A 68,074-nucleotide genomic window follows, 5' to 3' on the forward strand; every position below is an offset into this window, starting at 1 on the left:
CAGAACAGGATGTCAATTTAATAATTTATGCGTTAAATTTATGAAAAATTCAAACAAAACTTTTTTCTAAAGGAAAACTGTTTAGCGAAGAACACTAAATAAAGTTAAATAAAAGTTACAAGTTGCAAAAAAAAAAGAAGAAAACACAAATTAAAAAGTGTTTGCCAACATTAAATAACAACGGAAACTAAAGGAAATAAAGAATGTAATTGTGTTTTTAGCAACATTAGCTGCTTATAATTTCATTTCCTTATATAATGTTTTAAAACATTTCCTAGAAAATTTGTTTCTTTTCTTTCCAAACATTAGAAATTTTCCTCTTTTTCTTCTACAAAATTTTAAGCTTCACATTGTCAACTTAGCTAAAAGTTAAGAAAATGTTTTCTTCTACACAAAAAAAAAAAAAATACAAAGTTCGTTTCTCTTCTTAGTTGTTGAAGTAAAATATATTTAATGTTGGCTTAAGTCAGTATGTGTGACATACAACACATATTTTCCACTTTTAAAGGATTTTCTATATCTTAAAGTTTAACAAAAAGTTTGTAAGCATAAATGTATGTGTGTTGTTTTTGAAACAAAAAAGTTTTACAATCTTAGACTTTTAGACATGTTATATTTGTAATGAATTTTATGGTTTTAAATTGTTTTTGTTTTTGCTGTCATTCGTACGTTTGCTGTTCTAACCCTTTAGATTTTATGGTTGTTACTGTTTTTTTGCCTTGAGTCTTACAACAAATATGTACGATTGTTATGCCGTTTACAACTTCCAAACAAGAGACACGATTTTACAATAGACCAGACTATAGACTAGAATATAGACTACATTATAGACTAGATTATAGACTAGACTATAGACTAGACTACAGACTTGGCTATAGTCTAGACTACAGACTTGGCTATAGTCTAGACTATAGACTAGACTATAGTCTAGACCTTAGCCTATAATATAGGTTATACTATCGACCATACTATAGACTTGACCAGACTGGACTGGACTAGAAACTAAACTTTAGATTAAACTATTGTCTAGATTGAAGATTGGACTAGACTATAGACTAGACTATATATAAGACTATAGGCTAGACTTTAGACTGGACTATAGACTAGACTATAAACAAGACTGGAGGCTAGACAAAAGACTGGACTAGACTTTATAATAGACTAGACTATAGACTAGGCTATACACTATAAAGTAGACAATAAACTAGACTATAGACTAGACTTTATAATAGACTATAGACTAGACTATAGACTAGGCTATAGACTATATACTAGACAATAAACTAGACTATAGAATATAGTATAGACTAGTCTATAGACCAGACTATAGACTTAACTATAGACTAGACTATAGACTAGACTATAGACTAGACTATAGACTAGACTATAGACTATAAGAACCCTATAGACTAGACTATAGACTAGACTATAGACTAGACTATAGACTAGACTATAGACTAGACTATAGACTAGACTATAGACTAGACTATAGACTAGACTATAGACTAGACTATAGACTAGACTATAGACTAGACTATAGACTAGACTATAGACTAGACTTAGACTAGACTATAGACTAGACTATAGACTAGACTATAGACTAGACTATAGACTAGACTATAGACTAGACTATAGACTAGACTATAGACTAGACTATAGACTAGACTATAGACTAGACTATAGACTAGACTATAGACTAGACTATAGACTAGACTATAGACTACTATAGACTAGACTATAGACTAGACTATAGACTAGACTATAGACTAGACTATAGACTAGACTATAGACTAGACTATAGACTAGACTATAGACTAGACTATAGACTAGACTATAGACTAGACTATAGACTAGACTATAGACTAGACTATAGACTAGACTATAGACTAGACTATAGACTAGACTATAGACTAGACTATAGACTAGACTATAGACTAGACTATAGACTAGACTATAGACTAGACTATAGACTATAGACTAGACTATAGACTAGACTATAGACTAGACTATAGACTAGACTATAGACTAGACTATAGACTAGACTATAGACTAGACTATAGACTAGACTATAGACTATAGACTAGACTATAGACTAGACTATAGACTAGACTATAGACTAGACTATAGACTAGACTATAGACTAGACTATAGACTAGACTATAGACTAGACTATAGACTAGACTATAGACTAGACTATAGACTAGACTATAGACTAGACTATAGACTAGACTATAGACTAGACTATAGACTAGACTATAGACTAGACTATAGACTAGACTATAGACTAGACTATAGACTAGACTATAGACTAGACTATAGACTAGACTATAGACTAGACTATAGACTAGACTATAGACTAGACTATAGACTAGACTATAGACTAGACTTAGACTAACTATAGACTAGACTATAGACTAGACTATAGACTAGACTATAGACTAGACTATAGACTAGACTATAGACTAGACTATAGACTAGACTATAGACTAGACTATAGACTAGACTATAGACTAGACTATAGACTAGACTATAGACTAGACTATAGACTAGACTATAGACTAGACTATAGACTAGACTATAGACTAGACTATAGACTAGACTATAGACTAGACTATAGACTAGACTACAGACTAGACTATAGACTAGACTATAGACTAGACTATAGACTAGACTATAGACTAGACTATAGACTAGACTATAGACTAGACTTTAATCTAGACTTTAGGCTAGACTTTAGACTAGTCTTTAGACTAGTCTTTAGACTAGACGTCAACTAGACTTTAGACTAGTCTTTAGACTAGACGTCATACGAGACTTTTGACTAGACTACAGACGAGACTTTAGACTACACTTTATACTAGACTATATAGTAAAATATAAACTAGTCTAAAGACTAGACTATAATCTAGACAACTGACTAGAGTATATTCTAAACAATAGATCTGTTCATAGATTAAACTATAGGCTAGACTAGACTAGACTGTAGATAAGTTTAGAGATTAAACTATACACTTAACTTAGACTGTACAATAGACTAGATTGTAGGGTATTTTTTCGTCTTATTGTTTTCTTTATTCTTCTGATTGTTAAGGCTTTACTTGTTGTAAACAACACAACCAGCATTTAGATATTCTCAAGGATTTCTGCTAAGAATTGTTTTAAAATGTAATAAAAAGCTTCACAGGGATTTTATTAAACAGTAAATTGATGAAATCTTGGCTAAAGATTTAAAAAGACAATACATGAATATTTAATATTGATTTAAATGTTATTTACTTATGTGTTTAAATCAGGGTTATGTTAAAAAAAGGAAAAGTTTATATTGCAAATTTTCTATAAGAAATTATTTATTTAAATATTTAAGCAAATTTAAATTTTCTTTACTTTTAATCAATAATTCTAATAAAACGTCTTAATAGTTTTACTTCCTCCAGGTCTCCAATTTAAAACTATTTGCCTAGACACACCTCTTAGACATGTAGACCATTAAAAGCAGACAAGCTATTAAATAAAATTACTTACTGTAGTTACTATTTAATGACCTTAATAGCAACGTAAAGAAAATAATTCTCTTTCATAGTCGGGCTTTAATGTTTATCATGTATTTAATGTATAAATAAAAAAAGTAAACAAAATTTAAATTACAAAAGCAGAAACTGAAACTGAAACAAACAACTAATTATACAGCTGATATCATAAGTCTATTAAAATCAAAGTCACAGCAAATTACATTTCCAACTGAAAGCAGAAAAAAATAACACAAACTGTAAATTAACATGTTTAATCGTGTTTTTTTTTTCGTAAATAACAAGAAATTATAACTTTTTAACAACTTTTTAAATTACTTTTACTTCCTTGTAAAAATATATAAATATATTTTTTTATTTTAACGACATGTTTTACTTCAAAGTAAAAACAGTGATATTAAAAATTTTGTTTTACACATCCATATGTAGATGGCAAAATTTTTAAAAAGACTTTTGACAAACCCCAAAAATTACATTTTTTTTTAAATAAACTCATTTTTATCTGATTTTCTTAGTATAAGATATTTTATTTAATTTTTGTTTATTTGTTTCTTTTCGGTTAAAAAAAAATAACACATCTCTTACAACAAATGACACTTCAATATTAAGCAGCCCCTTTGGCATATACTACATTTTATCTTTAAATTACCAGCACACACACACACATCCAAACAAGCAATTTTAATACAAGTTTTTATTTGTACGCGTTAAGGGAAAAACGTGAGACAAAATGTTGATGACAAGTAGCAGAGATCAATCAAGTAAGCCTGCAGCTGTAATAAAAACATCTACCAAAAATCGTAAGAGGTAAATCTTAAGATACAGGAACACAAACGAAAGCGAAAATAATACGTATATTGCGGGCTACAAAAAGTTTAACAAATTACACATGATTCAACAATTTTTAATATAAAATTTTCTTTAGAAAATTGCAGCTCCCGAGGCAATTTTCTTTAGAAAATTTTGGCTTTGGTGACAAGTTTGTACAGAATTTTTTACTTCGACAAAAATTCTTTAAAGAAAACTGATCACGGTGTAAATTTTTTAAAGAAAACTGAACACAGTGAAAATTTTCTTAAAACGCATTATCACAGAGTTCCATTCTAATTGTGAAAACTCATTCCAGCAACCAATTATCGAAAACTGATCACAACGAATACACAAAACTGATCACAACGAATACACAGATCAATTTTCAAATCAGCGAACACTTTTTTTATAGATATAAAAAATTTTCAAAGAAAACTGATCAGAGCAATTAATTTTATAAAAAATGCATGAGTCTCCTAAAGAAACTGATCGCAATATTTAAGAAACCTGATGACGTCGATCAATTTACCAAAGAAAAGCGATAAATTTTCTAACAAAAAAATATCATAGTGGCCTATATTCCGGGTCAGTTAGTTAGTTAGTTAGTTAGGTAGTTAGGTAGTTAGTTAGTTAGTTAGTTAGTTAGTTAGTTAGTTAGTTAGTTAGTAGTTAGTTAGTTAGTTAGTTAGTTAGTTAGTAGTTAGTTAGTTAGTTAGTTAGTTAGTTAGTTAGTTAGTTAGTTAGTTAGTTAGTTAGTTAGTTAGTTAGTTAGTTAGTTAGTTAGTTAGTTAGTTAGTTAGTTAGTTAGTTAGTTAGTTAGTTAGTTAGTTAGTTAGTTAGTTAGTTAGTTAGTTAGTTAGTTAGTTAGTTAGTTAGTTAGTTAGTTAGTTAGTTAGTTAGTTAGTTAGTTAGTTAGTTAGTTAGTTAGTTAGTTAGTTAGTTAGTTAGTTAGTTAGTTAGTTAGTTAGTTAGTTAGTTAGTTAGTTAGTTAGTTAGTTAGTTAGTTAGTTAGTTAGTTAGTTAGTTAGTTAGTTAGTTAGTTAGTTAGTTAGTTAGTTAGTTAGTTAGTTAGTTAGTTAGTTAGTTAGTTAGTAGTTAGTTAGTTAGTTAGTTAGTTAGTTAGTTAGTTAGTTAGTAGTTAGTTAGTAGTTAGTTAGTAGTTAGTTAGTTAGTTAGTTAGTTAGTTAGTTAGTTAGTTAGTTAGTTAGTTAGTTAGTTAGTTAGTTAGTTAGTTAGTTAGTAGTTAGTTAGTTAGTTAGTTAGTTAGTTAGTTAGTTAGTTAGTTAGTTAGTTAGTTAGTTAGTTAGTTAGTTAGTTAGTAGTTAGTTAGTTAGTTAGTTAGTTAGTTAGTTAGTTAGTTAGTTAGTTAGTTAGTTAGTTAGTTAGTTAGTTAGTTAGTTAGTTAGTTAGTAGTTAGTTAGTTAGTTAGTTAGTTAGTTAGTTAGTTAGTTAGTAGTTAGTTAGTTAGTTAGTTAGTTAGTTAGTTAGTTAGTTAGTTAGTTAGTTAGTTAGTTAGTTAGTTAGTTAGTTAGTTAGTTGCTTGGTTGCTTAGTTGCTCAGTTAGTTCGTCAGTTAGTTCGTCAGTTAGTTCCTCAGTTAGTTCCTCAGTTAGTTCCCCAGTTAGTTCCTCAGTTAGTTCCTCAGTTAGTTCCTCAGTTAGTTCCTCAGTTAGATCCTCAGTTACTTCCTCAGTTAGTTCCTCAGTTAGTTCCTTAGTTAGTTCGTCTGTTAGTTCCTCAGTTAGTTCCTCAGTTAGTTCCTCAGTTAGTTCCTCAGTTAGTTCCTCAGTTAGTTCCTCAGTTAGTTCCTCAGTTAGTTCCTCAGTTAGTTCCTCAGTTAGTTCCTCAGTGAGGTTCTCAGTTAGTTCTTTCGTATGTTTGTCCTTCGGTTGTACAAACTTAATTTGTTGTGGTTGTTTGTACTCATCAGGAACGTGATAAGGCATTCAGTACCTGCAGGTATATGTACCTATATCGAAAGCGGCACAAAAAAGTGATTATTGCATCCGGCTTTAACGAATACTTATTACAAATTTACTTCTGCCTTTAAGGTAAATTTCTTAAGAAAGTGAAAATTTAACAGATCTTTAAATTAATCTCAAAGGCATGGAATGTTTAGTAATAAAAAAGGCTAAGCAAAGCTTCTGTTACCATATGTGAGACATTATAGGGTATTTGACAGACACCGAATCTGCACTCAATAAATCAATAGCCTAACATACTAGCAAATACCAATTTATTTATATTATATCAAATAATTTTTACGAACATTTCGTAGACCTCCAGAACATTTAAAGCACGACTTCAGTACCAAAAATTTTCCTCCCACCTTTTTGGAAAACTTCCTACTTACTTTATGCCCTCTGCCGCAAACCCCTAACATTATTTTAAAAGCAATAATATTTCACTTACCCAAAGGTTATTTAACAAAACACAATATTCCATTACGAAAACGGCAAAGTACCAAATTTTGTTTAAAAATACTCTATTTCTTTAACCTAAATTAAACAGACTCTTGAAAAAATATTTACTTGCTTGTGCAACATTTTACCTTTAAATACAAAATAAACAATCCGACAAAATATCAAACAGGTGGTGGCAAACAATATCCTGACCTTAAATAAACAAACAAACAAAGTAAAAATCACTGTTATTTATTACAAAAAAATAAAGAAATTATAATTACGTTTTTTTGCAACAACAAAAATTTAAAAGCGAAATTAAAATGATTTTTTAATGGGATAAAAAAGCCATTAGAGAAATTACCAACGACAAGTGCGTGTTTCGAATAAAACTGAAATAAATATAGTTAAAGTTAAAGTTTTTTTTCTAAAATTTAATTACATTAAACTTTTGTTTGTAATATTTAAAGCAAATGAAAAAAATGTTTGTTTAAATTGTTGTAGTGTGTTTTAATGGCAAGCGAAAATGTTATTAAACTTACTATAAGTCTTCAGATACTTTGGAATGCTTTTATAAAGATTTAAAAGCTTTGCAGTTAATCAATGTTAATTAAATGTTTATAATATTTTTTGTTAAAAATAACTAATAAAATCTTTTTATTAAAAAGTAATAATTATAAATTGAATATACAATAGACTATAGACTAGACTATAGACTAGACTATAGACTAGACTATAGACTAGACTGTAGACTAGACTATAGACTAGACTATAGACTAGACTATAGACTAGACTATAGACTAGACTATAGACTAGACTATAGACTAGACTATAGACTAGACTATAGACTAGAATATAGACTAGACTATAGACTAGACTATAGACTAGACTATAGACTAGACTATAGACTAGACTATAGACTAGACTATAGACTAGACTATAGACTAGACTATAGACTAGACTATAGACTAGACTATAGACTAGACTATAGACTAGACTATAGACTAGACTATAGTAGACTAGACTATAGACTAGACTATAGACTAGACTATAGACTAGACTATATACTATTCTATAGAATAGTCCATAGACTACATTTTAGAATATACTACTAACTATACTCTTTATGGCTTGACTTTCAACTTTTCAAATTATACTAGTTTTATTTAAATTCGGTTTTAAACCCGTAAAAAGCCCACTGTTCATATTAAACTTTATAAATATTCTAGTGTGAGGAAAACAATGACTCGCCCTTATAATGTTCACACATTTCCAACTAATGTTTCCAAGAATAAAATTAATTATTTTTTTTTTTTTTTTTTTTTGAATTTCTGTACAATTAATTACATGCAAAAGCACATAATTATTATAAGAAGTTAAAGGTTATTAACATGTCATATAAATTCATTGTGTTAAGAAATTAGATACTATTTTTCAACAAGTTCTAGGAATTGTTAAAAAATATTGAATGTATTGAAATGAAACAAAGTTTGGTAGAAAATTATGAACAAAATATACACATTTTTAAATAAAATTCACTTTTACTTTTGTAAGTAATTCATTTTGTAAAGCAAAGCAAATCAAAATCTTTTTTTATTTTAAGATTTTAACTTCTAATTTGTCCTTTTTCCAGCCTTTCAGGTTGTCTTAAAAATTATTGAAATGTTTCTCTTTCATGTCATACTCCTGTATAATTTTTTTGCTGTAGTCATTTCTTTTTATTTGCAAATAGTTTGCACTTCAATATTTATATTATTTTCCATTTAATAAAAACTTTAAGTTCTTTTCTTGTATATTCTCAGAAAGAAAAGTGAAAGGAAGCTACATTTTAAAAGTAGAATGGGTTCTTTTAAAATAACTTTCAGGGTTATGCAAGTAAAATATGAAAACTAGACAATAAACTACAGTCTAACCCAAGGACATAACCATAGAGTAGATAGATAGAGTCTATGGTCTAGTCTATGGTCTAGTGTATAGTCTAGTATATGGTCTAGTCTATAGTCTAGTCTATACTTTAGTCTATAGTCGAGTCTATAGTCTAGTCTATAGTCTAGTCTATAGTCTAGTCTATAGTCTAGTCTATAGTCGAGTCTATAGTCTAGTCTATAGTCTAGTCTATAGTCGAGTCTATAGTCTAGTCTATAGTCTAGTCTATAGTCTAGTCTATAGTCTAGTCCACAGTCTAGTCCACAGTCTAGTCTAGTCTAGTCCACAGTCTAGTCTAGTCTATAGTCTAGTCTATAGTCTAGTCCACAGTCTAGTCTAGTCTATAGTCTAGTCTACAGTCTAGTCTATAGTCTAGTCTATAGTCTAGTCTATAGTCTAGTCTATAGTCTAGTCTATAGTCTAGTCTATAGTCTAGTCTATAGTCTAGTCTATAGTCTAGTCTATAGTCTAGTCTATAGTCTAGTCTATAGTCTAGTCTATAGTCTAGTCTATAGTCTAGTCTATAGTCTGGTCTATAGTCTAGTCTATAGTCTAGTCTATAGTCTAATCTATAGTCTAGACTTGGTTACAGATTAAATTAATGAATAAGATTAAGTGACAATAATCTCGAGATTTTTTGAAGAGTACTTTGAATTATACTCATTGTAGATTCCTAACTTTTCAAAAATAATTCTTGGAAATGCTAATATAAATGGTTACTCTGACTACTCAGTTATTTAAATATGTATATAGAATTTTATTACAATTCATCTTAAACCCGAATTTAATCCCAGAAATGTTTAAAATTAGAAACAAAAATATTCGAAAAATATTTCATTTGAAATGCCTTGTTTTAAATAATTTTGTTCTTCCTTCATCATTTCTTTTCTGTTGATTTCTTACATATCATATTTTCATGAAAAAAAAAAAAAAAATTGTCAAAAATTTGTTTGTGCGTGCCTGAAATAGCAAACAAAATAGCAGAAAGCAACAGCAAAATTGTTTACTAGAAAAAATATAAAAAATACACAAAAAAATATTTGTTTTAAATTTAGGTGTGGTTAACCATAAATTAGACAAAGTGTTAGTTCGTTTTAATGGTGTCTGTTTGTTTAAGTATAAACAACGAAAAAAAATAATATTTATAAAATGTACATAAAAACCTTAATAATGCAAAGAATGAAAGAAAACACCAACGTAAAAAAAGGAATTATTTTTATATTAAAAAAATAATTTTTGGACATAAAATACGTAAAAATTTTTGGCATTTTAGCTTAACACAAAAATAACCGCATGGTTGTACAGGGCGTATGAGTTTTAATTATTTTTGGTCAGTATTAAGTAACAAGTATACGTAGTGGTGTTTAGCTGTAAACAATTTTAGAGGACAATTTTTGGTAAATTTTCTTTTTTAGAAAATGTTGAACTTAACAGTAAAAGATTAAAAAAAAGGTATTAGGAAGAAGAAGAACTTTTTAAAGCTTTTTTATAGATTTTCAGCTTCTTCGTAAATAAACAATTTCTATTTTTTTTTTATAAAAATGTTTTTACAGTCATTTCAAAGCTTTTTAATTTTCTCTAACATCAAAAAAGCTTCGACGAGCTTTTTTTTTAATATTTTCAAGAGCTTTAACATAAAAAGCTTTTAGGAGCTTTTTCATGAAAAAAGCTTTTACGAGCTTTTTCTTAAAAAAAACTTTTAAGAACTTTATAAAAAGTGTTTAGCTTTTTTATGAAAAGGGTTTAATCTTTTTCATAACAAAGAGCTGTCTAGCAAAAAAGCTTTCAAGAGGTTTACATAAAAAAGCTTTTACGAGCTTTTTCTTAAAAAGGTTTTTAAGAGCTTTTTCATCAAAAAGCTTTTTCTTTAAAACAGCTTGTAAGAGCTTTTACACAAAAAAGCCTTTAGGAGCTTTTTCTTAAAAAAAACCTTTAAGAGCTTTTTCTTAAAAAAGGCTTTTAAGAGCTTTTTCTTAAAAAAGGCTTTAAAGAGCTTTTTCTTAAAAAAAGCTTTATTAATACAATTTAAACAACTTTTCTTATTTACTCAATAATTTTCTCTAACATCTTTTATTTTCCATTTTTCTACTCAACCAATTATTTTTCTAAATTTCCGGTTGTTGCTAGTGTTAATTGTTAGAAATTTATATTCCTTACATTTTTTTAATAGCTCTCAGTTTAAGCAGTTTACTGTAATTTTCTTTTACCTATTTTTTTTTCATAATAATCCTGTTGCTCAGTGGTGGTTTACTAACACACAAACATTAATGTCAAAAGAATATAAGATAGAAAAAACCAGCTAAACACTTAAGTACACTCGCAAATAGACAACACAAGCTACGCCTTTATATCAAAAGCTATAAATTAGAAAGTTTTTCTTGTTGTTTTAGTTTTTAGAGCCATGAAGAAAACCATAAATTCAACACCACTACTCTTCAAGGAAAACAAATGTAATGCCAGTAATGTTCAAACTTTTTTTGCGGTTTTCTTGGCAGGCTGTTATCTATGGTTATAAAAAACAAATGTACGATTAAAATGTTGTAGTAGTTATTATTGTTTAAGGCTATAATATACATATATAGAATAAAACTGTAAAGTTTATGTTAAGGAAATTGCAGCATTTAGGTTATTGCCGATAAGCTTAAATTAAAACTAAACCCAAAAAAAGCTCTAATGCATTTGTTAAGCAACAATTTTTTCTTAAGAAGGGAGGAGAGGTTTTTGGTATGTATGTATGTATTTGAAATGCTAACAAATCAGTTAAGAGTTCACTGACCAATAAAAAGTAGCGTAAAACATCACGGTTTACGGTTTAGACTCATTAAAAATATACAAAATTTAAGTGGGTGCTAACTTCTGGTTGCTTCTATATCCGTTTTATTTTATGCTTTTTATTCGGTTGTTTTTTTAGAATTTATTACATGTTAAGGCAAAGTTGTTGGAAGGTTTTTTTTTTGGTTGGTTTGCAGCATATTTATACAGCAAAAGTTTTTACATATTCCAAACTAATCATTGCGTGTAAAAAACACATATATTTTTATTTAGGTTTTTAAAACTAAAAAAAAAGAAAACTATATTGCAATTGGCAACATAAACATGTTCATGTATTTAACACATACAGACACACACACACTTTCCCCTAAATATACATTATTCAAAACAAGAAATTTTTCATAAATTTAATGACTTTTCAACAACCCATTTAACATTTCAAACACATTTTCTAATTTAAATACACACTCATACAAAACATAAACAGCAACAATACATTAACAGGCCCTCAAATATTGCATACCTTTAGGCTTAACCTACAGTCAAACCACAATTTAATCAAACAATGCTTAAATATGAAAAATTAAAAACCAACCAGCAGGCAAGCATGGCATAACTTTAGGCGAATAGCCCTCCAAACACACTTCTATTTCATATGAAAACTAGGTGGGCATTTTGAAAAAAATTTCCCACCTTAAGTTTTTTTGTCAGTTTTTCGCTTGCATGTGTTTTTTGTCCTGTAATGTGTGTAAAAATAGTGATATGGAAATTTTCATTTCTAACATTATGGTCATTGGCTTCGGGATAATAACAGCGGCAGTAAAACCATACCAACAGTTCATATATAATAAATGAACTTCCATATAATGATATTTCATTTTCACTCCCACTGTTTCTAATTTAGTTCTGTATTTCATTTACATTCTTTTGTTTTTGTTGTTAATAATTGTTGCTTAAAATTCTAAATGGAAGTTGACTTTTTCAAAAAATTAGAGAGCTTTTATAAACATAATGTATTACCACAGTTTTTTCTGCAATATTTTGCAGTTGTTTCTTAAAAAAGCTTTTTTTAATTTGTTTATCAAACAACTTTATTCCTACATCAATTTATTTATAGTTTTAAATAAAAAGCTTCTCTTTTACTAACAAATCTTTTTCATTCCACCTTTTTCCATTTTTTAAAGAAAAGCTTTTTCCATCGTTTTCAAAAAAAAGCTTTTACAATATTTTGTAAAAAAACGTTGCTTTTATCTTTCTAAAAAAAAACTTTTAACAGCTTAAAAAAAACAGCAGTTAAAAAAAAACAAATATTTAGAGCTTGACATTAAGGAAGCTTTAGAGCTTTTTTTTTAATAAAACACTTTACAGCTTCTTAATAAAAAAGCATTTTATGCTTTTAATTAAAAAGTAATTTTACAGCTTTTGCCAGATGTATAATAGTTTTTAAAAAGCTTTCTGCAGTTTTTTACAAAAACATGCATTTAGAGTTTTTCTTAAAGGAAGCTTTACAGCTTTTTATTAAATGAGCATTTTACAGCTTTTGCCAGATTTTTAAAAAGCTTTTTGCTGTTTTCTTAGAAAAAGAAACATTTATAACTTTTCATTGAAATAACTTTTAGAACTTTTCAATAATGAAGCTTTAGAGCTTTTCATTATTACTTTTTTCTAAAAAAGCTTTTGATTTTTATTAAAAATCTTGATAATTTGAATAAAAAGTGTGGTTAAGAGACTTGTATAATAAAACATTAGGGCTTATTATAAAAGCTTACTGATTTTATTTTACAAATTTTTATTAAAAAAACATTTTACAGCTTTTAAAAGCAGTTTTTTTAACAACACAAACATTTAGATAATTGAAAAACTTTTCATTAAGAAAGCTTTAGAGCTTTTGATAAGAATTTGTTTAAACTTTTTACTAAAAAAAACTTTTGATTTTTTATTAAAAATCTTGAAAATTTGAATAAAAAAATGTAGTTTATATCCTCTTATAATAAAATATTAAAAAAGCTTACTGATTTTATAACTTTTTATTAAAAAAACTTTTGATTTTTTATTTATAGCTTTTTATTAAGGAATAGCTTTTTAGAGATTTTTATTAAAAAAGCGTTCTATTAAAATATAAGGACTTACTAAAAAAGCTTACTGATTAAAACAAATTTATATTGAAGAAAGCTTTTTATTGCTTTTTATTTAAATGTTTTTAGATCATTTTCTTTAAAAAGCTTTCTATAGCTTTTTATTGAAAACAGTTTTGAAAACTTTTTATTGTGAAAGGTTTTAAGAATTTTTTATTGAAAAAGCTTTTAAGACGTTTTTATTGAAAATAAATTTAAGAGCTTTTTTTCGAAAAGTTTTCTTTATTAGAAGAGCTTTTTATTTGAAAAGCTTAAAGAGCTTTTTATTAGAAAAGCTTAAAGAGCTTTTTATTGAATAAGTTTTTACGAGTTTTTTTTATTGGAGAAGCTTTTATTGTTAAAGCCTTTAAGAAGTTTTTATTGGAAAAGCTTTAAAGAACTTTTTATTGGAAAAGCTTTTAAGAGATGCTTTTAAGAACTTTTTATTGTAAAAGCTTTTAACAACTTTTTATTGGAAAACCCTTTAAGAGCTTTTTATTCGAAAAGCTTTTAAGAACTTTTTATTGTAAAAGCTTTTAACATCTTTTTATTCGAAAAGATTTTAAGAGCTTTTTTTTAAACTTTGAAAAAAACTGAACTTTTTCTATTAAGAAAAATAGGTCTTTTAGCTTTTTTCTCTATCTCCAATTTTAACATAATCTAATTCTTACTGTTTTTAATTGTGATGACAAAATGTTAACTTTTCTAAAAGCTACCTCAATAATTACGCCATACCTTTGTTCTAACTACCACCTTTCACCTTCATGCTCCTCCTTTAAGCACCCTGTAGATTTTTCCTACCACTTATGCTTAAAAATTGTCATGTCAGCATATAAATATTATTTTCATAAAATATGGCACAAAAATTACACACACTCCCATTTAAAAAAAAAAAAAATATTAAAAATGCACACACAGTTACACACGTACATACACTTCATGTAACTTTACTAAATGAGTTCATAAGTATTTTAAATGAATTATTAAAATTGAAATTGTGTATAACGGAAACTAAAGTAAATTAGGTGAAAATTAGGGTAATAAACATTTCTCTTTTATTGTTTAACAAGTCGAAATGAATATTTAAATGTAATTTTAATGGATTTGTGGAAAACATACATATAAAAAAATTTGTAATTCATTGTGTAAAGTTTTCAAAACAAGCTGTACTTATGTACTTGTTACCCTTCTATAGAGTAAAGTATTTTAAAAAGCTCTATTTTTATTGAAGTGACTTAAAATTTAATTAGAAAAGCTTTTCATTGCAAATTTTTTGTGTGAAACCTTTTGAGGCTTTATAGTTTATAGTTTTAAAACCATTTTTGGTAAAAATCCTTTAAAGAAATCTTTTTTATAAAAAAAGCTTTTTTAGGGATTTTTCATAATAAAGCTTTTTGTTTGAGCTTCTTTATAAAAAAAACCTTTTCTACTAAAATTTTAAAGTAATAAGCAATTCATGCTCAATAATATTTAGTTTATATTAAGTTCTATATTAATTGCAAAATCTTGTATAATGTAAGAAAAACATAATTTCTTTTCTATGAATTTTATTTTAGTGAAATTTTAGTTTACGCTCTAGTTTGCTCATTTTAAAATACTTTAATATGAAGGTAACTTTTTCTATTAATATTACATTAATAAATTCACATATCAAATTTGCTAGCTGTCTTTGTAGGTATTCCAAAATATTTTCTGAATATTCAATGTAAACATGAGAAAAAAAACTACACATGTTAATGAAAAACATACCGTATGTCAAAAAAAAAAAAGAAAACTCTTACTCACATAACGACATCCAATAAAATACATGCTACATGTAGAGAAATAATAATAACATTAGGGTGAACAAAAACTTTTTGTGATCAAAGATATTTCCAACTTTTATCCATATTTCTCCTAAGAAAAATTTTAAAGTTTTCGCAGCCATGCTAACTTTACCAAGTATCTGTATGTATTTGCAATTGTACATACTTTATGTAAACAAATAGAAATTTGAGTATGTATTTTGCAACTAATTCATTTGAAGTTACTTTGTTATAAATATATAAGGTTTTCTACTCGTGTGGGTTGCTCTTTTTGTGTAGTTTGTTTTGTGGAAATAATATTCAGGAATGGTGAATAGCAAAATTGAGAGAAGGTTGCCTAAGATAGTACTACTACACTTAAGGAAAGAACAGAGTAGTGTAACGTTTTTTAACTAACACTACAGCAGAGTATGAGATTATGGTGTGGTCACTATATTTATTAAAATTAAGATTTTTCTAAAAAAAACATTTTACGGATTTTTGTGTAAAAAGCTTTTTAGAGCTTTTTATTAAAAAAGCTTTTTAAAGCTTTTTATTAAAAAAGCTGTTTAGAGCTTTTTATTAAAAAAGCTTTTGAGAGCTTTTTATTAAAAAAGCTTTTTAGAGCTTTTTATTAAAAAAAGCTTTTTAGAGCTTTTTATTAAAAGAGCTTTTTATTAAAAAAGCTTTTTAGAGCTTTTTATTAAAAAAGTTTTTTAAAGCTTTTTATTAAAAAAGCTTTTTAGAGCGTTTTATTAAAAAGCTTTTTAGAGCTTTTTATTAATAAAGCTATTCAAAGCTTCTTAAATTAAAAGTTTTTCAGAGCTACTTACTAAGAAAACTTTTTGAGGCTTTTAGTTAAAAAATCTTTTTAGAGCTTTTTATAAAAAAAATTCTTTAGAGCTTTTCTTTAAAAAAGCTTTTTAGATTTTTATTAAAAAAGATGCTATTATAAACAATAAAAATTCTTATTAGAACTTTTGACTAACAAAAGCCTTTTAGGGTTTTTTCCTAAATCATATTATTGGAAACAAAATTTTAAAGCATTTTATAAAAAAATCTGTTTAATTAAAAAAATTTTCAGAGCTTTTTACTAAAGAAAATTTTTTAGATCTTCTTATAAAAAGAAACTTTATAGAACTTTTTATAAAAAAAAAAATTACTAAAAACTTTTTTTCAGCTTTCTGAAGTTTTTCAGAAAAAAGTTTTGTAAGTGAATTTTATTGAAAAAAGCTTTTCAGACTCATTATTTCAAAATATGTTTACTGCTTCTAATAAAACAAAAGCTTTTTGGAGCTGTATATTAAAACCTTTTAGAGCTTTTTATTAAAAATATTTAAAGCTTTTTATTAAAAACATTTATAGCTTTTTATAAAAAAAAACTTTAAGAGCTTTTTAAAGATTTTGTGGAATTTTCTATACAAAAAAAGTTTATTAAAAGCGGTTTCTTCAGCTTTCTGTATTTTACGAGAAAAAAGTATTTTAAGAGAATTTTATTGAAAAAGCTTTTTTTACTTATTAATTAAAAATATATTTATGGCATCTAATAATTCAAAAGCTTTCTAGTGGTGTTTATTAAAAAGTTTTTAAGATTTTCATTAAAAAAACTTTTAGAGCTTTCATTAAAAAAGTTTTTACAACTTTTTATTCAAAAGTTATTAAGCTTTTCATAAAAAAATCCTTTAGAGCTTTTTATTAAAAAAGCTTTTAGAGCTTTTTATTAATAAAGCTTTTAGAGATTTTTATTAAAAAAGACTTTAAAGCTTTTTATTAAAAAGCTTTTAGAGCTTTTCATTAAAAAATCTTTTAAACTTTTTATTAAAAAAATATAGAGCTTTTAATTAAAGCTCTTTAAAGAAATAACTTGTCATAGCTTTTTATTAAAAAAAGCTTCTTATAACTTAGCTTTTGCTGCAAAAAACTTTTCCAAGTAGAATTTTTAGTGGAATTTTCTCATTTCCTTTAAGTTTACATGGTTATCGTTCCCCATAAACTCCTTCCTGCCTTTTATGTTTAACATTAATGTTTCTATTTTTATTTCCTTTCACAACAACAATCACATCATCAACAAACAGTCAAGTAGCCAAACAAAAAAAAACACACACACACTCAAACATATTTTTTCTAAATGAATAAATTTTGCTTAAGCAACCATTTAAGTACACACCTGTTTCATTCAGCCTGAATTATCAAAAAGAAAACAAGAGATGAAATAAAAAACAACAACTCAAAAGACTATTAAACATCTGAAAAAATAAAGAGGAAAAAAACATACATACATACATATGCAAACTAGTTGTTTTAAGTTGCTAAACCAAAAAACAAGTAGAAAAAACATACAAGTTAAACAATTTTGCAAAAAATATTTACTTTTTGACTTTGTTACCTAGACAAACATTTAAGAAAATTTATTGAAAAGTAAAAAAAGGGAATGTTAGGAAATTTACCTTTTTCCTTAGCATACAGTTAGGCAGTCAGACAGGTTACATATACTTAGACTTGTAAACTAAGCTAAGGATAATACGGCTTTTTTTAATACATTTGTTTGCCGAAAGATATAGGGATTGAATTATAAAGGTATAAACCAATATAGATAAAAAGGTATTGATATTAACAAGTTAAATATTTTGTTTTATATCTAATATTTAAAAGAAGGTTGTTTGTTTATCTAAAATTATATATGAAAGTTAAATAATGTTTAGAATTCAAAAGGTTATGTTTAATTGGTTTGCTTGATTTGGGTGTTATTTGGTAAAATTAAATTATTTTAAATTTGTTAGTTAAAAAAAAAATAAAAATATTCAAATTTGCTGTATTTTTTAATTTACTAAAGGATTTCAAAATACTATTCAAATGGTTCACAAATTTTTTTAGCTTACGACTGAATTACTTAATTTCACATGTAATTTCTTTAACTACCTTGGTAAGCAATTAAAATTCTACTTCATTAATTTTTAGAAATTGTTTTCCTTAAAAATTAAAATAAAATATATTAAAATATTTTTTGAACCATTTCTACCTGCATCTTATGTACATATTATGGCACAAATCACTTGTCAGTTAATTTTAAAACACATAAACTCAGAGTTTAAAGTGACAACCCAAACAAAAAACAATTTGTGTTAAATATTCCCTGGAAATGTCAAGGAAACCTCAACAAAAAATTGTGAAGAATAATTTTTTAATAATTAAAATAAACAATAAAGCAAGCAGTCAGGCATAACCAACAATATGATACCCTATAACGGCTATATTCAGTTTTTCTTTAGTTCTAGTTTACATCTAGTTCAAGTTCAGATCTAGTTCAGTTCTAGTTCAGTTCTAGTTCTGTTCTAGTTCTGTTCTAGTTCTGTTCTAGTTCTGTTCTAGTTCTGTTCTAGTTCTGTTCTAGTTCTGTTCTAGTTCTGTTCTAGTTCTGTTCTAGTTCTGTTCTAGTTTTGTTCTAGTTCTGTTCTAGTTCTGTTCTAGTTCTGTTCTAGTTCTGTTATAGTTCTGTTCTTGTTCAGTTCTAGTTCTTTCTAGTTCTGTTCTAGTTCTGTTCTAGTTCAGTTCTAGTTCTGTTCTAGTTCTGTTCTAGTTCTGTTCTAGTTCTGTTCTAGTTCAGTTTAGTCTAGTACTGTTCTAGTTCTGTTCTAGTTCTGTTCTAGTTCTGTTCTGTTCTAGTTCTGTTCTAGTTCTGTTCTACTTCTGTTCTGTTCTAGCTCTGTTCTAGTTCTGTTCTAGTTCTGTTCTAGTTCTGTTCTAGTTCTGTTCTAGTTCTGTTCTAGTTCTGTTCTAGTTCTGTTCTAGTTCTGTTCTAGTTTGTTCTAGTTCTGTTCTAGTTCTGTTCTAGTTCTGTTCTAGTTCTGTTCTAGTTCTGTTCTAGTTCTGTTCTAGTTCTGTTCTAGTTCTGTTCTAGTTCTGTTCTAGTTTCTAGTTCTGTTCTAGTTCTGTTCTAGTTCTGTTCTAGTTCTAGTTCTGTTCTAGTTCTGTTCTAGTTCTGTTCTAGTTCTGTTCTAGTTCTGTTCTAGTTCTCGTTGTCTAGTTCTGTTCTAGTTCTGTTCTAGTTCTGTTCTAGTTCTGTTCTAGTTCTGTTCTAGTTCTGTTCTAGTTCTGTTCTAGTTCTTCTAGTTCTGTTCTAGTTCTGTTCTAGTTCTGTTCTAGTTCTGTTCTAGTTCTGTTCTAGTTCTGTTCTAGTTCTGTTCTAGTTCTTCTAGTTCTGTTCTAGTTCTGTTCTAGTTCTGTTCTAGTTCTGTTCTAGTTCTGTTCTAGTTCTGTTCTGTTCTGTTCTAGTTCTGTTCTTCTGTTCTAGTTCCTCTAGTTCTAGTTCTGTTCTAGTTCTGTTCTAGTTCTAGTTCTGTTATAGTTCTGTTCTAGTTCTAGTCTGTTCTAGTTCTTTCTAGTTCTGTTCTAGTTCAGTTCTAGTTCTGTTCTAGTTCTGTTCTAGTTCTGTTCTAGTTCTGTTCTGTTCAGTTCTGTTCTAGTTCTAGTTCTTTCTAGTTCTGTTCTAGTTCTGTTCTAGTTCTGTTCTAGTTCTGTTCTACTTCTGTTCTAGCTCTGTTCTAGTTCTGTTCTAGTTCTGTTCTAGTTCTGTTCTAGTTCTGTTCTAGTTCTGTTCTAGTTCTGTTCTAGTTCTGTTCTAGTTCTGTTCTAGTTCTGTTCTAGTCTGTTCTAGTTCTGTTCTAGTTCTGTTCTAGTTCTGTTCTAGTTCTGTTCTAGTTCTGTTCTAGTTCTGTTCTAGTTCTGTTCTAGTTCTAGTTCTGTTCTAGTTCTGTTCTAGTTCTGTTCTAGTTCTGTTCTAGTTCTGTCTAGTTCTGTTCTAGTTCTGTTCTAGTTCTGTTCTAGTTCTGTTCTAGTTCTGTTCTAGTTCTGTTCTAGTTCTGTTTAGTTCTGTTATCGTTCTGTTCTGTTCTAGTTCTGTTCTAGTTCTGTTCTAGTTCTGTTCTGTTCTAGTTCTGTTCTGTTCTAGTCGTTCTAGTTCTGTTCTAGTTCTGTTCTAGTTCTGTTCTAGTTCTGTTCTAGTTCTGTTCTAGATTCAAAATTCTTACTAAAATAATGTAGCGTATAAAAACTAACAAACAAATATTAAATACATTTAATGAAATAACAAGAGGAAAATCATGGTAATGTTGCCATAACATTAACAGCAAAATACTTCCGGAATATAGCAGCACTCATCTAAAACTTTTGCATGTTAATATAAACATAAACATTATTAAAATACAAAATCAGGGATGATGTATTTTATGTTTGTATGTTTGTAAAAGATTTAAGCAAAAATAGTGACAATTGTTTTATGAATTGCTACAAATGAAATGGAAAATTTAAAGCAAAAAAATAATAAATAAACACACATTAACATACATATGCACGTATTGCAAGTGGCAGTAAAATATAGCATATATTCAGGCTTTTAGGAGTATTATATGTATATGTATGTATGTATATGTTTCTCACACTCAGTTTTATATTACCAACGAGTATTGTTTTATTTTATTTTGTAGTGCAAACTCTGCAGAAATAAAACCTGTATTTTTGTTGTTTGTTATTTTGAGTTTATACTAAACATTGATACCTTCCATATTGTTTGTATAACTAAGTACAAGGGGTGGAAAATAGAGTGGCTGAGTGGTTAGGAATGTTTATACCAACCTATATTTGTTTACTTTTTTTACATATACATTTATGGCCAGAGTAGATTTACTGTCTGTGCATGATTTAATTCTCCCACACTCAGTTAGCTAAAGAGTAAAACTACCGTAAGTAAACAAACAACTGAATGGCGAATTTGTTGGTAGATTTAAATACAACAATAGCAACAAATATCATCAGGCTGACATGAAAATATGTGCTTCCGGTGTTGATTTATTTAACAAATGTAGATGAACACACTAAATACATACACATACATGCAAATATACATACATATGTATGTATTACTATAAAATAAACACATTTATACATATTTTACAATTTACATAACTACCTATGTATGTAAATTTGTTTCTATTTTGTTACAGAGTTTAGTATTTATTTGCTTGAATTTCTTTCCTGTTTTTTTCTCTCTATTAAGCTTATGTCCTTTACATTTTGTTGACTACAAAATTTTCATTTTACTATTTTTTTCTAGTTCTTTTTTTTCAAATAACATAAAATTTACTTAGTTGCAAATGTTTTAAAAACATCATCCTTATCATTTTTGTATTTTGTTAAGGATTTATACATTTGTACAAATTTATGTCAGTTATATAAATGTATATCCTTGGGAGGAAAAGTTTAATATTTTGTGTCAAACAAATATTGTAAGATTTATTTTTAAATAAAGTTATAATAAACATTAAAAATTATAGTTATTACTGGTTATAAAATATTATGTTAAAACTGAAGATATATTTCTATTGGAAAGACAATTTTAACTTAAATTAAATTGTAAAAATTTTAGAAAATATTAAAATTACTTACATATTTTTTTGTTTGCAGTGCGTTTTGGCCAAATACAGACAACATAACTGAAAATAAACAAATATTCATACATTAGTTGAAATGTATTGCAATTTTTTTTACAAAAAGAAGATATAGAATTTTTTTTTTCTTAAACAAACTTTATGGTCAGTTCTAGTCCTGTTCTAGTCCTGTTCTAGTTCAGTTCTAGTTCAGTTCTAGTTCAGTTCTAAATCAGTTCTAGTTCTGTTCTAGTTGTGTTCTAGTTCTGTCCTAGTTCTGTTCTAGTTCTGTTCTAGTTCTGTTCTAGTTCTGTTCTAGTTCTGTTCTAGTTCTGTTCTAGTTCTGTTCTAGTTCTGTTCTAGTTCTGTTCTAGTTCTGTTCTAGTTCTGTTCTAGATCTGTTCTAGTTCTGTTCTAGTTCTGTTCTAGTTCTGTTCTAGTTCTGTTCTAGTTCTGTTCTAGTTCTGTTCTAGTTCTGTTCTAGTTCTGTTCTAGTTCTGTTCTAGTTCTGTTCTAGTTCTGTTATAGTTCTGTTCTAGTTCTGTTCTAGTTCTGTTCTGTTCTAGTTCTGTTCTAGTTCTGTTCTAGTTCTGTTCTAGTTCTGTTCTAGTTCTGTTCTAGTTCTGTTCTAGTTCTGTTCTAGTTCTGTTCTAGTTCTGTTCTAGTTCTGTTCTAGTTCTGTTCTAGTTCTGTTCTAGTTCTGTTCTAGTTCTGTTCTAGTTCTGTTCTAGTTCTGTTCTAGTTCTGTTCTAGTTCTGTTCTAGTTCTGTTCTAGTTCTGTTCTAGTTCTGTTCTAGTTCTGTTCTAGTTCTGTTCTAGTTCTGTTCTAGTTCTGTTCTAGTTCTGTTCTAGTTCTGTTCTAGTTCTGTTTCTAGTTCTGTTCTAGTTCTGTTCTAGTTCTGTTCTAGTTCTGTTCTAGTTCTGTTCTAGTTCTGTTCTAGTTCTGTTCTAGTTCTGTTCTAGTTCTGTTCTAGTTCTGTTCTAGTTCTGTTCTAGTTCTGTTCTAGTTCTGTTCTAGTTCTGTTCTAGTTCTAGTTCTGTTCTAGTTCTGTTCTAGTTCTGTTCTAGTTCTGTTCTAGTTCTGTTCTAGTTCTGTTCTAGTTCTGTTCTAGTTTTGTTTTAGTTCTGTTTTAGTTCTGTTCTAGTTATGTTCTAGTTCTGTTCTAGTTCTGTTCTAGTTCTGTTCTAGTTCTGTTCTAGTTCTGTTTTAGTTCTGTTCTAGTTCTGTTCTAGTTCTGTTCTAGTTCTGTTCTAGTTCTGTTCTAGTTCTGTTTTAGTTCTGTTCTAGTTCTGTTCTAGTTCTGTTCTAGTTCTGTTCTAGTTCTGTTCTAGTTCTGTTCTAGTTCTGTTCTAGTTCTGCGCTAGTTCTGTGCTAGTTCTGCGCTAGTTCTGTGCTAGTTCTGCGCTAGTTCAATTCTAAACTATTAAATTCTATTTAATATTTCTCTGCTATTCCCACAAAACTGACACCTAATAAAATGTATTTAGTTCATTACCGTGCCACAAACCCTTCAATAAATCATAAAAAATATAAAATATAGTTGTTATCTGGTATTAAAATTAAGAGCATATCTAACACTTAACACTTGCGTATATTTGAGCAAAAGTTTAAATAATATAAAATGGAAAAAATGGGGAAAAACTGTAGTATAAAGTCAACCATAAATAATAATTTTCCTAAAGCTGTGCTTGCTCTACTTTCAGTATTTTATGATTTTTTTATACTTTAATTTATATTTCAACAAATAAGTTACATGTTAGTGATGATGATCGGAATATTTGTATTTAATTTAGGGAAAAATAATATATTTAAAGGATATGTGAAAGAGATGGTCAATGGTTGGTTGGAGGAGTTTCGGGGATTAGATATGTAATTGTTTTAGACAAAAGCTAAAAAGTTTTTAATTATATTATTAACCTCGAACTCATTGACATTCTCCAAGATTTCTTATTGTTTACGTTGCCTGTTGATTTTAAATGCCGATCACTGTTGTGTTGTTATTACAACCCACTCTTTTTAAAGAGCTTACTAAGCATGTTGCTTTTGTGATTGTGTTGTGTGCATAGGAAGGAGCAGGTTAGTGAGAACAACAGCCCTGCAGTTCGGATTGAATAACACTAACACGATTAAGTCTCTTCTACTAATGTACAGAGCTACATTAGTTGAAAGCACTAAACATAAGTGAAAAGTTTGAAAGTTTGTAAAAAACTTTGTTTATTCCTTAAAACTGCTGGTTTCTAAAGAAAATCCTTTAACATCGATGTGCTTTTTTTTACACATCTTTGCACACACCGTTTACAGCAGCATGAAAAATCAACTACAATAAAGAAAAAAAAAAACAAGAATATATGGAAAAAATATAATACAAAATAAAATGTACAAAAACAAACCCATATTGTAGAAGGTTTAATATAATAAAAAAAATATAAACCCATATATTTAGAAAAAAAAGTGTAAATTTATATTTTTCCCATAACAAAACCTCTAGCCCGCAGTTAACGCTTTTAGGATTTTAATACAAATTTGTAGGATTTGTTCTGGGAAGCTTAACAAAGGCCTTCGAGTCTTAAGTGTGTCATATTTCTGTTTCCTTTTGTCCTTTTTTTAATTTGGAACAAGCATTATGTACTGCTGCTGCTGATTCCCAGGCTGTGTATGAATTTTTTTTTTTTGCGATAAGCTTTAGTTATTGTTCACGCTGGATATTGTTGTTTTGCTGTATATAAAGAGGCTTGAAAAATTTATTAAATATTTTTTATTCCACTTGTTTTCTTTTTAGCTGATTTTTGTTTAATCATCAAAAGCCAGAAATTGTGATTCTATGTCAAACTTAACCAAAGAGAGATTAAATGGTTTCATGCTGTTTCCACATAAAATTAAGATAGAACAGTTACCAATTTTCATAGCCTAGACTAAAGGCTAGACTAGACTAAAGATTAGACTATAGAATAGCCTGGAGACTAAACTAAAGTCTAGTCTATAGAAAAGATATAGACTGGATTATAGACTAGACTATGGACTAAACGTTAGATAATAATGTAGACCAGACTTTAGCATAGACTATAGACTAGACTAGACTATAGACTAGACTAGACTATAGACTAGTTTCTAGACTAGACTAAAGACTAGACTAGACTATATACTAGACTATTGACTAGACTATAGACTAGACTATAGACTAGACTATAGACTAGACTATAGACTAGACTATAGACTAGACTATAGACTAGACTATAGACTAGACTATAGACTAGACTATAGACTAGACTATAGACTAGACTATAGACTAGACTATAGACTAGACTATATACTAGACTATAGACTAGACTATAGTCTAGACTATAGACTAGACTATAGTCTAGACTATAGACTAGACTATAGACTAGACTATAGACTAGACTATAGACTAGACTATAGACTAGACTATAGACTAGACTATAGACTAGACTATAGACTAGACTATAGATTAGACTAAACTATAGAATACACTGTAGACCATAGAATAGACTAGATTATAAACAAGACTATAGACTAGACTATAGACTAGAATATAGACTAGAATATAGACTAGATTATAGACTACATTTTTGACCAGACCACAGACCAGACCATATACCAAACCATAGACTATACTATAGACCAGACCATAGACCATACCATAGGCTAGACCATAGACCAGACCATAGACCAGACCATAGACCAGACCATAGACCAGACCATAGACCAGACCATAGACCAAACCATAGACCAGAACATAGACCAGACCATAGACCGGACCATAGATCAGACCATGGACCAGACCATAGAACAGACCATAGATCAGACCATAGACCAGACCATAGACCAGACCATAGACCAGACCATAGACCAGACCATAGACCAGACCATAGACCAGACCATAGACCAGACCATAGACCAGACCATAGACCAGACCATAGACCAGACCATACACCAGACCATACACCAGACCATAGACCAGACCATAGACCAGACCATAGACCAGACCATAGACCAGACCATAGACCAGACCAGATCATAGACTAGGCTATAAACCTGACTATAGACTAAACTATAAATCATTGATTAAAATTTCAATTCATCTTCACTCGGTTCTGACCCTTCAAAAAAATATGACATATGTATGTAGTTCAACATGAATATTTATCAGCATTATTCATTTATTTATATATTTAATTTAACCTTTTTATTCACACTTCATCATGATCTGCTGCATATGCAGCAGCAGATTTAAGGAAAAAATATTATTGCAATTTATAGCTCTCAAGTGATTTCAGATTGATTTTTTTTATTAATTCATATGCAGTAAAAATATACATGAAGGTAATTTATATTTAAACAAATACAAACAACCATTATTGCCATTTAAATAAAAAAAATATTTATTTTATGGTAATAACGAAATGGTTGAAAATTTCCTACATTATTTATAAGTACATAAATGTTTGGGTTTATCGCAAGTGATACGGTACATATTTTTGTGTAAATTGTAAGGGAATTATAAATTTTGAAGTGTTTATGAAAAAATATGGAAAGGCTTGTAGATATATAATAATAAATTATCTTTTCAAAGCTCTTCCTTTATTGAAAAATCCATCAATATAAATCATATCATCATGATGGAGTGAGTGCTTTTAATTTTAACATATTTTTAATATTGAAAATTTCATCACTGATATCATTTTTTTGTGGTCACCTTTGAAGTGATTTTATGATGACCAGTGTTATGAACTTTTCACAAATGTTTTGTTTTAAAAATAAAATTTCTGTCATTGATTTTATTGTGAGGCAGAAAAAAAAAAGAATGCATTTAATTTATTTACATATTAAACCATAATATGTGCACATATTTTTTAATAAAATTTTCAAAAGTAGTCCTTATTTAAATTAATATTTTAAATTGAAATGTTGTATGAAATATAACATGAAATTAAAATACAATAAAAGGTATTTAAAATAAATAAATACAAATTGAAATAAATGTATTTTTAAAAGCATGAAACTTATGAAATATATGTATGTCTATTTAATTAAAACTTAAAGACAATTGAGAAATAAAAAAGATCTAAAATAATCTTTTAAATTTTTTTACAAATTTTAATTTTCAAGTAAAAATTTTAAAAATTATTAAACAATTCAAATAGTTTTAAAAGATTAAAAATACTTTTTCTAAAAATATCTTTAGGAATAAAATGTATTTTATTTATATTTTATAAATAACCATTTTTTATTAAAATAACATAAAAAGTTATATTATAATACATAACTATAGGTATTATATGTTATAATAGAGTATTGCACAAATATAGTATATTGTAATGGGTTACAATGTATTATAATGTAATTTTGAATACATTATAACACGTTATAATGTAATTATAATGCTTTTGAATACATTATAACATAAATATAACCAATTCCAATACATTATAATACAATTATAATAAACTATAATACATTATAATTAGTTATAATTAACTATTTAATATTATAAAACAGTTATAATATATTTCTATGCATTATAACGTAATTATAATGTTTCATAAAATATTATAACACAATTATAATCTATAGTAGTATATTATAATAGAATTATAATATAGCTTAATACATTATAACATAAATATAATATAATGCAACATAGTATAATGTAATTATAACCAATTTTATTACATTATAATACAATTATAATATACTGTAATACATTATAATATAGTTATAATTAACTATTTACAGTTATAATATATTTCTAGGCATTATAACATAATTATAATGTTTCATAAAACATTATAACACAATTATAAACTATATTAGTATATTACAATAGAATTATAATATAGTTTAATACATATAATGCAATTAACACAGCTATGATATATTATAATAAATTATTATTGAAATATGTTAAATTTTAGTACTTTATAACACTATTATTATGATTACAAAGTAATTATAATGCATTATAATATATTATAACACAATTATAATGTATTTGAAAGCAATTCAAATTTAATGCCATATATAATAAATGGTTAATGCACAAATGGAAATAGAACACAATTATAATAATGCATTTATAATGTTTTATAACACGTTATAATGCATTTATAACATTATAAGCCAATTATATTTTATTATAATTCATTATAATATAATTATAATATGTTTTAACACATTATAATGCAAGTATAATGCTATTTAATTCATTAAAACTAAATTATAATATATTATAACAAATTATTATTTTAAAATTTCCTTAAAAGAAAATTTCAAAAACTTTTCTTATAAAATTTTGTCTTTTTGTCAACAATTTTAGATAAATTAGTTTTCTTCCCCTTTACATTAACCTCCATTGATTGCGACAAACATTTCATCGTCACTAATCCACAACAATTTGCCACGGAAAGCCGTAAGAAAAGAAAATAATGCCCTAAATGGAAAACTTTTAAAATGAATTTTATTTGTTCCATTAACATTTGTGGCCTTATATTGTATATTGTCGGTATTTTCGTTTTAAGGGGGATTTGCTTCTTTTGTTTTTGTAATTTTTATTTAGAAAGTTTTTGCCTACTTCCTCGCAATAAGGGGAATATTTAAATATTCTTGGGGGAAAAGCGACATTAAGCAACTCAACAATAACTGATAGTAGTTGACCAGTAAGATATGAAATTGAGGTAACATTCTTGGTATGAGTACATATTTTTGAAGACAAATATTTTTCTTAAACTATGCTAAATATCTTAAGTTTTGTATTAAAATAAAAAACTATATAAAATCAAGAAAAATAAAACAGTATTGTTTGTATAAATAAGTATAGTTGCCGGAAAAGTTGTAAAAATTTGTACTTTTTTAGTTGAACTAAGTATTGGAAAGGTTTAGAATTTCAAATTGTTTTGACTTTAGTTTTTAAGTATCCTCATAATTTCTGTCGCTACTTTTATTTTTTGTGTATATGTATAATGGTAGTTAAAGATATGTAAATAAAAAATATCTTATGAAAAAAACTTACATTTAGTTAATTCTAAACAAACATGCAAAAGGGAGGCAAAATGTAACTAAATAAAATCTGTAAGTTAAAGCGAAAACTAAGGCAGGCTACAAAAATTTTACTAAAATACATTTTAGCAGAATTAAAAAGAATTAATTTATAATGTTAATTAATTTTTTTAATTAATTAATTAAATTAAAATATAATGTATTGTAATATATTATAAAGCTGTTATAATGCATTCAAATATATTATAATACAATTATAATGTACTACAATATATTATAATACAATTATAATGTCTCGTAATTTATTATAATACTATTATAATCTATATCAATACGTTATAATTCAATTATAATGTATATAATATATTATAATATAATTATAATGTATGTATTTAAACAGATTATAATATAATTGCAGGGTATTATTATACATTATAATTCAATTATAATGCTTTATAATATATTATAACATAACTATCATGTATTTGAATCTATTAAGATAAAATTATAATGTCTCCTGTTATAACACTATTATAATCTATATCAATACGTATACAATATATTATAATATAATTATAATGTATTTAAACAGATTTGAATGTAATTGAATGGCAATATTATACATTATATTTATAATGCTTTATAATATATTTATATATAACTATCATTTCTTTGAATTTAATAAAATAAAATTATAATATATCGCAATATATTACAACACGATTATAATGAATATCAATACATTATATCGCAATTATAATAAATTATAATATATTATAATACAATTATAATGTATTTAAACATATTATAATACAATTATAATGTCTCGCAATTTATTATAACTCAATTAGAAGATATATAAAAACGTTATAATATAATTATAATGTGTATAATATATTATAATATAAGTATAATGTATTTAAACATATTATAATATAATTATAATGCATTCAAATACAATTTAAAAAACTATAATTCATTATACTAAAAAATTTAGCACTATTATAATAAGTTTAATACATTATAATGCAATTATAATACATTGTAACACAAATTATAACAATTAGGATACGTTATAATAGAATTATAATGAATTGATACTTATTATAATACTTTATATATCATTATTACAGTATTATAATGAATTATAATATATTATAGTAATTATAATACATTATAATACATTGTAAAACAAATTTTAACAATTAGTATAAGTTATAATATAATTATAATGAATTGATACATATTATAATACATTATATATCATAATTACACTATTATAATGAATAATAATATATTATAACATAATTATAATTCTTAAAAACCTATTATACAGTAATTATAATATATTAAAACACTGTTATAATGCAATTATAATTAAATTACTATTAAACTGTTACAAAACGCTCACAGAAACTAACTTACCACCTAAAATTTAAAGAAGTTATAGCATATAAATTGTTATAAAACACACGCTAGACAAAAAAACAATAAAATAAAAACTAGTTAACTTTTTAGAAGCTCCTTTACTAAATACATATCAAATCATACACATACTTAAAACACATACTTTTATTCTGAACATACATATTTTCTTCTAATTTTTGCTTTAATATAAAAAGGTTTTTAGCATAAATAGACAAAAAGGAACTTTGACTTTTTCACCCACATAAACTACTATATTCCAGTCTTTCTACTTACACAAAACAGAATAGTCATGCTAAAGGAAATTAAAGAAAATTTCCTTTATTTATTTCTTAACATTTTCTCCTAGTAAGTTAAGCATTCATAGCAAATAATAGTAGTTTTTATTGTACGGTCTTTTTCATGTTAATAATTTTTCAAGGAATTCTTTTGTATACAACAAAAAAACAAAAAAAATTATCAAATGTTGTATCAAAAATTGTATCTATTTAATGTTAATAGCTCCTCTGCAAGTAAGTGTTTTTACTTGTAGTTTTCTTTTTCTTTTGAACACTTTTGTGTGGAATGTTAATGAAAAATTATTTGCATGTAGAATGGCAGCAAAAAAAATAAAATAAATAAAATATTTACTTGTTAAATTGGTGCTTTCATTTTCATTTATTATTATATACTTTTTTGTAATAAAACTAAAATGTTATTCATAACATTGATACATACTTTTTATTATTAAACAAATATTTAACAAAAATTGCAATATTTGGTATTTTAGTAAAAGTTTTCACTTTTTATGATAACAAATAATTTTGGTAACAGATATTACAATTTTAGGGGAAAAAATTACTAAGAGAATAAATAATGTTACTATGACCTTAAGCAGATAAAAAAGAAACTAATGTGTAGGAGGGTTTTACTTTTTTAAGGAAAATTTTAAAGAATATTTTTCAAGAAAATGTTTAGTTGAAGTTTCTTTAATATGTATTAATATTTAGGTTGGCAAGCTGTCTCTTGATAGCCTAGTCTATAGTCTAGTCTATAGTCTAGTCTATAGTCTAGTCTATAGTCTAGTCTATAGTCTAGTCTATAGTCTAGTCTATAGTCTAGTCTATAGTCTAGTCCATAGTCTAGTCCATAGTCTAGTCTATAGTCTAGTCTATAGTCTAGTCTATAGTCTAGTCTATAGTCTAGTCTATAGTCTAGTCTATAGTCTAGTCTATAGTCTAGTCTATAGTCTAGTCTATAGTCTAGTCTATAGTCTAGTCTATAGTCTAGTCTATAGTCTAGTCTATAGTCTAGTCTATAGTCTAGTCTATAGTCTAGTCTATAGTCTAGTCTATAGTCTAGTCTATAGTCTAGTCTATAGTCTAGTCTATAGTCTAGTCTATAGTCTAGTCTATAGTCTAGTCTATAATCTAGTCTATAGTCTAGTCTATAATCTAGTCTATAGTCTAGTCTATAGTCTAGTCTATAGTCTAGTCTATAGTCTAGTCTATAGTCTAGTCTATAGTCTAGTCTATAGTCTAGTCTATAGTCTAGTCTATAGTCTAGTCTATAGTCTAGTCTATAGTCTAGTCTATAGTCTAGTCTATAGTCTAGTCTACAGTCTAGTCTATAGTCTAGTCTATAGTCTAGTCTATAGTCTATAGTCTAGTTATAGTCTATAGTCTAGTCTATAGTCTAGTCTAGCTATAGTCTAGTCTATGTCTAGTCTATAGTCTAGTCTATAGTCTAGTCTATAGTCTAGTCTATAGTCTAGTCTATAGTCTAGTCTATAGTCTAGTCTATAGTCTGTCTATAGTCTAGTCTATAGTCTAGTCTATAGTCTAGACTATCTAGACTAGTCTAGATACTATAGACTAGACTATAGACTAGACTATAGACTAGACCTATAGACTAGACTATAGACTAGACATATAGACTAGGACTATAGACTAGACTCTAGACTAGCCTAACTAGACCTAGACTATAGACTAGACTATAGACTAGTCATATAGACTAGACTATAGACTAGACTATAGGACTAGACTATAGACTAGACTATAGACTAGACTATAGACTAGACTATAGACTAGACTATAGACTAGATATAGACTAGGACTATAGACTAGACATAGACTAGACTATAGACTAGACTATAGACTAGACTATAGACTAGACTATAGACTAGACTATAGACTAGACTATAGACTAGACTATAGACTAGACTATAGACTAGACTATAGACTAGACTATAGACTAGACTATAGACTAGACTATAGACTAGACTATAGACTAGACTATAGACTAGACTATAGACTAGACTATAGACTAGACTATAGACTAGACTATAGACTAGACTATAGACTAGACTATAGACTAGACTATAGACTAGACTATAGACTAGACTATAGACTAGACTATAGACTAGACTATAGACTAGACTATAGACTAGACTATAGACTAGACTATAGACTAGACTATAGACTAGACTATAGACTAGACTATAGACTAGACTATAGACTAGACTATAGACTAGACTATAGACTAGACTATAGACTAGACTATAGACTAGACTATAGACTAGACTATAGACTAGACTATAGACTAGACTATAGACTAGACTATAGACTAGACTATAGACTAGACTATAGACTAGACTATAGACTAGACTATAGACTAGACTATAGACTAGACTATAGACTAGACTATAGACTAGACTATAGACTAGACTATAGACTAGACTATAGACTAGACTATAGACTAGACTATAGACTAGACTATAGACTAGACTATAGACTAGACTATAGACTAGACTATAGACTAGACTATAGACTAGATTATAGACTAGACTATAGACTAGACTATAGACTAGACTATAGACTAGACTATAGACTAGACTATAGACTAGACTATAGACTAGACTATAGACTAGACTATAGACTAGACTATAGACTAGACTATAGACTAGACTATAGACTAGACTATAGACTAGACTATAGACTAGACTATAGACTAGACTATAGACTAGACTACAGACTAGACTATAGACTAGACTATAGACTAGACTATAGACTAGACTATAGACTAGACTATAGACTAGACCATAGACTAGACTATAGACTAGACTATAGACTAGACTATAGACTAGACTATAGACTAGACTATAGACTGGACTATAGACTAGACTATAGACTAGACTATAGACTGGACTATAGACTAGACTATAGACTAGACTATAGACTATAGTCTAGACTTGAGTAAAGACGGGTCTGGACTAGAGAGTTTTTCGGTATTTTATTGTAAAAACGTCATAAAGCCCCTAGGGTCGGTTTTTTGGTTAAATTTTTATATATATTTAGTTTATTAACCTCTTTAACTTTTGCTCAATATTTGCAAAAATAGGCATTCATTTATGGGTATGATTGGTTAGTTCTGGTTGCGGTTTTTTTTTTTTTTTTTTTTTGAACTTAAGTTTTCGACTTTTATTAATAATGACTGGTGTTTATGGGCCTTTTTCGCGTGCGTAGCAAAAAGATCTCAATCAATCACTTAGACTGATTGACACATTAATCTATGTATAAAATATAGGTTTTCTTTTTGTTTTGGGTTGTGTTCTTTAACTGGTCCTGCATAAAAAATGAGTTGCTTTTAACTTTCTACGAAACATGAATTAATCTTTTGCGCAAGTAATTAATAAAATGGGGTGTAAGAGAGAGAATAAAGTTTTAAGAAGAATACAAAAAAAAATTTGCATAATCGAATAGGGCGAGAGATGGTAGCTGTAGAAAGAAAGTTAAGAAGTGAGTTACATTTCAGCAAGAAACTGCATGGACTATAGGTTCAGATTTGCTTCAGTCTTGACTATAGTTTATTGTATGTTCAGACTATAAACTATACTATGTTCACACTAAAAGTTATAATATGTTCACACGATGAACCATTGTGTACTCACACTATAAACTATAGCTTGTTCAGACTATAGTGAGCCTAGACTATAGTTTATTAAGACAAGAGACTACAGTTTGTTGAGACTATAGTCTGCCTTAACGATTACCAGTTCAGACTAAACACTTATAGAATATATATGTATGTATATGTATATCAAATGAAACTTATTACGAAGGTGTGTTAAACCATAATCTTTTCCCCTCTTCCATTTTACGCTAAAAATAACAAATTTCTTTTTTACATGATTTCGTTAATAAAATGACACCAAATCTCATAAATATTACACACCATTTTACCAAATTTAATGTTTTTCGATATACATATTTTTTTTTTTTTTTGCTCCTCCAACTTGTGGTTGTTGTATTTAATCATTATGCGTTTAACGCGCTTTCATTAAAGAACATTAAATTAAATGATAAGCAATTCTTTTGCTAGAATAAAGGTTCTTACGAATTGCCTTGGATAAACTGCCTTTCAGCAGTAGCAGTAGCAGTAGCAGCAGCAAATTGCCAGGAAAAGGAAAAGTAGTAAGAAGAAAAAACGCAGACAGTTGGGCTGAAAATAAAAACCCCCAGAGCTGTAAGCTGTAGCAAATAGCAAAAGAAAGACACATTAACTAATAATGTGGCTTTAACTCAGTGTTGATTAGTTTTAAGGATAACAAATGCGGCCTTAACATAATGTTGCTGTTGTAGCCTGCCACAGCAACATTTTTGTTGTTGGCTGTTACAGATGATGATGCTCTAAGGATAATAATGATGATAAAGACTGATACTTTTCTGTTCTTTTATTTTAAACAACAATGGCAAAGTTAATACAAGGACACTCTGCCATATAAAGCTTTACTGAAGGTATTCATCAGTATGTTACAACAAAAGAAAAAAGAGATTTTATAAAAAAACAACATTTTGAAAAAAGCAAAAAAAAAAAAGATTCGACATATTTTGTATTAAATAAGAAACGTGCTTGGCATTTTTGATAACATTTATTTTGTCTTTTGGTTCTTAACAAAACTTGCTAGAAGTGTTGTGCACAAACAACTTAACACTGTAAAAATTAAATTTTTAGTATTTTTGTTTTGAAAGTTTGTAACCAATGTTAGAAGACATTGTATGACCAAAAATTTTACCATTAAAACTTGTTTTTTTTTTGTCTTTTTCTTATTTTTTTCTTGGTTTATTTCATTAAGACAAAAAGTTACTTTAACTTTTTTTATCTGGTTTATGGCAAACTTTAAATACTGTTGATGTTTAAAGCAGTTAAGACAAAAGGCCAAAAAAGAAATTAAGAACTATGGCCAAAGAAGTAAGAGTTAAAAGAAGTTGTGTATTTTTGCTGAATTGACTCAGCTCTAACCACAGAGTTTTTTATTCCAAAAGAAATTTAAACTATAAAAAAGAAAATAAATAAATTCGGAAAGTTTTAAGGGATTAAGTAAGTAATACTAATGTTGGGCTATTTAAGTCTTTAAATATTTTGTAGTTGATGTAGAATCTAATCTAAAGTCTTAGTGAGTTATAGTCTATGGTCTGCGCAGACTATAACTATAGTCTTAGCAAATTGTAGTCGATTGTAAGAGTAAACTGTCGTCCATTGAAACTATAGTCAGAGCAAACTACACTCTAAGTATAGGCTGAACTTTCTATAGTGTGTGTGTGTGTGTGTGTGATAGAGAGTGAGATAAATAGAGCATTCAATAGTTTGAACAATCTTTCCAAACTATAGACAGTCTGAGCCGATTGTAGTCAGTCTGAGCGGACATATAGTATGAGCAGACCCCAAGAAATACTCTCAACAGATACTAGACTATAATCTGAGGGCATTTTAGTCTATAGTCTAAGAATAATCCAGTCTACAGTTTAAGCATATTAAAGTCTATAATTTGAAGATACAGCTGAGTATTTTATGAGGAGACTCTAATCTATAGTTTGTGTAGACTGATGACCCTGAACTCTATCATTTAAGCAGACTGTAGTCTATAGATTGAAGAGACTATAGTCTATAGACTAAGGAGACTATAGTCTATAGACTGATGAGTGTTCTATGAGGAGATTCTAGTATATAGATTGTGGAGACTGTGGTTCATAGAATGAGGACCCTGAACTTAATTTTAAGCAGACTATAGCCTACAGATTGAGGAAGCTATAGTCTATAGACTGAGGAGACTATAGTCTATAGACTGACGAGTATTCTATGAGGAGACTCTAGTCTATAGATTGTGGAGACTGTAGTTCATAGAATGATAATCCTGAACTCTATAATTTAAGCAGACTATAGTCTATAGACTGAGAAGTCTATAGTCCACAGACTGGGGAGACTATAGTCTATAAACTGACTAGTATTCTATGAGGAGACTTTAGTCTATAGATTGTGGAGACTGTAGTTCATAGAATGAGGACCCTGAACTTAATTTTAAGCAGGCTATAGTCAGTATAGACATATTGAGGAGACTATAGTCTATAAAATATAAAAAATATCAGTTTTTACTCAAAGCCTACTTTTAGGCTGAAAAATTAAAGCATACATTTAGGGGTAATTAAAAAAAAACACTCAAATTTATTTTATAATTTACAATAACAAATAAATTTGTTTTAATATACCATTTAAATATCTAATAATGTTCAAAACTTTATAACAAATAATTTTATCTAAAGTATTTATTCAATAAAAACTTTAAATTAACATTAACTAAAGCATACTTTTTGACAGATTTAAAGAAAAACTGTTTACTCAAAACTGAAATACTAAATCGAAACAAAAATTAAAACTTTAGTATTGAACAATAAAAATATGTATACATATTTAAGTAAAAAAAAATAATATTATTCACATTCATCAAGCAAAAAGTGTTTATATACCTGATTGTGAAAAGCATACTTTTAGGAGTCAAGGTTAAAAGAAATTTGTTGATTATAAATAAAAAAAATCTCTCATATTTTCTTAGTTTTCCATAAAAAAATTTAAATATTTGCTTTAATATATGTATATAAAAGCAACAACAACTAAAACATGGCTAAAAGAAAGAAAACTTTTAAAGTGAATTTTAAATAAAAATGTTTAACTAAAAAAACAACAAAACGAACAACACCAAACCCATAATTTTTCTTATATAAAATCAATGTAAATAGAATCGAATTTCCTAGAAGAAGAAAGAAAAAACTTAAAAGGCAAAACAAATTTCCAGCTAAGAAACAAATAAAGGCATATCTTCAAATATTTGGAATCATAAACACACCCACACCACAAATTAAAACTGATAACAAACAAATCAAAAGGATAAACACACGTGTCTAGGAAATTTGATGCAAAAAACCTAACCTTAACTTCATAGGGCTCTCAAGTAAAAAAAAAAAAAAACAAGCAGCATTTTAGGCGCTAAAAAGCACAAACTAGAAAAAACAATGAAGACCTTTAAAGCTTTAACACAAAAAAAGTTAACTGTTTTATTAGCCATCATATTTATAACACAAATCAATGCTGTAATCAGCCAACAGGAAGATGAATTACAAAATAACAGAGGCTGGAGATTGGCTAACAATACAACAAACATAGAGCCTTTAATGGTGATGGTGGTGGGAGATATAGAGGCCACAGCCATTAGCTCTACCAGCAAAACGCCCTATTTAACTAACAATATGGCTGATATTAACCAAAACCCTGATGAAAATGAAGACATGAATAACAACAACAACGATGAGCATGCTAATGACAACGATAATAATATAACACCTCAGGCTTATAAATATTATAGCAATCAGCAAGAAAAACATAAAACTCTAAATCAACTACAGCACAACAAACATAAAAATCATTTTCAACATGCTGGACAACAGCTGTCAGGCCATAACACCAAGCAACATCGTCATCATCAACATCATCCTACACAACATCATCAACGTCCACACAGATATCGATATCCTGCAAATCATTACTCTAGCAAATATCCTTTTGAAAAGCATAAACATCATGTTAAACATCATCGACAGCATCATCAACAACCTGAAGTGGAACAACAACCAAACCAACACCACCACCATAATCACCAAAGTCCTCATAGCAAAACGCAAATAAAACAAAAACTAAATCCCTCTTTGTCTTCATATGAAAATAAACAATTAACTATTGCTACGGAAATGCTAAAGCAACCAACTATAGAAAACTATAAAAAAGAAAAACTAACAACATCTACGTATGCGAAGCAGCAGCAGCATAATAGAAATATTGATGATTTTGTTAACATAACGCCAGAGGATTTTAATTATCAAAATGATGATGATTTTGAAATGTTGTGGCAAAATGATAATGAAAGAGAATCTTTAAATAGAAATCAAAATGTAAAACATTATAGTATTACAACACCAGCAACCAAGCATAACAATAAGCATGCAACCATGCTAACGCCGTATTACGATGATGATGGTGATGATGCAACAACTTTGTCATTACCTTTTGTCAACGTAGGTGATGATGATATCAGCATCAGCAGCACCACTAGCACGCCATATTCCTTTGCCAGTGATGCTCAAACATTTGCCGATGATTTCTTTTTTGATAATGACAATAAATTCCCTTATCTAACACATCTCTATCATCAGCCTCATCATACCCAATCCCAGGGTCAAGGAGCTCAAATGGGTGATTATTTTGCTGCCTCACCCCGTTCGGGTAGACATCGTGGTCGTGCTACTTCTCATATAATAGCCAGTCATAACCTTTTACATTCGGTGGGTTCGAAAAAATTTCGTTCTTTACCTGAAACCGATCAAGAATATCAAATGCAACGTTTACTTTATGCCCCGCCCACACAAAGACATTGGCCGGTTAAACGTGAGGCCGTAGTAGAGGGTGATGTTATATTAGGTGGCCTTATGATGGTGCATTCTAGAGAGGATACTATCACCTGTGGACCCATTATGCCGCAGGGTGGCATCCAGGCTTTAGAGGCCATGTTATATACTATTGATAGGATTAATGAAATGGATTTATTGCCTAATATTACTTTGGGTGCTCATATTTTAGATGACTGTGATAAGGATTCGTATGGTTTGGAAATGGCAGTGGATTTTATTAAAGGTAAGTAAGCACGGGGGAAGAGGGGACAGGGAAATGGGTAAATATTTTGGTACAAATTTTAAATCTAAAAACACAATAAACTATGGTCAATAATCTCATCAGAACATGCATATAGTCAGCTATAGTCTGAGTAGATTATTTCTTATAGTCTGAGTATACTATAGCCTATATTCTAAATAGACTATAGCGTCTAGTCTAAGTAGACTATAGCCTATAGTCTAACTAGACTTTAGTCTATAGTCTGGGCACACTATAGACTATATTCTATTTATAGTCTGAGTAGACAAAAGCCTATAGCCTGAATATACTATGGCCTATAATCTGAATAGACCATGGCCTATAGTCTGAGAAGACTATAAACTATAGTCTGAACAGATTGTAGCTTATAGTCTTAGTAGACTATTGCCTATAGTCTGAGTAGACTATAGCCTGTAGTCTGAGTAGACTATAGTCTATAGTCTGAGTAGACTACAGCCTATAGTCTGAGTAGACTATAGCCTATAGACCGTTCGACTATAGCCTATAGCCTGTGTAGACTAGAGCCTATAGTCTGAGTAGACTATAGTTTATGTAGATTATGGCTATAGTCTGAGTAGACTACAGCCTATAATCTGAGTAGACTATAGCCTATAGTCTGAGCACACTACAGTAGACTATAGCCTATAATCTGAATAGACTATGGCCTATAATCTGAATAGACCATGGCCTATAGTCTGGGAAGACTATAACCTATAGTCTGAGTAGATTGTAGCTTATAGTCTGAGTAGACTATAGTCTATAGTCTGAGTAGACTATAGCCTATAGTCTCAGTAGACTATATCCTATAGACCGTTAGACTATAGCCTATAGCCTGTGTAGACTATAGCCTATAGTCTGAGTAGAATATAGTCTATAGTCTAAGTAGACTATAGCATGTAGTCTTAGTAGACTATAACCTATATTCTGAGTAGACTATAGCCTATAATCTGAGAAGACTATAGCCTATAGTCTGAGTAGTCTATAGCCTATAGTCTGAGTAGACTATAGCCTATAGTCTGTGAAAACTATAGTCTATAGACTGAGTAGACTATAGCCTATAGTCTGAGTAGACTAAAGTGTATAGTCTGAGTAGATTATAGCGTATAGTCTTAGTAGACTATAGCGTATAGTCTGAGTACACTATAGCCTATAGTCTGAGTAGACTATTGCCAATAAACAGATAGTCTCTGCAAACTATAGTCCGTAGACTGTCGATGGTCTGTGCAGAACATTAGTCGATAGTCTGTGCAGACTATAGTCAATAGTCTGAGTAGGCTATGAGTAGTCAATAATCAGATTAGATAGTAGGCAATATAGAAGTAGTATTATTCGATGGTCTAAGTAGATTATAGTCTACAGTAGTTTACTTAAATAGTGTATTGTTCTAAGTCTGAAGTGGACTTCAATTTATAGTCTGAATAGACTAAATTGCATATTCTCAATAGACTATAGTTTATACACTCGGTCTGTGTAGTCCATGGACTTCTACGATTCTAAGAAATCGTATACAATTTTACAATTTAATTTTATTCCGTACTTTTCTAAGAAATAAAAATATATTTTATTTTCTTGAATGTGATTATTTTAACACTCTTATAATAAATATACTTATGTGTAAGTATTATTACAAATACAAAAATAAAGTTCTAAAGAAAACTTTTTAATTTAGTTTTCTATACATATAGCTTTTTTTATGAAATTTTTATAAGTTTTCCTAAAATACACACAAACTAACACGTGTGTAGGAAAAAAGAAAAGTTACAAAAACTCCAAAATTAAATTATATTATGAAATAGAACTGTATTAAAGTTGGTAACAAATAAAAAACTTTTATCATAAGTATATAGTCCACAATTTAAAGCAATAAAAATATATATTACTAAAATTATCAAACTAAAAACAGAACTGAAAGGAAAACGAACAAAATGGGAGTATAAAGAAAAAATTTCCTTTAACAAAATTTAACACTACAACTAAAGGGTGTAATAAATTATATATTCAATTTGTTGAGTAATAAATTTTCATTTAAGCAATTAACTACTTATATCATGTTTACTTAAGAAAATATTTCATGTTAATTTATTATTATGTAAGAAAAAAAAAATTACGTAAATTATTTTTTTTGGGCATTTAAGAAGAAATTATTAACCATCATATAGTGGTGTTATTTATCAACTTAAATACACACTAGTGTGTATGGTTTCTTGTTGGTTAAACAGATAATTTTCATAAAATGAAAATGAAATTGAAATTAAATGCACAGATTTTAGTAAAAGAGAGAGAGCATATCAAGGCAAAGCATACACAGAGATTTTTACCCATCCGCAAACATTGTTATATAAATAACTGTTTAAGGAGTGAGCTGAATGAGACAAGATTAGGATATGCTATACAACGATAGTGTAGAGTAAACATTGCTATTTAGTGGTTTAAAAGATACCAAAAAAGGCCCAAAAAAAGGTACCAAACTACAGTTTTTACCCGTTTACTACTAAAACGTACCAAAATTTCGCAAAACTACCAGACACCTGTCCGCTTTGCGAATAAACCAGAATAAGTGTAATAATTTTGTTGTATCTGTTTTAGTTTAGGAGTTATGAGGTTGCCGAATTTACGCGTTTTTACCCCTTTTAACCCGTAGAAAGTTAGATCCATTCCTATACTGAATAGAAGAAAGACAGACAAACAGCTTGACTAGGCTATAGTATGTAGTTTCAGTAGACTATAGCTACAGTTAAAGGAGATTATGATCTATAGTTTGGGATCCGAGTCTAAGAAAAATTCAGAAAATCTAAGCTGCTTCAACTTGTCATCGTCCTTATCCTTTTTTTTCTCTACCAAACAACTTACCACAAGTGACAAAAAAAAACCATGACATTCAACTCCTATGCTTATTGTTCAAGAACTGTACATTAGGGTGGTTGTAGTTTTAAAAATTTTATGATAGGCAAACAGTTGTAGAAATAAGCTTTCTAAGCAAAAATATCCTCTAGGATTTTGGTATATTTAGAGCCTCCCTAATAAGCAGTAGATCTGTTAGTATATTGATATACTATATATAAACTGGCAATATCAACCAGTAACAATAATATGATTGCTTATATGACATCAATTTAATTCAGTGATTTGGAAAATTATATTTGCTCTGCCTGTTATCCTGACTATATGTATATGCTTCTCTATAAGTATTTTCTATTTTATGTCATAAATTCATTCCAAAAATCTCTGTGTATGTGTGTGTGTAACTGTAGAGATACTTGCTTGTTAATAATAGTAAATATTTCTTTTATTTTTACATAAAATTTAACAAAATTAGTAGCAATAAATAACAAAGTAGACTATAGCCTATAGTCTGAGTAGGCAATAGCCTATAGTCTGAGTAGACTATAGCCTATAGTCCGAGTAGACTATAGCTTATAGTCCGAGTAGACTATAGCCTATAGTCCGAGTAGACTATAGCCTATAGTCCGAGTAGACTATATCCTATAGTCTGAGAAGACTATAGCCTATAATCTGAATAGACTATAGCCTATAGGCTGAGTAGACCATAGCCTATAGTCTGAGTAGACTATACCGTATAGTCTAAGTAGACTATAGCCTATAGTCTAAGTAGTCTGAGTAAACTTTAGCCTATACTCTAAGTAGACTATAGCCTATAGTTTGAGTAGACAATAGCCTATAGTCTGAGTATACTATAGTCCATAGTCTGGGTAGACTATAGCTTATAGTCCTATGTAAATTATAGCCTATAGTCCGAGTAGTTGATAATCTGAGTAGACTATAGTCGATAGTCTGAGTAGAATATAGTCAATAGTCTGAGTAGACTATAATTGAATATAGGAGTAGACAATAGTCAATAATCTGCATAGACTATAGTCGATAGTCTGAGTAGACTCTAGCCGATAGTCTGAGTAGAATCTTGTCGATAGTGTGAGCAGATTAAAGTCTATAGTCTGTGTAGACTATAGTTAGTAATGTGAGTCGACTATAGTCGATACTCTGAGCAGAATGTAGTAGTTAGACAGAGTAAACTGTGTTCGACAGACTGAGTAGACTACAGTCTATAGTCTGATTTTTTAGGTTTGTCAAGTTTTCTATTAAGAAATTTAGTTGTTTATAGCATTTTGAGTTGTAGTTTGTTCTCCAGAAACAATTACATTAAACTATAGACAAAAGTCTTCTCAGGTCTTTCACTATCATTTGTCAGGTTGTAGACAATAGTTACTGCGACTTAGACTTTAACTACAATGTTTTCAAATTATAATTTACTCCAACAATATTTTATTGCATTTTTTTTAAAAGAAAACTTTTATATTTCAATTAAAAATCTGAAGCAGCACTTATTAAAATACATTTATGAGCTTAAAAATTGAGTCTTTTATTTCTTAAATAACTCTTTGTTTGAATTGTTATGCATTTTATGGCAATTCCTGGTATTGTACTCACGCACACATACACACACACACATTGCCGGATATTTTTCTTTTTTTCATTTCACTTAATATTTCTTTCATTTCTTGATTTTCTTCAACTCAAAAAAAAAAAAAAAACTATATAACAAAAGAAAATGAATAATTTTTTTTAACTACAAATGCCTTTACTTTTTTTTAAATCCTTAGTTATGCATGTATATGTGAGGAGTACCACGTCTAAAGAGTAAGTTTTTTTTTATATTATTCAAGGTGACAAAAGAAAAACTGCTCCATTTCCTGTTGCAGACAAATATTTATATAGTTTTCTTTCCTGTCGTTTTTTTAGTAAGACTGGGAGTACTTTCTACTATTGTAGTGCCTATGCTATTGTTATGCAAATACAGATGCACAAGAAAAACATCTTCTGTTTCTTTAAGTTGTGTTTTATTGTTATTTCGTCAAAAAGTGCACAAAAATATTCAATGCAATGGGGACATTTTTTTAATAAATTAATGTAGTAAAGAAATTTAAAAACATAATTACTTTGTGTTATTACTATAGGTGAAGATATAAAGAAGCTGTTTCCTCTTTCTAGGCTTATTATAGTCTAGTTAGATTATAGGTTATAGTCTACTTAGGCTTTTGGCTAAAGTCTACTCAGACTATAGGCTATAGTCTACTTCGACTATAGGATATAGTCTTCTAAGACTATAGGCTATATTCTTCGCAGACTATTGGCTATATTCTTCTCAGACTATTGGATATATTCTACTCAGACTATTGTCTATAGTCTTTTCGGAGTATTGGCTATAGTCAACTCAGACTACATTCTATAGTCTACTCAAACTATAGGCTATAGTCTACTCAGACTGTAGGCTATAGTCTACTCAAACTATTGGTTATATTCTACTCAGATTATAGGCTATAGTTCGCTCCAACTATAGGCTATAGTCTTCTCAGACCATTAGCTATAGTCTCCTCAGACTATTAGATATAGTCTACTCAGACTATAGGCTTTAAAACAATAATAACTTTCTGAAAATTAAAATTTGTTAATACATTGAAACAACTAATTTGTGTGGTACAGTCGGGCGTATGATTGTTGTGAAATGCAAACAAAAAATAATCATACGTTTAGGTGACCATAAGTTTTAGCAAGAAGTAAACCTACACAGACAACAACTGTAAACTATGGATAATATTCCTCTCATATGAAAATAGAAAACTATATGTTCTGATAGTTTCTCATTGGTACCCAATAACAGAAGCATTTAAAGATTTTTAGTGATGTAAATGTACTTTATTATGATAATTTGATGAGAATCTTCTTGTATTCATTAGAATTCTAAAGTTTGTTTACAGTTAACTTCGCTAAGGGTAGCTTAACAGCCAGGGTATATTAGTAGGCTATAGTCTGCTGAAACTATAGTTTGTAGCCGGATCGAAGTATAGACTAAGTCTGCTCTAGCTAGGGACTTTACCCTACTATTTGCTTAGACTATACTCTACTATATGCTACTTTTTTTAACAGCACATATGTATATAAAAAAGTTCATTAAATATACATATTAGTATAATTTGTTCAACTAAGCATAATGAGATATACATTTAAACATATACTAAAATACTTTTTTTTGTTTTTTTTTTCAATTTAATGCTCAAATGCACAAACTTATTACGCATTAGAAAAAACTTAAACAGGAAATAAAAAACAGTTTATAAAATCCCCAATGCACAAGCAAAATAAAAATTTACGTAATAACTTTGTATAAGAGGGGGTTGTGGATATAATTTAATAGGATTTCCTGGTTTCCGTTAAACATGATTATATAATATTGATTAGAAAATAAGTAGTCAAATTTAAATTAAAATATGAAATGAGGTTTTATGCTACAGTAGACTAGATTAAGGATTTTAAGGCACTTTGGAAAACATTAGTTTACTCTAGAGGGTGTAGTAGAGTTAATAACACTCTGCTAAAGTAAAGTAAATTTACCTTTAAGTTTAGAGTAGAGTACACAGCACTTCTATATATAATTATAAATTACCTTGAAGTTTTTTTTAAGAACAATCAGTTTCATTTTGCTGCATAATTTTATTGACAATACTAACCTGCAAAAAAAAAAAGAACACAAAAATAAACAATCATTTTATTTAGTAAATAATAATTTGCATAATTATTTTTATAAATGTACATTAAAATTCATTTAATTAAACTAAAAATACATAATGCTAGGTTTGCAATTCAATTTAAATTCAATTTAAAAATAATGATAAATTTCTGAAAATTCAAATTTATTAAATACATTGAAACAACTCAATTATGTGGTACAGCCGGGCGTATGATTGTTGTTGAAATGCAAACAAAAAATAATCATACGTTTAGGTGACCATAAGTTTTAACAAGAAGTAAAATTTTGTAATTAAACTACTATAATAAACCCCTCAAAACTATGCTACATTGATATAAGCTTAGCATAGTAAACTGAATATTCAAAAGAAATTCATTAGAATTCTAAAGAATAAAATTGAAAATTTGAAATAACTTTGACAAATCCAAAGGAGCAAACAACTGTATTTTGTTTAAATCCTGTATAAATTTGTTCAGTTTCAGTTTTACTAACAACAATTTACTTTTATTTTCACAGGTTCCATTAGCAACATAGATGATGCTGAATATCATTGCAACAAGACTACTGTACGTAAAGTTATTTCTGGTGTAGTGGGTGCTGCCTCATCGGTTACTTCTATACAAGTGGCAAATTTACTCAGATTGTTTCGTATACCACAGGTGAGTGTTGCTTGGTTTTATTGAGAAATATAAAATTATCAAGAAATTTAAAAGATTTCAAAGGTAAAGAATATTTAAAACAGAATCATAAATTGTTTCAGTTTCCTGTTAAAATAATTTGCTGCACAATTGTAAGAATTTTTTTAGCTAGAATTTTTTCTAGAAAACTATTTCTAGAAAATTCTTACCAAATATCACTAATAAATCTAATTATTCTTAATAATTCAAAAAGTACGCCAAAGTTTATCTTGATAATAATGTTGATAAATAATTTATGGAAGCTTAAGCCATTTTCTAAAAGGCTTCATATATCAAGGCTAAGGTCAAGAGATGACCCATCATTAATGACTAATCTGGGTGTAAAAAGAGCCACTGAAGCTAAGGTAAAAAAACTCAAAACAAAATTTCAATGAAACTTTATATACATGGCCCTAAGATAATGCTCTATTTTTGGTGAGACCAAATAAGTCACATCTATTATTATAGGAAACCTTTACCGCACCCAACTGATTAATTTAAAGTAACCCTTGCCCAAAACATGAATAGAACTTATGGTCAATTATGAAGGCGTATTTAATTTTCCTATGAAAATTTGCGTTTTTAACTTAAAAGTCAATTTATCATTAAAAATTTTACTTAAATTTTCGTTTAAATTTCCACTCAAAATTTGAGTGTGTTTCTTTAATAAGAAATGTTTCATTAAAATATAAGGTTTTCACTAAAAGTAGCTTTTTCCCTAAAAATATGATTTTTTACTAAAAATTTAGCTTTTTCTTAAAAATTTGAATGTTTACTAAAAATTCCATTTTTCGCAAAATATTCGATTTTTAACTGGAAATAAAACTTTTTGCTAAAAATTCGATTTGACCCTAAAAATTAATTTTTTCACTAATGATGTAATTTTTCTTAAAAAATTTTACTTTTCCTGAAAAAATTAATTTTCCATAAATTTTTCACAAAAAAAATTAACGAAATTTTCAATAATGATGTGATGTTTCCTAGTTAGTTAGTTAGTTAGTAGTTAGTTAGTTAGTAGTTAGTTAGTTAGTAGTTAGTTAGTTAGTTAGTTTAGTTAGTTAGTTAGTTAGTTAGTAGTTAGTTAGTTAGTAGTTAGTTAGTTAGTTAGTTAGTTAGTTAGTTAGTTAGTTAGTTAGTAGTTAGTTAGTTAGTAGTTAGTAGTAGTTAGTTAGTTAGTTAGTTAGTTAGTTAGTAGTTAGTTAGTTAGTTAGTTAGTAGTTAGTTAGTAGTTAGTTAGTTAGTAGTTAGTTAGTTAGTAGTTAGTTAGTTAGTTAGTTTAGTTAGTAGTTAGTTAGTTAGTTAGTTAGTTAGTTAGTTAGTAGTTTAGTTAGTAGTTAGTTAGTTAGTTAGTTAGTTAGTAGTTAGTTAGTTAGTTAGTAGTTAGTTAGTTAGTAGTTAGTTAGTTAGTTAGTTAGTTAGTTAGTAGTTAGTAGTTAGTTAGTTAGTTAGTTAGTAGTTAGTTAGTAGTTAGTTAGTTAGTTAGTTAGTTAGTTAGTAGTTAGTTAGTTAGTTAGTTAGTTAGTTAGTTAGTTAGTTAGTTAGTTAGTTAGTTAGTTAGTTAGTTAGTTAGTTAGTTAGTTAGTTAGTAGTTAGTTAGTTGTTAGTTAGTAGTTAGTTAGTTAGTTAGTTAGTTAGTTAGTTAGTTAGTTAGTTAGTTAGTTAGTTAGTTAGTTAGTAGTTAGTTAGTTAGTTAGTTAGTTAGTTAGTTAGTTAGTTAGTTAGTAGTTAGTTAGTTAGTTAGTTAGTTAGTTAGTTAGTTAGTTAGTTAGTTAGTAGTTAGTTAGTTAGGTAGTTAGTTAGTTAGTTAGTTAGTTAGTTAGTTAGTTAGTTAGTTAGTTAGTTAGTTAGTTAGTTAGTTAGTTAGTTAGTTAGTTAGTTAGTTAGTTAGTTAGAGTAGTAGTTAGTTAGTTAGTTAGTTAGTTAGTTAGTAGTTAGTTAGTTAGTTAGTTAGTTAGTTAGTTAGTTAGTTAGTTAGTTAGTTAGTTAGTTAGTTAGTTAGTTAGTTAGTAGTTGTTAGTTAGTTAGTTAGTTAGTTAGTTAGTTAGTAGTTAGTTAGTAGTAGTTTAGTTAGTTAGTTAGTAGTTAGTTAGTTAGTTAGTTAGTTAGTTAGTTAGTTAGTTAGTAGTTAGTTAGTTAGTTAGTTAGTTAGTTAGTTAGTTAGTTAGTTAGTTAGTTAGTTAGTTAGTTAGTTAGTTAGTTAGTTAGTTAGTTAGTTAGTTAGTTAGTTAGTTAGTTACTTATTTGGTCTATACAGTAATATTCTAATCTTATGTTTTCCCTTAAATGTCTGTCCAGAGCTGTCATTGAAAAATGTAATTTTAATTATTTCCTTTTATCTATTTCCTTTTGCAAAGTGTCACCAACATTTTATGGTTTACCACAACAAAATAACTTGTTAATGAGAACTGCATTTTCAGCACATTTGCTCCATATTATTCTCATGCTTAATAGAACATATATTTGTCCTTCTCAAGATTTACATGAAACTCATTTGATACTTTAACTATTTCAAGTACTTTCAAATTAATAGTTTTTTTTACATTTATTGCAAATAAATTTTCATTCTATTGTTCATCTCACTCTAGATAACTTATTTAAATTTATCACTTACTTTTCCACTTTCAACATGATGGTGAAAATAACTTAATTTCATTGCTTTTAAATAGAAATATTTTATTTTATCGGGAATTTTTAGTTTTCTTTTTTTTTTTTTTTTCTTGTTCATCTTGCTGATGCAACTGCATTTTAAGTAGAAAAAACATACACCCTCTGAAAATTTATTTGCCACACAGCTGTTGTATGTTATCTCTAGAATAAATACTATTGATGTGACCTTTTTTCGTTTTGCTCGAATGTGTGTTGCAATATGGTATGTTGTAAAAAAGAAATAATGTTAATATAAATTTGTTTTTGTGCAGCATCACAATATACCGCAAAAAAAAACTGAAAAAAATATATAAAATTTTTATGGGAAAAAAGACCAAAAAAATGGAGGGTGTTGAATTTCAAATTATATAAGTATAATGAAATAAAATAAAATTATACCATGTATGTACGTATCAATTGAAATCTACAATGAAAATGTTATAGTGTCACGAACGTTTAGGAAAAAATTGAAATCAAAGCAAATTAAATACATATGTTTTTATGGAAGTTGAATGTCATTTTTTTTACAACAAATACAAATTCTAGGTATATACATGAGTAAAGTTTTAATACGCAAACGGTTGTTAGTGGCAACATTCAAATACACATACATACACTTAACAAGTAAGACAAACGATTGTCATTGATATGGCAGGCAGTTCGATTGTAGTATTTAATTAAACTGAGCCACTGTGCTGAATATAACCTTTGTGCTGCAAGTACGTTTTCATACTTTCAACGAGGGTTGTAAATATGACAAATGTTCCATTTGTCCATTTGTATTCAATAAAACAAAGGCAATATAACAAAGAAATAGAAAAAACATTTCGAGACTGGAATTGTTAACGAGCAGTATCTCTGGGGTGTAACTAATCTTATAAAAATAAGAACTAGCAAAAAAATATGCCATAAAATTGTAGTTATTTTGTGCAGAAAAATCATAATTTCTTGCAACATAATAGTTCAAGGGGGGTGGTATGAGTAATAAAAAAAAATATTTAATTAAATGTTAATCATACGCAAGTTGACATTTAACAAGTAATATAACGACCAATAAAAATAAACCATAATAAAATTCTTTAACAAAAAAATCTCTCAGTATTTAACTGGAAACAAAATGTTCTACTAAACACGTGCAGTTGTTGGAAAGAAAAAAAAATTCTCATTTGTTTAATAATGTAAAAAATAACAATTCTTCTTAAATCATTATTTCCTTGAAATTCCTCAACAATACTTTCTTTTCACACATTCATTAAATCCAGATTTAACTACAGAAAAATTCCACCATTATCTTTAGGTTGCCATGGTTTGGCATGATATAAATATTCTTTACAACATTTATACGATTTTTCCTTCCTGTTTCATGGTTTTCTTTTCATTATTACTTTTTACCTGGTTTGTAATTAAAAAGCATCATCATGTTTGGTATTACTTTTGTATTCTAACAATACGTTGGTATTTTCAATTATTCATCTTACGTTTTCTTTCTGCGAGATTCTTTTCTCAAATCTTATACAATCTGTTCAGATTGTATTCTTTTATTAAAAAAAAATAGCAACTAATTGGCAAGCAAATGCGCCAAATGCTCTATTTACAATCCGCAATCAATTGGTATTTCAATAATTTATAACAAGTTCAACATTACTATTCCAACGCCATTACTCTACTTGCTAATTGTATTGATTGCTATTTATAACAGAAATCCATCAGAGATGTAGTAGGTTTTTTTTTCACAAATTCTTTGGCCATTTAGAGTAATTAAGTAATTATCTATGGCATGTTTGCCTTAGGCTTTTATGAACATGAAAGGAACTGCAGTAAATTGAAATTTTGATTAACATACTTATGTAAATCTGTTTGGCAGTATTTCTATAAGAATTTTAACAATTTCAATTTGCAGAAATTCCTTTTGAAAGTTATTATATGCATGAAAATTGTTTTATATTTATTTGTTCATAATATAATACATTTAAATAGTTTAATTCACAATAATAAATAAGAGCTTAAAAGGGGTATAATTTGCTCCATGTTATGTATTTCAAATGTATTTATTTGCAGGCTTCATAAAAAAGCTAAACATTTTACAATAGAATAACGACAGCTGCAATAAATGGCTTGAATGGTATTATAAATTTAATTAAATGGTATATTTTTAACAAAAGGCTTTGCGTATTTTCCATTTTTTTAACAATTCAATGTATTTGTACTTAATATCACGGCGAAACACTTAACTACTGGAACAGAAAATTTAAAAAAAGTTAGAGAAAAAGTATGGGAGAAGAGTAGGATAGCGATAGGATAGACGAACGAAACTAAACAACGAACTAAAACTAAAAGAACAACGAACTAACTAACAACTAACTAACGAACGAATAAGCACGAACGACTAAAACAACTAAAACTAACGAACGAACTAAAACAACGAACAGAACGAACTAACGAACGAACGAACGAAAACGAACGAACGAACGAAACGAACGAACAAAAGAACAACGAACGACGAACGAACGAACGAACCGAACGAAACGAACTAACGAAACGAACGAAAAACGAAACTAACGAAAAATAACGAACGAACGAACGAAACGAACGAACGAACGAACGAACGAACGAACGAACTAACAAGAACGAACGAACGAACGACTAAACTAACGAACGAACGAACACAACGAACAAACTAAAAACGAACGAACGAACTAAACGAACGAACTAACGAACTAACGAACGAACAACGAACGAACGAACGAACGAACGAACGAACGAACAACGAACGAACGAACGAACGAAACGAACGAACGAACGAACGAACGAACGAACGAACGAACGAACGAACGAACGAAACGAACGAACGAACGAAACGAACGAACGAACAACGAACGAACGAAGAACTAAAACGAACAAAACTAATAACTAAAACGAACTAAACTAACGAACAACTAACTAACGAACTAACTAACTAACTAACAACTAACTAACTAACAAACTAACTAACTAACTAACTAACTAACTAACTAACTAACTAACTAACTAACTAACTAACAAACTAACAAACTAACTAACTAACGGATTTTTTGTGAAAAATTGGACCTTTAGCGAAAAACCGGGTTTTCAGTGAAAAAATCGAATTTTTAGTAAAAATTGGATTTTCAGTGAAAAGTTGGATTTTTAGTGAAAAATTGCATTTTTAGTGAAAAATTGGATTTTTAATGAAAAATTGGATTTTTAGTAAAAAATTGGATTTTAAAAATCCAATTTTTTGTGAAAAATCTGATTTTTGAAAAAGAATCAAGTTTTTTGTGAAAAAAATATGTGAAAAATTTATTTTTAGTGAAAATCGGATTTTTAGGGGAAATTATATTTTAATGAAAAGTCGGATCTACTGACGAAAAATCTTAATTTTAATTCAAACCTAAATTTTAAATAAAATCAATCAATAATTCGCTAGTAACACAATAATCATGGAAGAATCTAATTTTTAACTAAAATCAGGTTTTTAATAAAAAACATCAATCAATCAATTGCCCAGTTACACAATAATCTTCTTCGATTAAACTACTAATTTTTTAACGTCAAATATGTTTTGCATTCCTGGACGATAATGGTTTGTCGTGCTAAAATCGCCAATTATGAAACCCACAAAACACTTGTCGCACATTTACTATAAAGTGAGCTTTAGCTCAGATTAATTTCCAATTAAAGATGTTTTGTTGGCACAAAAATATATTCTTATATTCCTGACAAAAAACTTTAATTAAATATTTAATGATATTATATATTTATAGCAAAATAATATAAGTACACATATATATATTATTATATATTTATTACACATATATTATAATTATAAGTACACATTATATATAAATAAACCTCATTTTTGTTTAGATCTATTCCAAACAAAAACTGCAATTGAAGAAAAATAACATAAAAATTTTATAGCATAAAAATTATAGAATTTACCAAAAAAAAAATAAATAAATAAAAAATAACATTATAATAACAATAATACAAACGCATCCAAGTATAAACATTGAAGCGTTAAATGTGACACGCCTGTAGCATTCGTTAAAAAAAAAAAAAAAAACAACAGAAAAATAGCATCAGAGCATCAAAAACATTCGTTTCGTAATGCCAAAGCATCCAGCATAGCACCAACAAAATGTGGCAGCCACAAAAAAATAAAAAAGTAAATAAAATAAATTCGCCTTTGCCACTGTTACACACACATATACACATAGACGTTGCTGCTACTGCTGTTTATTTAAGGATGCTGCAATATTGCTGTGGTTTTTCTTTTTGGTTCGTTGTGTGTCAGTTCTGAATTTGGAAAATTTGCAAAAGAAAATTTTTCTTGGTTTTTTTCTATTTTTATATAAAATGAAAGTAAAACTGACATTAGTTCTATTTGGTTAAACGTGGAAATTGTGGAAGAGATTAGCTACCTTATGTTGGCTCGCCATGAGATAAAACCTTTTAAAGAAAATCATACTTGGAGGAAAATGTTCTTCATCTTTGGCACAAAATTTTCTTTAAAGAACACACTTTGGGACAAAGTTTACTAGAGAGAGTTTAGCTTGGGACAAAATTTTATACAGTATAGACTACACTACAGACTAGACTATAGCCTAGACCATAGACTAGGCTATAGACTAGACTATTGACTAGACTATAGACTAGGCTATAGACTAGACTATAGCCTAGACCATAGACTAGGCTATAGACTAGACTATAGCCTAGACCATAGACTAGGCTATAGACTAGACTATAGCCTAGACCATAGACTAGGCTATAGACTAGACTATAGCCTAGACCATAGACTAGGCTATAGACTAGACTATAGCCTAGACCATAGACTAGGCTATAGACTAGGCTATAGACTAGACTATAGCCTAGACCATAGACTAGGCTATAGACTAGGCTATAGACTAGACTATAGCCTAGACCATAGACTAGGCTATAGACTAGACTATAGGCTAGACCATAGACTAGGCTATAGACTAGACTATAGGCTAGACCATAGACTAGGCTATAGACTAGACTATAGACTAGACTATAGACTAGACTATAGACTAGACTATAGACTAGACTATAGACTAGACTATAGACTAGACTATAGACTAGACTATAGACTAGACTATAGACTAGACTATAGACTAGACTATAGACTAGACTATAGACTAGACTATAGACTAGACTATAGACTAGACTATAGACTAGACTATAGACTAGACTATAGACTAGACTATAGACTAGACTATAGACTAGACTATAGACTAGACTATAGACTAGACTATAGACTAGACTATAGACTAGACTATAGACTAGACTATAGACTAGACTATAGACTAGACTATAGACTAGACTATAGACTAGACTATAGACTAGACTATAGACTAGACTATAGACTAGACTATAGACTAGACTATAGACTAGACTATAGACTAGACTATAGACTAGACTATAGACTATAGACTAGACTATAGACTAGACTATAGACTAGACTATAGACTAGACTATAGACTAGACTATAGACTAGACTATAGACTAGACTATAGACTAGACTATAGACTAGACTATAGACTAGACTATAGACTAGACTATAGACTAGACTATAGACTAGACTATAGACTAGACTATAGACTAGACTATAGACTAGACTATAGACTAGACTATAGACTAGACTATAGACTAGACTATAGACTAGACTATAGACTAGACTATAGACTAGACTATAGACTAGACTATAGACTAGACTATAGACTAGACTATAGACTAGACTATAGACTAGACTATAGACTAGACTATAGACTAGACTATAGACTAGACTATAGACTAGACTATAGACTAGACTATAGACTAGACTATAGACTAGACTATAGACTAGACTATAGACTAGACTATAGACTAGACTATAGACTAGACTATAGACTAGACTATAGACTAGACTATAGACTAGACTATAGACTAGACTATAGACTAGACTATAGACTAGACTATAGACTAGACTATAGACTACTATAGACTAGACTATAGACTAGACTATAGACTAGACTATAGACTAGACTATAGACTAGACTATAGACTAGACTATAGACTAGACTATAGACTAGACTATAGACTAGACTATAGACTAGACTATAGACTAGACTAGACTAGACTATAGACTAGACTATAGACTAGACTATAGACTAGACTATAGACTAGACTATAGACTAGACTATAGACTAGACTATAGACTAGACTATAGACTAGACTATAGACTAGACTATAGACTAGACTATAGACTAGACTATAGACTAGACTATAGACTAGACTATAGACTAGACTATAGACTAGACTATAGACTAGACTATAGACTAGACTATAGACTAGACTATAGACTAGACTATAGACTAGACTATAGACTAGACTATAGACTAGACTATAGACTAGACTATAGACTAGACTAGACTAGATAGACTAGACTATAGACTAGACTATAGACTAGACTATAGACTAGACTATAGACTAGACTATAGACTAGACTATAGACTAGACTATAAACTTTAAACTTTTATACTACTTACAGACTGTATCCTTTGTGGCTAACTTTTCTCATGTTGTAGGGTATCAATGTTTAAGTTAAACTATCTGTAACTTTTTCCCCATTTTTACAAGTTTTCCTTTTTGCTAAAAATCAAATGCAGGTAAAACTGCTTTTAATTGTAAAGAAATTGCACAATTTGTGAAAAGAAACTGAAATGTAAAACGTGACAAGAAAACCAACTAGCATGACATTTCATGAATTTAAATGCCACGGCAAACATGTAATGAAATTTTTCGCATTTGATAAAGGAAAACGCAGCAAATAGAACTAAGAAAAGGTAAAAATGGAAATTTTTAAATTTATATTTATGAAAAACTTTTCAAATGTTTAAATAGCGTTTGACATTTAATATTAAGATGCGTTTATATATATATATATCCCACTGTTTTTAAATGTTTTCTGTCTGTAAACCAAAAAGTATGCTATAGTTTCGAAATCCTTTCTCTCTGTTTGTCTACATCTAAAGAATCATTAACCACGTTTTTCTGCATAACAAAAAGTATGTTTTGTTTATTTCCGTTGTAGCAGACATTTTATAACTATGAACTTACTTTAAACCACTGTGTTTTAAGGTTTATAACCGCAAAAAGAAAAAGTTTAAATAAAACTGATTTTGCTTTATGTCTTAACAACAACAACAAGTTCGAAAAAAAGTTTGCATTTAGCTGCAGGTGTTAGTTGTAAAAATAGAATTAACATAAAAAGCACAACTTTCAACAAAAGATAACAAAATTAGAACAACAAAAACAAAACAATAATTTATAAAAAAAGTGAAATATAAGATAAACATTTTTTTATAATAAAATTTGAAAAAATTTATTTATTCCAGGTCTCCTTTTTCTCCACCAGTCCTGAGCTAAGTAATAAACAACGTTTTGAATATTTCTCACGCACCATACCCTCGGATCACTATCAAGTTAAGGCCATGGTGGAAATAGTCAAACGCATGGGTTGGAGTTATGTCTCCATTATATACGAAGAAAGTAATTATGGCATAAAGGTAAGAATATTAAAAATTTTTAATAAATGTTTATTTATTTTTTGTTTTCAATTTCCTTTCTACGCTTTACAGGCTTTCGAGGAATTGGAAGAATTATTGGCCCGTCATAGCATTTGCATTGCTGTTAAAGAGAAACTGGTTAAGGATTCTGGTGTGGCCGATGAAATTGCATACGATAATATTGTACAAAAGTTACTGACCAAACCACGAGCACGTGGTAAGTTTAACATGGAAACAATTTTTCTTTTGAAGAACAAAAATAACAGCAACATGTAATAAATATTTAACAAAAATGTTTTGCAGCTATTTTTGTGTAAAAAATGCTTTTAATATGCAAAAAATTTCATGTATAATATTATTCAAATATTTACATCACTTATACGTCATGGTGTTCATAAGTCAAGGTGAAAAATGGACTCTTGTTAAGAATATGGTACAGACTATAATCAGGGCTATTGTCAAGACTATTGTCAAAACTATAGTACAGACTATAGCCAAACAGACCACATTCTGTACTATAGAACAGACTATAGTCTGAACTATAGAATAGACTATAGTCTGGACTATAGAATACACTATAGTCTCGACTATAGAATAGGATATAGTCCGGACTATAGAATAGAATATAGTCCGGACTATAGAATGGTCTCTAGTCTGGATTTTAGAATAGAATTTAGAATAGGATATAGTCTGGACTATATAATAGACAATAGTCTGGACTATAGAACAGACTATGGTTCTGACTATAGAACAGACTATAGTCTGGACTATAGAATAGACTATAGACTGGACTATAGAATATATTATAGACTGGATTATAGAACAGACTATAGCCTGGACTAGAGAATAGACTATAGCCTGGACTAGAGAATAGACTATAGTCTGGACTATAGAATAGACTATAGTCTGGACTATAGAATAGACTATAGTCTTGACTATAGAATAGACTATAGTCTGGACTATAGAATATACTCTAGTCTGGACTATAGTCCAGGTAGGTTAGGGGTTAGTGTTCTAGTCTGGTAGACCGGAGGTGGTGGGTTCGATTCCCACCTGAGGCACTGGTTAAGGAGCGCACAACAGGCCCGATAGAGGCCTAGGTGTATTTCTTCGGATTTGATGTATATACATCCTCCTTTCAAACTAACTAACTATAGAACAGACTATAGTCTGGACTATAGAATAGACTATAGTCTGGACTATAGAATAGACTATAGTCTGGACTATAGAATAGACTATAGTCTGGACTATAGCATAGACTATAGTCTTGACTATAGAATAGACTATAGTCTGAAATATAGAATATACTAAAGTCTGGAATATGGAATAGACTATAGTCTGGACTATAGAATATACTATAGTCTGGACTATAGAATAGACTATAACCGGGAATATAGAATATACTAAAGTCTGGAATACGGAATAGACTATAGTCTGGACTATAGAATATACTATAGTCGGAATATAAAATAGACTATAGTCTGGACTATAGAATGGTCTCTAGTCTGGACTATAGAATAGACTATAACCGGGAATATAGAATGGACTATAGAATAGGCTATTGTGCAGACTATAGTCAAGACTACAGTGCAGACTATAGTACAGACTATAGTCAAGACTATAGTACAGACTATAGTCAAGACTATAGTACAGACTATAGTCAAGACTATAGTACAGACTATAGTCAAGACTATAGTACAGACTATAGTCAAGACTATAGTACAGACTATAGTCAAGACTATAGTACAGACTATAGTCAAGACTATAGTACAGACTATAGTCAAGACTATAGTACAGACTATAGTCAAGACTATAGTACAGACTATAGTCAACACTATATAACAGACTATAGTCAACACTATATAACAGACTATAGACGAGACTATAGTACAGACTATAGACGAGACTATAGTACAGACTATAGACGAGACTATAGTACAGACTATAGACGAGACTATAGTACAGACTATAGTCAAGACTATAGTCGAGACTATAGTACAGACTATAGTCAAGACTATATTCAAGACTATAGTCAAGACTATATTCAAGACTATAGTCAAGACTATAGTACAGACTATAGTCAAGACTATAGTACAGACTATAGTCGAGACTATTGTACAGACTATAGTCGAGACTATAGTCAGACTATGGTCAAGACTATAGTACAGACTATGGTCAAGACTATAGTCAAGACTATTGTGCGGACTATAGTTAAGACTATAGTGCAGACTATAGTCAATACTTTATGTGCAGACTATAATGCCGACTATAGTCAAGACTACAGTGCAGACTATAGTCAAGACTATGGTGTAGGCTATAGTCAAGACTATGGTGTAGGCTATAGCCCAGACCAGACACGCTATAGTCAAGACCATAGTACATACTATTGTCATGACTAAAGTCAAAACTATATAATTTTCTGATTATAGTTTTTCTATTTCTCTCACCCAAATTGACCTGTTTACCCTAAATTAATACATTTTAATGCTTACATTGCAAAAAAGCCAAAAAATCTAATAATAAAAGGAGAAATAATGAATTTTCATTTCAAAAGCAAAAATGAAAAAGAAACAACTAACTATAGAAATCAGTCGATAAAAGGTATAAAGACTACAATACTAACAACAAAATAATACTGTTAAAACTAAGAAATGTCAATAACAGATGCCTTTTTATTTTGTAAGAAAATGTCATCATACCCTTTGTGCTCTCGAGTTTTGTTTTCTTTTAAAGGATAACGAAAGTTCAAGTGTCCAACGGTGTAAGGAGTGTACATAAGTATCTTGTAATAGGGAAATAGTAGCTGAGTTTTACTTATGATGAAGTGAAGTGTCTTTTCTGTAGATAAGTCAAAACTACTGCAGGGCAAATACAAAAATATATGCACCCATATACAGAGTAATTTAACACATTCACAAAAAACTATAAAGAATTCTTAACTTTTCAAAGGATTCTCATAATGTGGCCAAAAAAATACAAGTGTATTTGTCTGTTTTTTTTTTTTTTTTTTTGTATTTGCTGTTGTAAAATATTAAAAACAATGACCAGCATACACAATGAGTTTTTCTTATATTTCTTTTCATTATTTGCAGTTGTATGAATTTTAAGTAATTTTCTTGTTGTTTTTTTTTCCAAACATTTCGTACACACAGCAGCTTGTTTAGGGTTTTGAATTACAAACATGACCTCCAAACTTTCATTACAACACATACATACATAAGTAGAGTGAATTTTTATTTAGTATTCATTACTGTTCGAAAAAGGGAAGTGTTAACTGGAATTTGTTAAGTAATTTTTGTTAAAAAGGAATTTTTTAAATTACTTCTCAATGTAAAGTTGTCACACGTCTTCTCAGACTAAGTACAGACAAAGGCAAAATGTAATAAAATAATTAAGAAACAATGTAATTGACATTTTGATAAAGTGCCAAAGACAAAGTAGAAATTAAATTAGATATCGCAAAAAAATAGAATTCATATAAATAAGAAATATAACGCAGCGCTTTTTAATAAGCCAACATCTTTAAACAAAAAAACTTCCTTTCATTTTCCTCATTTGCTCATTACCAAGTCTAGTGTTTCGTTTGCATACAAATCTTAGTTTTATTGCACTTGTATTTTACTTTCTGCAACTTTATTCTCATTAATGCCTTAATATTGCTACATTTTCATTTCACCCTGAAAATACAGAAAAACTTAAAAAGTTCTCTAATAAAAATCACTTCAATGTTAGAAAAACAAGAAAAAATTGCTAAAACCACTCACTACACTAACAGCGTTTGAAAAATACTACTCATTAATTTTTCACCAACATTTGAATTGATGTTAAAAAATCGTTTCACTTTTAAGTGAAAATTCTAAAAGAAATAAAAGCTTTCAACACATTTTCCCCATATTCCCCCTATTCTGGTTAATGCAAAAGGGGGAAAAGCATTTTCACTACATCAGGCAGTATTGTATATTAAAAACACTCTACATTTTAGAATAAAAAATGTTTTAAAATAATACTTATTGTCTAAAGTTTAGCATGTAGTCCACAATAATATTTTTCTACAGAAAAACGTTCAGTGAGCGATAAATTTTCTTAAGAAAACTTATAACAAATCTTTCAGTCAATCCTCAATCATTAACTAATCAAAGTGAGAATAATTTACTACAGAAATCCAAAACGAGGAAATCGATTTTCTAAAGAAACTGATCAAACTATAGTCCCTTGACTACCCAGACTATAGCCTATTCTATAGTCTATTCTATAATCCACACTATAGCCTATTTTATAAACCAGACTATAGCCTATTCTATAAACCAGACTATAGTCTATTCTATAGTCCAGACTATAGTCTATTCAATAGTATAGACTATAGTCTATTCTAGTCTATAGTCTATTCCAGATTATAGCCCATTCTATAGTCTATTCTATAGTCCAGACTATAGTCTATTCTATAGTCCAGACTATAGTCTATTCTATAGTCCAGACTATAGTCTATTCTATAGTCCAGACTATAGTCTATTCTATAGTCCAGACTATAGTCTATTCTATAGTCCAGACTATAGTCTATTCCTATTAGTCCAGACTATAGACTATTCTATAGTCCAGACTATAGTCTATTCTATAGTCCAGACTATAGACTATTCTATAGTCCAGACTATAGTCTATTCTATAGTCCAGACTATAGTCTATTCTATAGTCTATAGGCCTGACTATAGTCCAGGCTATAATCCAGACTATAGTCCAGGCTATATTCCACATTATAGACTGGACTATATAATTGACTATTGTGTGGACTATAAAACAGACCTTAGTCTGGGCTATTGAATGAACAATAGACTGGACTATAGAATAGACTATAAGATGAACTATAGTCTGGACTACAGACTAAACTATTGTTCAGGATAGAGTCTATTCTGTAGTCCAGAATATAATCTGTATTATAGCCTGGACTATAGTCTGGAATATAGCCTGGGCTATAGTCTGGACTACAGCCTGGACTATAGTCTGGAATATAGCTTGGACTATAGCCTGGAATATTGTCTGGACTATAGCCTGGCATATAGTCTGAACTATAGCCTGGAATATAGTCTGGACTATAGAATAGACTATAGTCTGGACTACAGAATAGACTATAGTCTGGACTATAGAATAGACTATAGTCTGGACTATAGAATGGACTATAGTCTGAACTATAGAATAGACTATAGTCTGGACTATAGAATAGACTATAGTCTGGACTATAGAATAGACTATAGTCTGGACTATAGAATAGACTATAGTCTGGACTATAGAATAGACTATAGTCTGGACTATAGAATAGACTATAGTCTGGACTATAGAATAGACTATAGTCTGGACTATAGAATAGACTATAGTCTGGACTATAGAATAGACTATAGTCTGGACTATAGAATAGACTATAGTCTGGACTATAGAATAGACTATAGTCTGGACTATAGAATAGACTATAGTCTGGACTATAGAATAGACTATAGTCTGGTCTATAGAATAGACTATAGTCTGGTCTATAGAGTGGACTATAGTCTGGTCTATAGAGTGGACTATAGTCTGGTCTATAGAATGGACTATAGTCTGGTCTATAGAGTGGACTATAGTCTGGTCTATAGAGTGGACTATAGTCTGGTCTATAGAGTGGACTATAGTCTGGTCTATAGAGTGGACTATAGTCTGGTCTATAGAGTGGACTATAGTCTGGACTACAGAATAGACTATAGCCTGGACTAAAGAATAGGCTATAGTCTGGACTATAGAATAGACTATGGTCTGGACTATGGAATAGACTATAGTCTGGACTATAGAATAGACTATAGTGTGGACTACAGAATAGACTATAGTCTGGACTATAGTCTGGACTATAGAATAGACTATAATCTGGACTACAGAATAGACTATTGTCTGGACTACAGAATAGACTATTGTCTGGACTATAGAATAGACTATAGTCTGGACTATAGAATAGACTATAGTCGGAACTATAGAATAGACTATAGTCTGGACAATAGAATAGACTATAGTCTGGACTAAAGAATAGGCTAGTATAAGGTCCTATCGAGACCATAACCCAGAGTAGGAACAAAAAATTGCAAATGGTATGATAACATCTGTATGCCTATGTTTAGGGTATAAGAAAATATCTGAAATTGGTGACAGTTTGCAAATGGGGTACACGCATTAAAGTTACAAATATAAATGTGGAAACGAAGAGAAAACACGTTCACGGTTTTGTATTGATTTAAGGAAAAATTGTTTAAGAAAAAAGGCTCTTAAAAGTTTTTTTGTATAAATCGTCTTAAGTAGTATGTGTTGAAAAATGTATGTTTCGGTTGATACTTTCTTTTAGTGTAAGAGATAATATGACCGTTATCTGATAGATAAAGCCAAAAAGTTTTTTCGAATTACCTTTTATTCTAAGATTGTATGGAAGTCTTATAGGTAATCATATCCTTTAAACCAAAATTTTGACATTTAACATCTTGCTTTAGCAATAAGAAAAATGTTGTTCTTGGCAAAAACATTGCCTTTGTCTCTTCTTAACTGTGACATTGAAAAATGGTTTAACATATTTAAGATTTCATATTGAAACATTCATGATTAATAGATGTTGCGTAGAAAAAGATTTTCAAAAAAAATTCAAAAGTTAAATCAAATTTTAAATAAAACCAAAAAAAATGTACAATTCTTATTATTTCATCATAAGTAAATGTTGTAGAAAATCAATCAATTTTTATTAGCCATTTATGTTAATCGAAAACATTTTTATTTTATCTTTTTTTCCTCATTTTGATTTCATTTTTCTCATTTATATTTTATTTTGAAAACATCATTTATATTCTTTTGTTGCAGAAAAAGGTAATAAAATAGGAACATGTATAGAAGACAAAAAAAAAGAAAAATTGCCAAAAAGGATTTTTTCTAATGTTTATAGATTTTAGACATTTCGGCAAATGTTTCTGTGGGTGCAACATTGTATCGGATAACCACAGGTGTTGAGTATTTGGCTGTAGTTTTAATTTATTACCTTTATGTTAACAAAATGATCTTTTAAATTGATTTTAATGGTTTAATGTTTAATAGATGTGTTTTATTTGCTTAGCAAAAGCTTATAGCCTTGTTAAAACGTGACCTAAGTTATAACGAATTTAGAAAATTTCAAAAAGACAACAACATCATAAAAGAAAAATGTCATAGCTTTTCTTAACACCAATTTTCCCTAAAAAATTCTTTACCCTTGCCAAACGTATGATTAATATTAATTATTTTTCTTCTAGCTAACCGTTACGTATGATTGATATTAATTGTTTAAATTGTTTAATCACGTAATGTTTCTTCTGTTTAATTTCTGTTTCTTTTGGTTTTATTCTTTTCTTTATTTTATTAATTACTTTTACAATAATTAAGTTTCTTTAATCGTTTGAAAAAAAAAACCCATATTATTTTCTTTTATCTTTTCTATCTAATTTTAATTATTTTGATTGATTACCTTTAACATCTTGGTCAATATGTTGTCGATTCTTTTTTTTCTCCTGCCTTTATCTTATTATTTGCTTTGGGTTTTTTTTTCTGGTTAATTTATGACTCACGTTTAATTGGTTAATTAAATACTACATTTAGGGGGTTTAATCCATCAAATATTAAATAACATTGGGTCGAAGTTTTTTTTTTGTATCTTAGTTAAATAATATGAAGAGAAAAAAACCAAATAAGCTTGTTATTTATTACAAATTTCATTCTATTTTAGGGCGAATAACATGAAAAAGAATGCTTAGTTATAATTAGAGATTAATAGATTAGAAAAGTACTTTCTACAAAAAGGTACTTTTCAAAGAGAAATAACCTGAAAAATGTACTATTTGTTCTTCTACCATAAACTATTTAATTCTAATTGATGGCCTATTGAGAATCGAATTTCACTAAATAATTGATCGCCAAGTGATCTTCGTCTTCTGTGAACGGGGTTCTTTTTAAAATTGATCTCTATGTGATCAGTATTCTTTTGAAAGTGATCAGTTTTCTAAAAAAAAAAACTAGATCAGGCTGCGTTATCAGTTTTCTTTATAAAATTGATCGCCTATTGTTCGGTTTGTTATTCGAGTAAACAGTTTACTTTCGAAAATTGATCGCTATACGTTCAGTATTAATTTTTCTAAATTTTAAAATTCATTAAAAAACTGATCATTCCACAGTTTCTTTAGAAAACTGTTTTATTTAGAATATTGTTGGTCTTTGATCAACTGATCGTCAAGTGATCAGTTTCTTTAGAAATTTGTTCGCAAGTGATCGACTTTGTTTTGAATATTGTTCGCCACATGATCAGTTTTCTTTAAAAAAAAATTATCACTTAATGATCTGTTCTTTTTAGAAAATTGATCGTAAAGTGATAAGTTTTCTTTAGAATATTAATCGCTTAGTGATCATGTTTTTTCTAATTTCTTTATAAACTGAACACACGTCGTTTTCTTTAGAAAATTGATCTGTGATTAGTTTCATTTAGAAAATTGTTGGTCGAGGTATCCACTGATGATCAGTTTTCTTCAGAATTGAATTGATCGCAATACGATCAGTTTTCCTTAGATAATGAATCTCGCAGTGAACATGATATTTCTTATTTTAAATTTCTATAGAAGACTAATGAGTGATTAGTATTTTTTAGAAAATTATTAGTCGTGGGATCAACTGATCGTCAAGTGATCAGTTTTCTTTAGAAATTGATCGCAGATCAGTATTATTTTGGAAATTATGAGGTCGGCAAGCGACTGAATTGTTCGCTGCATGATCAGTTTTCTTTAAAAAATGTATCATCTAATGATCGGTTCATCTAGTGATCAGTTTTCTTTAGAAAATTAATCGCTTAGTGATCATGTTTTTTTTTTTTCTTCATTTTAAATTTCTTAGAAAATTGTTGGTCAAGGGATCAACTGATAGTCAAGTGATCAGTTCTCTTTAGAAAATTGATCGCATATCAGTATTCTTTGTAAGTGATCAGGTCGCCAGAGCGATCTAATTTCTTTTCGAACATTATTCCTTGATTTTTTTGGAAAACTGATCAAGTGATCAGTTTTTTAGAAAATTGATCGTAGAGTGATCTCATGATCAGTATTCTTTTGGAAGTGATCAAGGCGTCGAGCGATCTAGCTTCTTTTTGAACATTGTTCGCCTTATTGATCTTTTTTGGAAAACTGATCGTCGAGTGACCAGTTTCTTTAGAAAATGTATCGCTTAGAAATCGATTTTCTTTAGAAAATTGATCGCTTTAAGATCAGTTTTTTTTTTTAATATAATCGCTTAAGATCAGTTTTTTTTAATATTAATCACTTAGTGATCATGATATGTTTGATATTGAAATTTAGAAAATTGATGAGTGAATAGTTTTACTTAGAAAATTAACGATCAACTGGTCGTTAAATGATAAGTTTTACTTTAGAAAATTGATCACACAGTGATCGTGCTTTCTCAAAATAAACAGTATTTCTCGTGAACACATTTATTTGAACAAATTTGATCTTAAAAATTTCTTCAGGAAGTTGATCGCAGATCGATCTTGAAACAGAAAATTACACTAAAAATCCAAATTTCACTAGAAATTAAAATTTTTATAAAAAAAAGATTTTTTTTTAAATTAATTTTTACTAAAAATTTTAATTTTCACAAAAAATTACTTTTTTACTAAAAATTTAAATTTTCGTTAAAAATAAAATTTTTCACTAAAAATTAAATTTTCGCTAAAATTAAATTTTTCACTTAAAATCTAAATTTTCACTAAAAATTACATTTCCACAAAACAATTCGATTTTCACTAAAATACGTTTCTTCCCTAAAAATTCGTTTCAAATTTTCACTAAAAATTCATAATTTTACACAAAACTAATTTTGTTTCACAAATTCCTTTAATAAAAGACAAAATAATTTAAATATTAAGTCCCACACTATTCATTCAAAAGCCAGCAAAGAAGCACTTTGGACAAATTATTAATTATATGCTAAATAACAAATATTAAAGAGAAAAAAGAACGTGAGGGGTGAAGCAACTAAACACTGTTAAATACTTGACTCCGGTTTTTTATTATATTTTCATTCTTGCCAGTTACGGCATATTTATAACTTGTGAATATTTTTGTTATCATTATTATTGCTTTTGTTGCTTTTTTCACATTTTGTCCCCAGAATGAAAAAATATTTTTCTTTATTTCATTTCTTGTTGTTCTCTCGCCTTTTTAACAGGTGCCATAATATTTGGTTCCGATCAGGAAAGGACGTGAAGTAATGCGTGCCGTGAGACGTAATAATGCCATGGCGCCTTTCATGGATTGGCTCGGATGGCTGGAGTGCACGTAACTTGGTGTCGGATGGCAATGAGCCAGAGGTAGGTGGCAAGAGCATTTTTTTTTAAATGTATATTATATAAGAATAATTTATAAAAACAGAAAACAAAGGTGCAGGCAAGCAGCATATTGTTAGGAGAGAATATAAGAAAAAATAATTTACAAAAATATCCAATTTATATGAAGAGTGAGAAGGTATACTGCTTTTATAGACACTATTGTCAAGTATTTGAAAAGTGTTGATGGCATGTAGAGAGTAGTAAGGACAGAGGTGGACACTTGTCAAGAATGCTTAAACATAGATCTCATTTAAATAAATGACAGCTTAACTATGTATAGCCTGAAAGAAATTGTTTTGCTGAAGTGTCTGCAGGATTTGTATGAATTTAAATGAAATATAAAAACTAACAAAAGAAGACCAACTAACATGAACTAACAAAATTTTTTGTTTAAATAAAATTTATTTGATTATGTCTAACTTTTAGTTGGTTTCATTTATTTATGTTTCTCTTTCTCTTCTACCAATGAAACTTTCCACTTGTTTAACTTTATAAGAATGTTGTGTAGTATTATAAGATTAAATGACAAAAATAATTGATTAATGAAAAATTTCATCTAGTGGGTGAACAGGGTATAGAGAAAATTAAGGCAAAGAAGAAGTAGTCCAAAGAAAGGCACAAAATATTTCCATGTTTGAGAATAAGTAGAACAGAAGGGACAAAACTTATACTTGAGTGTGAAGCAGCTTAAAGCTACGCGTTAAATGAATGATGTGCAGGAAAACTTTTTTTATGTGAGAATTTTCCGCAGTGGAAACAAATTTCACATTGTACCCGTATGTGTATTTTAAAAAAAGGCCATGACTGGTTTGCACAGCATGTCCTTCTGAGCATATGTATATGTAAGTGAATGGAGACCTGCTAGAAGGAGCTCTTAAATAGTATTTATATTGATGTTATTAAGAGAAAATATGGGCTAATTTAGTAATCTCACGTAAAACTACTTCTATTTAGAGGAAATAAGAATTTGATTGTTTAAGAATATTTGAGATTATTTTAAGGTTAATTTGTTTGTTTGTA

General features: G+C 28.7%; 1 protein-coding gene across 1 annotated transcript; it reads left to right on the top strand.

The window, feature by feature from the left end:
• Positions 1-37,175: 37,175 nt before the first annotated feature.
• On the top strand, positions 37,176-56,881 carry LOC119607520 (putative uncharacterized protein DDB_G0282499; the record flags this gene model as incomplete). Its single annotated transcript, XM_037961463.1, has 4 exons — positions 37,176-39,193; positions 46,272-46,414; positions 56,494-56,664; positions 56,737-56,881. Coding segments are annotated over exons 1-4 (2,131 nt in total), but the record flags the coding sequence as incomplete, so codon positions are not given.
• Between the last annotated feature and the right edge of the window lie 11,193 nt (positions 56,882-68,074).

The sequence above is a fragment of the Lucilia sericata genome, unplaced genomic scaffold, assembly GCF_015586225.1.
Source record: "Lucilia sericata isolate MDLA Ls3-8-SP2 unplaced genomic scaffold, ASM1558622v1 Contig000699F_arrow, whole genome shotgun sequence".
Taxonomy (NCBI): Eukaryota; Metazoa; Arthropoda; class Insecta; order Diptera; family Calliphoridae; genus Lucilia; species Lucilia sericata.